The sequence below is a fragment of the Petromyzon marinus genome, chromosome 9 (assembly GCF_048934315.1).
Source record: "Petromyzon marinus isolate PM22_M1 ecotype Great Lakes invasive population chromosome 9, UKy_Petmar_22M1.pri1.0, whole genome shotgun sequence".
Classification (NCBI taxonomy): domain Eukaryota; kingdom Metazoa; phylum Chordata; class Hyperoartia; order Petromyzontiformes; family Petromyzontidae; genus Petromyzon; species Petromyzon marinus.
This window is the reverse complement of record NC_133675.1, coordinates 434895-506983: the sequence shown is the minus strand read 5'-3', so window position 1 is coordinate 506983 and position 72089 is coordinate 434895. Positions and strand designations below refer to the sequence as shown.

Genomic DNA, 72089 nt, shown 5'->3' with positions numbered 1-72089 from the left:
TTACGGCGTCGGGATTGTTATGTTAAGGAGCCAGTTAATGATTAATTTGGCTAGGTGGGGGGTCTCGGGCTCCGTTAAGATCCAGTGGATTGCCGGGTTTATGATTTTTTGACACTTGTTGGTTGCCGTTGCGTAGTCGCGATTGTTTTGGGTATACAGTATGGAGCTTCGCTTGTGAGTGTTGTCAACGTGTGACTGTGGAAAACTCTGTTCATCATTGTTAATGTATAGCTGTGCTGTGATTGTTAACAGTTTATAGACTAAATTTTGATTTAAAGCTTTCGTGACTGCAGTAATTCATATTCTTAGTTTTTTCGGTAAAGTCACGTTGAAGAGAAACAACAAAATAACAAAATATATATATAAAACAATAAAAAATTCTCACGACGTTTCGACCATAACTCAAACGGTCATCATCAGGTGTGTCGGTTTGCATAAATTTATTTTTAAAACGGCACATTTATTTATTTAAAAAAAAAGTTGGCGTCACGCGCAGCGATTGGCAGTTTGCCCAGGACTAGTCCATCTATTTTTTTGAAAAGAGGAGGGGGGAGACGACATTTTTTATAATGTATGCTGTCTGAAAGCCACTGTAAGCGTGAACAATCAATCAAGAACTGAAATGATTTATCAAATCTTTCCAATGATTGCTGATTGTCAGTTTTGATGTAGTTTCCTTATTCACCAAGGTTCCTGTAACTGACACCATTGCAATCATTGAAGACTTGGTTCATCAAGGACTAAACACTGACGTACCCCCCCTGGTGAGACACTGTTTAACCAATACATACTTCACTTGGAATGGAACTTTCTACAAACAAACTGAGGGCACCCCAATGGGCTCCCCCCTTTCTCCAGTTATAGCTAACATTTTAATCGAGAAATTTGAGACTGACGCCATCCAGACTGCCACTCTGCGCCCAACCTTATGGAAGAGGTACGTTGATGACACTTTTGTCATCTGGCCACATGGCCGGCCTGCTCTAGACCAATTCTTCGACCACATCAATTCCATACACCCAGCCATCAGATTTACCATGGAAGTCGAAATAGATGGCAAGATATCTTTTTTGGATGTCCTAATTAAAAAGAGACCTGATGGTTCAATGAGCCACTCTGTCTACAGGAAAGCTACCCATACGGATGCTTATCTGAAACCGGATTCCCACCACCATCCATCACAGAAGAATTCTCTCATCAAGACTCTGTATCATAGAGCCCAATGCATATCCGACCAGGAACACATAAGCAGTGAACTCAAGCACGTACACCAAGCTCTTAGGGCTAATGGTTACTCTGACTATACAATCCGCAAAGCTATCACTCAAACCATGAAGAAGAACCCTCTTGAGGAACCTTTCAAAACCATCACTTTACCCTACATTGCTGGGATCACAAAAAAGATCTCCAAAATCTTGAATAAACACAAGATCCAGGTCCGTTTCAACACATTACATAAAATCCGTGATCTGGTTCCGTCTGTAAAAGATGTGATTCCGGACATACAATACCCTGGTGTCTACAAACTAAGTTGCCTCTGTGGTAGTAGTTACATTGGAGAAACCAAACGCCATGTCTCGGACCGCATTCGTGAACATAAAGCAGACCTTAAACACGGTAGGACCAACACCTCGGCCGTAGCAGATCATTGTTCTAATTCAGTAGGCTCACATGCCATTGACTTTTCCAAGACGGAGGTTCTTTGTAAGCCATCTGGCTTCCATGAGAGATTCGTTCATGAGGCTATCCACATATACAAGCACAGAGACAATTTCAACCGAGAAGATGGATTCTATCTTAGCAATCATTGGAAAGATTTGATAAATCATTTCAGTTCTTGATTGATTGTTCACGCTTACAGTGGCTTTCAGACAGCATACATTATAAAAAATGTCGTCTCCCCCCTCCTCTTTTCAAAAAAATAGATGGACTAGTCCTGGGCAAACTGCCAATCGCTGCGCGTGACGCCAACGTTTTTTTTAAATAAATAAATGTGCCGTTTTAAAAATAAATTTATGCAAACCGACACACCTGATGATGACCGTTTGAGTTATGGTCGAAACGTCGTGAGAATTTTTTATTGCTTTATATATATTTTGTTGTTTCTCTTCAACGTGACTTTACCGAAAAAACTAAGAATATAGTTTATAGACTGTATGAAGCATTGCTCGAGATGGTTAGCTGTATGCAGACTGCATAGACTGCATATACTGTATTACCCCATTCGGCGATTATTAGGCATTTTGTGTATTAAAAAAAAATTTGCTCCTCAAATTGGAATGCCTGAGTCCCATGGTAAATGTTGAGGGGGGTTTTGAAATGCAAGGTTCAAATTGTACGTGTTTGTGAGGGTGTGAGATTGCGATTGTGCGGGGGATGATTGCCTTGGTTTGTGGCTCTGCCGTCATTGGTATGGAGCATTTAAATTGAGATGGTGACATGCTGCCGGTGGTTGGAATTGTTGTGCTGGCTGTCAAATTTCTTGGGGCGCAGATCCTGACCAGGAGGGTCCAGGGGGTGTTGCGTGCCTAACATGTCAGTTGTGGTCCCGTCATGCTACGGCTGACGGCTTGACCTGGCGGCCCGGAGGTTGAGACCCTCCGTGGTGCATCTGGAGCTGGAGGCTCGCCCTTCCAGCCTGGAGATCGAGACACTCCGAGGCGCGTTGCAACAGAGGGCTGGTGATTCGTGGTGTTCGGGCGTTGTTGTCCAGTTGCGTTGAGACTGTATCCCTCCGTTGTTAGGGTGCATGTCGTGCAGTAAGTGAGCGCTAGACGATTCTTCCATCTTCGCTCTATCACAATCTGGTGGATGGAACGGGGGCTGGGGGTCGGGGAACCCTGCCACCCGTGTTGTGTGGGTGAAGGTGAACGTACAGTTGTACCCCGGAGATCAAACTTGATTCGTTCCAACACCGATTTGTTCCAACACCAATTAGTTCGGGTTCTGGTGCATTCCATCTCCGAGGTTCTACTGTATTTGGGTTCATCGCGGCGTTGGTTGTGTATCCGAGGCGTCTGAATTTGTGTTATTTTGTTCTTCTCCTCTCTCGCGCCGGCCGGAATCCCCTCATCTCAACTACACAGGGGGCCGGGTGTCTGTTGTGTCCGCTGAGCCGGGCCGCACGAGTTGTGATGGCGCGAGCGATGCCGTGCCTTTGTGTGCGCCTGCAGAAGCCCCGCCAGTAATTCCACCAGCGGCGCCTCACCTGGCGGATTGGCCGGCAGACTGGACACCTGCAAGCACACCGCCGATTCTGACGCCGACGCAGCACGGAAGAGCCGGCCAGCGTCACGCACATGCTCGCGGGGCAAGCGGATACGGTGATGGACAGTGGGGCCGTTTCTTCATCCCCTGCCTTCGTCGGACACGTTCCGGTGTCCCCTGTGGGGAGTTGTCTTCCCATTCGGGTTGCCGGGCTCTGCTCTCGTAATGGTTGCAGCCGGGTCGGCTGATTTTTTTCACGGGGCGGGGGGGTGATGTAGAGTAGGAGTTAGTGACGTCATGTCACGCTCGCCCTCTGGTACGATGATGTCACGGATGGTGACGTCATGCACAGGGTGCGGGACGGTGACATCATGTCCCCCTGGGGGATTTAAGCTGGAACCCGTCACGGGTTCAGGGTCGTCTGGAAAGTCCGGGAACGTGTACTGCACAGTCGGGACCTGGGGTAGGGGGAAATTGGCACCAGGCTAGGGTAGCCGTGGGTGTGCTAGGGACCTAACCAGGACCCTTCCCCTGGGAGAGTGATGGGACCCCGGGATAGGGGGAAATTGGCACCAGGCTAGGGTAGCCGCGGGTGTGCTAGGGACCTCCCCAGTACCTTTCCCCTGGGGTGTGGAGTGTCGGAGAGGTCTTTAATAAAACAACTGGCGTAAGCCCTTAATAAAACTGGCGTGAGCCCCTACACGAAGATCTGCCTCGGAGTCATCATTTACGCCTCAACACTAGTACCCGGCAGGTATGATGGAAACAACCACAACCAGTTAAAGCTTTATCTGGTTAATAGGATTCTTCCAATGATTGCTCAATTTGTATCCATCTTCTCGGTTCAAGTTATGTCTATGTTTATTTATCTGGATGGCTTCATGAACAAACCTCTGATGGTTGCCAGAAGGTTTGCAGATCACCTTAGTCTCGGAAAAAACAATATCATGTGAGCCCGTAGCATTATAAAAATGGTCAGCCACGGCAGAGGTATTGGTTCTGCCGTGTTTCAGATCTGCCTTGTGTTCGCAAACATGGTCCGAGACATGTCGTTTCATTTCCCCAATGTATCTGCTACCGCAGGTACAACTCAGTTTGTAGACTCCAGGATATTGCATGTCAGGGATTACCTCCTTCACATATGGGATTAGATCACGGATTTTGTATACTGTATTGAATCGGACATGGATCTTGTGTTTGTATCAGATTTTAGAAATATTTTTGGTAACACCTGTTATGTATGGTAAAGTGATGGTTTTGATTGGCTTCTAACGGGATTGATTCTCTATGATTGGAGAAACAGCTTTGCGAATAATGCCTGGTGTACGTGTTCCAGTTCAATGGCTAGGTGGTGTTGGTCGGAAATGCAGTGGACCCTATGGTGTAGTGTTTTGATGAGGGAATTTTTCTGTGCCGAGTGGTGGTGTGAAACAGGTTTCAGATAGGAATGTGTGGGTGGCTTTCCTGTGGACAGAGTGTCCCAACGAGCCATCAGGTCTCTTCTCAAACAAAACATCCAGGAATGGTAGCTTACCATCCTTCTCCACTTCCATGGTGAATTTTTTGTCCATGAAAACATTCGCTATCACTGGTGTTGAGGGGGAACCCATGGGGGTACCTTCATTTTGTTTGTAGAAAGTACCATTCCAGGTGAAGAAAGTGTTGGTAAGGCAGTGTCTAACCACAGTTGGTACATCAGGATTCAGTCCATCTTGGACCAAGTTTTCAATTAATGCTCAAGTGTCAGGTACAAGAGCCTTGGTGAACAGATTACATCAAAGCTTATTCTTAGCTCTTTCGGTAAAGTCACGTTGAAGGAAAACAATAAATAATGAAAAATATATAAAAAATATATAAAATAAAAAAAATTCTCACGATGTTTCGACCATAACACAAACGGTCATCATCAGGTGTTATGGTCGAAACTTCGTGATAATTTTTATTGTTTTATATATATTTTATTATTGTATTGTTTCCCTTCAATGTGACTTTACCGAAAGAGCTAAGAATATGAATTACTGCAGTCACGAAAGCTTTAAATAAAAAAAATACATCAAAGCTGACAAGCAAATCATCTGGAAATAGTTAAATGCCCTTGATTAGAGAAACCAAGTGAGCTGAGTTACGTACTGCTGAGGTAATCTTGCCCGTGAATGGAAGCAAGGTCTCGGACAAGTAGGTGAGTTGATAGTGGAAACGATGGGCCGAAGTAGAGTACCTTCTTTATGGACTTTTGGAAGACCATAGAATCTGGGTGGTCTAGTAGGAGAACGTTTTAGGGAGAGCCGCTTGAATGGTTAGATTACATAAGTCGAATTGGTAATTATGTTGGTTTTGTAGCCAGGTGGATGATAGGGTCTTTGTTGTTTTTGGTGTAACTGCCATCATTATGAAGGTCCTGGATTTTCTTCTTGTACGTGGTTTTATCCATGATGACAGTAGCATTGCACTAGTCGGCTGCGAGGATGACTATGTCCTCTCTCTTTTTCAATTTGGCGAGTTCAGATCGCTCGTCTTTGCTGATGTTATTAATGGGGTTCTTAGCATTTTTAAGGATGGTGGCATTTCATATCTTACCATGTCTGTTGTGATGTGTCCCAAGCCTTTGAGGGCTACATCTACGTTGTTCAATTATATCATCCACTGGGATGTGTTTGGGGGTGAGAGCAAAATTCAGCCCTCGAGCTTGTACCGATTTTTTGGCTATCGGAGATTGTGCTGTTACTCTGACTGATAACAGTCTTGTTAACATCTAGCTTTTTAATGTGTGGATCTGGTTTATTTTTTGACAAGTTATTGAATATAGGAATAAGGTTAACCTTATATTTGGAAAACTGTTGCGGCAGAAGCAGTCATGTTATCTACAAGGTTCCAATCAGATGTGGACATTTTATCTGTCAATGTTAAGTGTGATTGTAAGAGACATTTGTCTAAATTATCAAGTTCAAGACTGAATAGTCGTATCCTCTCTGAGATTAGAGAAAGGCTAGCTCTGAATAAGATCCGGTTAAAGTTAGGAGAAGTAACAGAAGGAGATGTGGGTGTAAATGTGGTCGGTATTACCTTGTTGTCGTGGAATTTCTTCAGAAAGGTGAGAGACTCGATCATGTGAGCCTTCTTGTCTCACAGTCTGTTAAAGGCTCTAACAGACGTGTGGAAAACCTCTCCGTAGAGGTGGTTCAATCTTGATTTGAAGCTTTTATGACTGCAGGAATCCATACTCTTTGGTTTTTCGGTAAAGTCACGTAGGTAGAAATAAAATAAAATAAATCACGACGTTTCGATCGCAACAGAAGCAATCTTCATGAGGTGGAACAACCACATCAAGAAAAATGCTGAAATAGGCGAGAGAGCTGCCGTGGCAAGAGGTTATATAGGTAAGAAAGGGGGGAAGGGCAAGGGGAGAGAGAGAGGGGGGGGGGGGTGGAGCAGGGGAAGGGGGGCTGCATGAGCGCTAGGGGGAGAAGCAGTGAGGCTGGGGGGGAAGTAGGCGGGGCTAGAAGTGGGAAGCTGAGTGTGAGACACGTGGGGAAAGTAACTCAGAAAAATCTACTAGTACCCAGCAGGTTTGATGGAAACAACCACAACCAGTTAAGGCTTTAACTGGTTAATAACATCCTTCCAATGATTGCTAAATTTGTATACATCTTCTCGGTTGAAGTTATGTCTATGTTTATATATCTGGATGGCTTCATGAACAAACCTTTGATAGTAGCCAGAAGGTTTGCAGAGTACCTTGTTCTCAGAAAAAACAACATCATGAGAGCCCACAGCGTTATAACAATGGTCAGCCAAGGCAGAGGTATTGGTTTTGCCTTGTTTCAGATCTGCCTTGTGTTCACGAACACTGTCCGAGATATGTAGTTTCGTTTCCCCAATGTAACAGCCACCACAGGTCCAACTCAGTTTGTAGACTCCAGGATATTGCATGTCAGGAATGACCTCCTTCACATATGGGATTAGATCACGGATTTTTAGTACGGTTTTGAATCTGACCTGGATCTTGTGTTTGTTTAAGTTTTTAGAAATCTTTTTGGTAACTCTTGCGATGTATGGTAGAGTTGATGGTTTTAAATGGCTTCTCAAGGGATTGTTTCTCCATGGTTGGAGAAACAGCTTTGCGAATAATGCGGTCCGAGTACCCATTCATTTTGAGGGCCTGGTGTACGTGTTCCAGTTCACTGGCTAGTTGGTGTTGGTCAGAAATGCAGTGGGCCCTATGGTGTAGTGTTTTGATGAGGGAATTCTTCTGTGCTTGATGGTGGTGAGAATCAGGTTTCAGATAGGATTCTGTGTGGGTGGTGATGTTGATGGTGTTAATGGTGGTGTTGGTGGTCGAGTTGGTGGTGGTGTTAGTGGTGTTGATAGTGGTGTTGGTGGTGTTGATGTTGCTCGTCGAGCTGGTGGTGATGTTACTGGTGTTCGTGGTGGTGTTGGTGTTGATGGTGATGTTGTTGGCGGTGGTGTTGGTGGTGGCGTTGTTGGTGGTGGCGTTGTTGGTGCTGGTGTTGCTGGTGGTAGTGATGTTGGTGGTAGTGTTGGTAGCGGTGGTGTTGTGGGTGGTGTTATTGGTGGTGTTGGTGGTGGTTCCTACGATCCATCCTGGGTTTAACCTAGCTGGATTGTGTGAGGAGGTCACAGATCCTTGAAAGATCTGGACACATTTCCACCAGTAAGCTCCTCCGGCAGGCAAGGCTGTGTTGGCTGGGTCTTGTAGCCCGCATACCCAAGCAGTTTTTTTTTGGGCCGCATAAAGAGGGCTAAACGGGTATGACATGGGCTGTAGAGTAGATGGACTCATGAAGTACGGGAGGTTGTGGAGCTGAGTGGACTTGCAGAAGACTGGTACCAGCGGTGTAAATATCGGTATCTGTAGAGGAAGCTCGTGAAGGATGCTACTGGGCAGTTGGAGGCAGTCGCCCTCCAACAAAAACTGAGGGCAGAGGAGCGACATTCACAATGAGTGGAGCACCGGGTGGATAAAATTCAGCAAGTAGGCACCGTTAGGAGTGCAGCTGGTGTATCTACCAGTCATCTCAGTTGGCCAACCTTTGAAACCCTGGGTCTGTCCTGTGATGTCTTGTTAGCGAGCCTTCGACACTTCACGTGGTCACAAAGTGCACCTGGCCTAGCACAGGCGCCGTGGTAACATCCCCGCTAATTAGTGGCGAATGTCGGTTGTTGTTTTTTTGTTTAGTGTTTTGGGTAAGTGGTGATGATGTGAGTCTGTGTTGATGATGTAGGTTCATGGTGTGAATGTGAATCCGCGTTGTGACTTGACTCGTGTTGAGACGCGGTGCTGTCACGCCCCCTCGACTCTGTGTGATCCTCGCCTTCATCTCCTGCTCCGCATGCAGAGACGCTTGAAGTTCTGTGCAACCTGCTCTGCAAGTTGCCACAATGGAGGTACGTGTGGCTCCTCCACTCGTGTGGTGAATTATGGATGGACGTGTGCTCTCCACTTTCCGTTTACCTACCTGTCATCTATCCATATACCTGAGTGTGCATTTGCTTGCCCGCCAGAGTGTGTGTGCATCTATCAGAGCATCTCCCCGAGATCCTGTCTGTGTACCTGCCTGTCTACACGTGAATGTTCTACAGTACTTTTATTTATCCACCACTGAATGAGGGCCTCCATCCCTGAGACCCTGCTACCCCGCACAATCCTGTGATGTAATAATCCACCAAGCACTGATTTCGTCGCTCCATTTTTCTGGCAGCTGTCCTCTCAGGCGTGTTCCGATACTTGGCTGCATCTCCGTTATTGTTCTTAACCATTGGCCATCGTTGTTCCTCCTGGCCGTGGCACGTCCTGGCCCAGCCCCACTCCTCTTAACAGTTTGAAGGATCCAATAACCTGCGTGTGTCCTCTAAATCCACATGTGTCTCATTGTAAATCCAAGTGTGACATCTGATATTGGCCAAATATCCCAACGCTGAGAACTGACGAAATCTCGGAAGAACCATCCTGGAAGTCGAGCCCAGGATCTCAGAGATCCTGGCTCAGTGCCAGCCTCCTGCACTTTCCCCAACATATTGCTAAAGCCTATGTGGTGGACCTTTGTCTTTGTGTGTGTGTAGATTAGCCGAGCTGGAGAGGCGAGGAGAAAGGGTGAATCTTACACCACGTGCAGTGTGCTGTCCTCAGAGGGCACCGCCTCCATCTGCATCAAATTGCAGCAAGGTAAGAACAGTCATGTGGGATATCACAGAGGGCCATGGTGAATGGTGGAACATCACGATGGCCATGTTACATGGGGAAGTCACAGTGGCCAAGTTGCATGGGGGACTTAATGTTAACCATGTTGCATGAGGGACTGTATCATGGTGGCCATGTTGTATGGGGATCATTATCTGTGCTCTTGCCTTAGGACATCACGCTTTCAGATGCACTTCCGATATTAGGATTATTGTCCTTTCCCCACATATCCATTTAGCACAATTGGCTATGTACGGTGCAAAAGAAGTTCAACATATATACAGACATAACTGGTATTGGCCAAAACATCCCAATCCTGAAATATTTTGCCTACAAATTGCTTCAATTTTGGATCAAACAGCTGTTATTCTCATGTCTGCACAAATCCTGGCTCTCTTTGGCCCTCACTTAACCAACTGTGAGAAGCGGGAACTTGCAGCCATGCAGCAAGTGTGGTACTTTGCACTCTACTACAAATCCGAGGGTGTCAACAATGATAGATATGACGACTACGGACAAAATTCCACTCTGGTGAAGCTTGCCACAAAACACCGGCTGTGGGCGTGGTCACAGGGCCCATCGGTAGCAGGGCTTGTGGCCTCTTATTATTGCACCTGAAGTACCAACCAGGGCTATCACACACGCACACACCAACGCACTTCAGAATCCCCTGCAATACTGCACATGACGTGCTGAAAACGATTGGAGGTCAAGGCCAGGTGATCCAGTGCCTTTATCACAAAAGGAACACCCTTTGAGGCCGACGTTTGTGTTAAGTCCGTTTCCACGGGCGGCCGTGCAATGCAGTGGTGACACTCATGCCTCGCAGCGAGGAGGGGGGCCTGGGTTCGACTCGTGATTCAGGTGCCGTCTTGTATGGAGTTTGCATGTTCTACCTCTGTTCTGCATCAGTTCCTTCTGTGTTTTCATACTTTTTCCTCCCTAAAGCTTAAAATACACAAAGACAGTGTAAACTGGTATTGGGGCAAAACATCCCATTGCTGAAAGATTACCTGCACATTATGGTAGTTCCTCATTTAATGCTATAGATACATTACTGAAAAGTTCCGCGTTCAACAAAAAAGTATTGAGCGAAAATAATTTCCTCATAAATAATATAATAATAATGTTTGGCGAGATACAATGTACACATACAATTTAAGATGGCGAGACCAATAACTGAGGGTATGCCGTCACGTTACTTTATCATTGCGAGTAATGTATCATTGTAGCTCAAGAAAGTAGTTCGTTGTCGGCTCCTCAAAAATCGCGTTATAACGGGCAGGTTCCGCGCTTTAACAGCCGTGTTCCACATTATAACAAGTGCGTTTCGTTTTAAAACGAGAAGCGTTCTGTGTTGCAATGGGCGCGTTCGTGTTATTGCGGGCACATTCCGCGTTGTGCGAAAAGTGTGTCCTAATGGAAGAGCCATGTTAAAGCGAAAACAAATGTTAACATGTGATTGCATTTAGATTTCTCAAATGACCAATCCGATTTGAATATCTTCAAATCCTATTGGGCGCCCTACGTCGGCTCCTGCTTCTTCTGTGGTAGCTCCTCACCAATGAGAGTGAAGTGTACTACTGGAACTCACGGTGCTATTAGACCTGGTGAAATGATATTTAATTATTTCATTATGAACATGATTTATCTCTGGATATTCCTGAAACATGTGTAGGCTCCTCACTTTTTGCGATTTCCTTTGTGCAGCTCCAAGCAGGAAACATTCCCAAGATGGAGCTGCAGATAGCTCTGGAACTTCAGGGTGAGGGCAGTGATGAAGATTTCAACATCATAAAAGTCCTGAACAGATTTTATTTCAGAGAACACCGCTGTATCGTTCTGAAGCTGAAGTATGTACTGTGTGCTGCTGCCGCCGCCCCCCCCCACCCGCCTATAACGTGGTTAACTAACTTAACAAACTTTCATAATATTTTTAAAGTGACCTGGCCACAAATTAAAGCTTAACAAAGTAGCATGTTGATTTTAAATGTGGAGGGGAAAACCAGTGGACCCACAGAAAAATCCAAGTGACCACGGAGAGAACATGCCACTCGCACCAGCATTTCGGCGAGCGGCCCGATGGTGACGGCCGACACCAGCATAGCGGCTATGGGTGTGAAGCGAGGGCGATTCGGCTTGGGTCCCAGGAACGGGATCCGCTCCCCGCTGCCCTCCACGATGGCGCATCGCTGGCGGGGCTGCAGGTTGAGCCCCAGCTTTTCCAGGAGGTCCGTACCTGCAATATACTCGTGGCATAACACACTCGAGACGTAGAATTCCTGGGTGCACACCTGGTGTCCGAGATGGACCTCGAGGGAGATCCTTCCCAGCAACCCCATCCCGGCTCCGCTCGCTGTGTGCAGCGTGCGATCCGGGGCCTGCAGGCGGCTCACGTCAACCCCGAGCACGCTGCAGTGTGCGGCGCTCACGAGTGAGGCTATGGCTCCCGTGTCCAGTAGGATTCGGGTGCGCTGCCCGTTCACCTGTCTTTCCACCAGCGATGTGGCCCCCGTGATTCCTGCCACCAGCTCCCGTAGCCAGTCGCCCGTCCTCACCGCATCCTTGGGTGTTGGGGTCGGAATCTGCGTGGGGGTCACTCGCTCACCATTAATATTATCGTCGTTTTGTTTCGGGACCTCATTGATTGCACCCCTAGGTGGTCCACTCTCTAGGGGGCGTTGGCGTTTAACCCTGGCGCGTTTCTAGCGCGGGCGATCTGAGGACAGTCTCTCACTAGATGTCCCCGGTGGTCGCACAGGTAACATGCCCGGGGGGCGGTTCCGTAGGAGGTCCCCTGTCCACCCCCTCTCCCCCTTCCCGTACGTAGCTGCCCAAGGTCGGCTGCTAACTGGGTCACCCGTCCGGCCAGTCCCCCCACTGTGGGGCATAGCTCACCCATTTCGGATTGAATGGTCTTTACATTTTTGTTTGCTTTGTCCCGTATATCTTTTATACCCGTCTGTATCCCCACTACCCAGCCCGGGGTTGTCTCGCGGGGCCCCGTAGACTCTCTTGCTCGACCCTTTATCGTGCGGGTGAGTCCCTCTTCCTCCTCCTCTTCCTCATCCTCTTGGCCCAGGCTCGCGATGGCTCGCTCTCGTCCCGGGCCCCGGAGCTGCGCGCGTTGGCTGGAAAGTCTTTCACACTTACGCGCGCGCTCAACAAGGGCGTTAAAGGAAAGGCGGGTGCAGCTTAGATCGGGGTGCCACCATGAGGTACGAGTCAAGTATCGTAGGATTTTCTCGGAGGCGAGGTCCTCAACTGCCTCCGCCGTGTACCCTGGGCGTGCAAGCTGCGTTAGCGTACGCACGTCCTCGACATAGTCACACAAATACTCGTTGGGTTGGCGGCGGCGTGCCTCTAAGGCGATCTTTGCCTCCTCCTCATTACTCACGCCGAACCCAAGTCAAGTTGGCGCATTAGCTCTGCTAGCTGGGTTTGTGTGCTCGCGGGTAGGGCTTTTATGAAGTCAGCCGCCCGTCCATCTAAGTGTATGGTTAGTTGCTCTAACGCCTGTGCGTCTATCCACCCATTATTTTTTTTAGCCCCTTAAACGTTGTGGGCAAATACCTTCCATGACGGGGTCCCCTGGCCGGTAAATATATTCCTTATTTTTACGTGGGGTCACTGTGACACCGAAGCGCAGGGCCCCCCAAAGCATGGGGCCCGGTGTAGTCGCCCCCATACACCGTACCTGGGGAACGACTCTGCTCCTGTATGTGTGTTTAGTATCGATTTCTTTTTATTACTACGACTACGCTTATTTAGCCAGCACGAGCCTCACTCAGTCTCAAGACTCTTTTTCAGAGGGTCCTGCCAAGTTGTTTGCAGTACAGAACAAATTTACTGCTACTGCTGCTGTGTGATCCGAATTGAGTGATTTGAAGATTAAATTTCCAACACTGGCGGGCATGTCCATCCAACACTTGTTGCACAGCGTGTGTGTGAGGCTTCCATTGCCAAACCCAAAGGAATGGAAGTGAAATTTTAATGTGCAATTTTATTGATGGACTTTGTGTTGTCTTGGTGTGGTCTGGGGCAGTTTTTTATTCAGTTTTTTTTTTGCCTTGCCCAAGCTTGCTTTGAGTATTGAAAAACTGACAGGATTTGATTTATACAATTTGTATTTATATGCTTTATTTTTTTGTGTGACTTCCTTACACTTTGCACTCCTTTTGGTTTTGTTTTGTTGTTGTAATCTGCTCAACACCCACTCACCAATCACTCTCACGCCTGCCTACCCACCCACTGACTCTCCCACCCACCCACCCACCACTCACTCTCACACGCATATACCCACTCTCACACACACCACTCACACCGACCCACCCACCATTCACTCTCACGCCCACCCACCACTCTCACGAATCACTCACGCACACCCGCCCACTCACTCACTCACACCCACTCACCACTAATTCACGACTCTCATGCCACCCACTAACCCTCACACTCACCCACACCCACCCACCACTCACTCTAACACTCTCCCACCCACCCACTCACTCTCACGCCCACCCACCACTCACTCTCACAACCCACCCACCACTCACTCTCACACCCACCCACTCTCACGCCCGCCTACTCGCTCACCACTCACTCACCACTCACACCCAGCCACCAAACACTCACCACTCACTCTCACACCCAGCCACCAAACACTCATTCTCACACCCACCCACTCTCACGCCCGCTCACCCACCCGCCACTCATCCTCACACACACTCAACACTCATTCTCACACCCACCCGGTGTTTGCGGTCGCGTGCGTATTTACCGAGCGCGTTTTACGCAGGGGGTTTACGTGGCGGCGATCGCATTAAGGGTTCGGCGTGGTGCGTAATTCTGGCGTGTGTGCAAGTAAGGCTGCGCTGCGCACTAACTCATTACCTGCGCCAGCGCTCGCGCAGCAGCCGCGCTATTTTTAGCGCGTGCACGTGGTGGGCAGCAGGTCCGGTTGTGCGCGCGCCCGCAGCCCCCGCAGCGTGAGTGGTGGTTTACGTGGGGGGTGGGAGGCAGAATAACGTGAGGCGGTGGAGAGCCAGCAACGAGCCATGTCCCACAGAGAGGATGCTGGTGCGGGGAGGCCGATGACTCGATCGGCGGCAGCCCGGCATGAAGGAGAGGAGGTCCAAAGGGGAGAGGAGGAGGGGGGCATCAGCCCTCACACACCATCTAGCCATTTCTAGCGTATATACGGTGCTCAGCCGCCATCTTGTGTGGGGAAGGCGCCCAACCACCAGGCGGCCACCCACCATTATTTCACGTGGAAGGCGTACAACCGCCATCTTACGTAGGAAAGGCGCACAAACGCCCTCTTAGGTAAGGAAGACGGCAAACCGCCATTGTGCGTGGGGAAGGTGCCCAACCGCCATTTACGTTGGGAAGATGGCCAACCGCCATCTTAGGTAGGGCTTTTCCCCAACCACCATCTTCTGTGGGGAAGCCGCACAACCGCCATTTTACGTGGGGAAGGCGCCCAACCGCCATTATGCCCACCCTAGCTGGGCATTATGAACCCACCCTTCCTGACCATTATAACCCACCTTACCTGGCCATTATAACCCCACTCTACCTGGCTATTATGAACCCACCCTGGCTGGGCATTATGACCCCACCCTACCTGGCCATTATAACCCCACCCTTCCTGATCATTAAAACCCACCTTACCTGGCCATTATAACCCCACCCTACCTGGACATTATGAACCCAGACCCCCACACGGCACTGACGATCGAAGGCACCAAACCTCACGAAAAAAATCGTCTGCAACGTTTTTCACATACTGGTGACTTCATATATAATTATAACAATCATATTTACAATAATATACAAAACTACACACGTACAATGCTATTTTAACACACACCACGTGTTAGGGTTGTAGCCTGAGATAAGGGGGGCCCTGGGTAAGCTACTGGTGAGTGTGTGGTGGGGTGAGCGTGTGGTGAGTGCAGTGAGTGGCTGTGTCCAGTCCATGTCTGGCGGCCGCTCTTCAGTCGTCTTCCACAACTGGTCTCCACGATAGTGAGTGTGGTGAGTGGGTGTGTGTGTGTGGGGTGAGTGAGTGTGGGTGGCTGGGTGTGTGTGGGGTGACTGTGTGTGGGTGGGTTGGTGGTGCGGTGCTGCTGCTCGTGGTGGTGGTGGTTGGCACCGACTCCACCACCACCCCCCCGCTACTCTGCCGTGGGCTGCCCACCACACAGCAGCAGGCGGCGGAAGATCGAGGAGAGTGCCCTGCCCATATGGGCCAGACCCCTTTGCTTCTTTTTCTTCTTCTTCTCCTGCTGCTGTTGCACCTCCTCCTCCTCTTCCATCTGCTCATCCTCTTCTGTCTTCTCATCCACTTCCATCTGCTCCTCCTCTTCTGTCTTCTCCTCCACTTCCATCTTCTCCTCTTCCTCTGTCTCATCCTCCTCCTCCGTCTGATCCTCGTTCTCCTCCTCCACCTCCTCTGTCTCATCCTCATCCAGCGATGATGACAAGGATGATGATGGGGGCTTTTTCTCCGACTCAGCTCTGTGGAGAGAGAGGCAGCAGCACCACAGCAGCGCATCATCATAATCATCGTCATGCTGGTACTACAGCCAGAGGTCGCGATTGGTCTCCACGGCCAGAAGTGGACCTGGCCAGAAGTGGACCTGGCCATCACAAATGAAAGCAGCTCAACCAAGTGGCTGATGTCATCATCATCATCGTCATATGGGGATTCATAGCGGCAGCCCAAATACTAAATTCATATAGATGCATCGAGACCCATACTCATAGAGACCCATACAGACTCACAACGACCCATACTCAGAGACCCTGCACTGAGCATACAGAGGGAGTCTCACCGTAGATCCGCAGCTCCAAAGGCCTCGCTGGTGATGGTGGTGGCCTCGATGGTGGTGGGGGTGGCCTCGCTGGTGGTGGGGGTGGCCTCGCTGGTGGCGGTTGTGGCCTCGCTGGTGGCGGTTGTGGCCTCGCTGGTGATGGAGGTGGCCTCGCTGGTGATGGGGGTGGCCTCGCTGGTGGTGGGGGTGGCCTCGACGGTGGTGGGGGTGGCCTCGACGGTGGTGGGGGTGGCCTCGACGGTGGTGGGGGTGGCCTCGACGGTGGTGGGGGTGGCCTCGACGGTGGTGGGGGTGGCCTCGATGGTGGTGGGGGTGGCCTCGATGGTGATGGGGGTGGCCTCGATGGTGGTGGGGGTGGCCTCGATGGTGGTGGGGGTGGCCTCGATGGTGGTGGGGGTGGCCTCGATGGTGGTGGGGGTGGCCTCGATGGTGGTGGGGGTGGCCTCGATGGTGGTGGGGGTGGCCTCGATGGTGGTGGGGGTGGCCTCGATGGTGGTGGGGGTGGCCTCGATGGTGGTGGGGGTGGCCTCGATGGTGGTGGGGGTGACCTCGATGGTGGTGGGGGTGGCCTCGATGGTGGTGGGGGTGGCCTCGATGGTGGTGGGGGTGGCCTCGATGGTGGTGGTGGCCTCGATGGTGGTGGTGGCGGCCTCGATGGTGGTGGTGGCGGCCTCGATGGTGGTGGGGGTGGCCTCGATGGTGGTGGGGGTGGCCTCGATGGTGGTGGGGGTGGCCTCCATGGTGGTGGGGGTGGCCTTCATGGTGGTGGGGGTGGCCTCCATGGTGGTGGAGGTGGCCTCGATGGTGGTGGCCTCGATGGTGGTGGGGGTGGCCTCCATGGTGGTGGGGGTGGCCTCCATGGTGGTGGGGGTGGCCTCCATGGTGGTTGGGGTGGCCTCCATGGTGGTGGGGGTGGCCTCCATGGTGGTTGGGGTGGCCTCAATGGTGGTTGGGGTGGCCTCAATGGTGGTGGGGGTGGCCTCCATGGTGGTGGGGGTGGCCTCCATGGTGGTTGGGGTGGCCTCCATGGTGGTGGGGGTGGCCTCCATGGTGGTGGGGGTGGCCTCCATGGTAGTGGGGGTGGCCTCAATGGTAGTGGGGGTGGCCTCAATGGTGGTGGGGGTGGCCTCCATGGTGGTTGGGGTGGCCTCCATGGTGGTGGGGGTGGCCTCCATGGTGGTGGGGGTGGCCTCCATGGTAGTGGGGGTGGCCTCCATGGTAGTGGGGGTGGCCTCAATGGTAGTGGGGGTGGCCTCCATGGTGGTTGGGGTGGCCTCCATGGTGGTTGGGGTGGCCTCGATGGTGGTGGGAGTGGCCTCGATGGTGGTGGGGGTGGACTCGATGGTGGTGGGGGTGGCCTCGATGGTGGTGGGGGTGGCCTCGATGGTGGTGGTCTCGTTCTGGAGCCAGCCGTGACTCAGCGCCTGCTCCGGTGTCATGCGGAGTTCTGGATCCCACCTGGGGGGGCGGGGGGGATGGAGACAGGGGAGGTGAGGATTTGACGTTCCCATCTGTACGTGTGTGTGTACGTGTGTGTGTGTAATGGACAGCGGTGGTGTTATGAACCCGGCAGAAACCCGAGTTAGATTCCTGCACACGGCCAACACCAGTGACAGCAATTATATTATCTGAACTGGTCCTAGGCCTCCCCTAGGTCGACTCAGCCTCAAATGAGTACCTAGTGTAAACATCGCCACTGGGGAGACAAAGGTGGCCGGACGTGGTGGTGCTAGCCACCCACCTCCTCTGTGTGTGCCACAGTGCCGGAGGCCTTCATAGGCGGTGCTGCTACTCGCTACTACTAACAGCACTTGCCCCTACAGTCGGCTTGAGGCTACACGGGCGGTATGTGTCTGTGTTCTTACTGCAGGCAGCTGCTAATGAAGGCCACAAGCTGAGCTCCACATCTCCGCAGCACCAAATGCAGGGGGACACTTGCCGGGAGTCGTTTCCTGGCCGGGCAGTGAGGCTGTCCGGCCTCGTCTGTAGGACAGAGACAGAGAGAGATATACATACACACAGAGAGGGAGATAGAGACAGAGAGATACACAGAGAGACAAAGAAAGAGGAAGAGAGACAGAGAGAGAGACACATACACAGATAGAGACAGAGAGATGGAAAGAGAGACACAGAGAGAGGCATGCACAGTGTCACCAACCACCCACCCACCTACCCACCCACTCACCACCACACCGCTACCCCTACAACACTACCACCTCACCACCACCTCACCACCACACCACCTCCACTACCACCTCTACGCCACCACCAAAGCACGACCACCACCTCACCACCACACCACCACCACCTGACCACACCACCACTACCACCATACCACCACACCGCTACCCCTAGAACACCACCACACCACTACCATCGCCACCACCAACGCCTCACCACCACTACCTCACCACTACCACACCACAACCACACCACCACCTCACCACCACACCACCACCACCTCACCACCACACCGCTACCCCTACAACACCACCTCACCACCACCACCACACCACCACTATCCATTGCCATACCACCACCTCACCAACACCACCACACCACCTCCACTACCCCATCTACACCACCATACCACCACCACCTCACCACCACCACCACCACCACACCATCACCACCTCACCACCACACCGCTAGCCCTATACCACCACCACATGACCACTACTTCACCACCATTATTGCCACCTCTACACCACCACACCACCACTACCACCATACCACCACACTGCCACCACCACACCACCACTATCGCCACCACTAACACCTCACCACCACTACACCTCACCACCACCACACCACCACCTCACCACTATCCACTGCCACACAACCACCACACCACCACCTCACCACCACCTCACCACCACACCACCTCCACTACCACCTCTACACCACCACCACCACCTCACCACCACCACCTCACCACCTCACCACCACCACCACATCATCACCACCTCACCACCACACCGCTAGCGTTACACCACCACCACCTCACCACCACCACCTCACCACTACCTCACCAGCACTTCACCACCACCACACCACCATCACACCACCCTTCAACTCACCAAAGTATGCCGCTCTTTTGCGAGCTTTCTCCACCATTTCTTTTGGAGGCATGCCCAGGATCTGCGCAACCATTTCAAGACAGACACACAGAGGGACACACGCATGTTACACGAATGTTACACGCGTGTTACACACGGGGACCCATACAGAGACCCATAGAGATCCAGAGACTTATATAAAACCATAGGGACTCACAGAGACCCATATGGATCCACAGAGACCCATAGAGAGACCCATACGGACCGACAGAGACCCATACATAGACCCATAGAGGTCCAGAGACTCATATAAAACCATTGAGACTCAGAGGCCCACACTAAAACTGAATATTTCACCAGGGAAGGCCCCACTGAGCTACGTGGCTGTTTTTCATTGGCTGTACGACGAAAGACCTGAACGTGACATTATCGTCGTTGCTCAGCGCATCTAGCATCATGGGTGAGTAGGTGGGTGGGGGGAGGGTGAGTGGGTGGGTTAGTGGATAGGTAGGTGGGTGGGTGAGTGGGTAGGTAGGTGAGTGGGTGAATGGGTGGGTAGGTTGGTGGGTAAGTGGGTGGGTGAGTGGGTGAATGGGTGAGTGGATGGGTGAGTGGGTGAGTGGATGGGTGGATAGGTCGGTGGGTGTGTAGGTGGGTGGGTTACTGGGTGGGTAGATGGGTGAGTCAGTGAGTAGGTGGGTGGGTGAGGGGGTAGGTGGGTGGGTGAGGGGGTGGGCGAGTGGGTGGGTAGGTGGATGAGTGAGTGGGTGGGTAGGTGGGTAGGTGGGTGAGTGGGTGGTTACGTGGGTGTGTAGGTAGGTGGGTGGCTGGGTAAGTAGGTGGGTGAGTGGGCAGGTAAGTAGGTAGATGGGTGGGTGGGTAAATGTGTAGGTGAGTGAGAGGATGCGTAGGTAGGTGGGTGGGTAGGTGAGTGGGTGGGTGGTTGGGTGGCTGGTTGGGTGACTGGCTGACAGGGTTGGGTGACTGAGTGACTGGCTGGGTGACTGGCTGGCTGTGGGCCAGGTTGTTGCTCGAGGCCCCCCAGGGAGGCTCCCCAGTCACCTCGATGCAGCATGCCAGGTGGTCGTCGCGGCTGAACGAGAGGAAGAGTTCCCTGTCGGTGGCCAGCTTGGCGACGGTGCAGCCCAGCGACCATGTGTCCACAGCGCAGGTCGCCGGGTAGCCGAGAAGCACCTCGGGGGCCACGTAGGCGAGGGTTCCTCCCACGTGCGAGGCTGTGCAGACGACAACAGCAGCGATGATGATGAAGATTGTAGACTAGGTACGTGTGTGTAGGTGGGTGGGTGGGTTGGGTGGCTGGGTTGGGTGGCTGGGTTGGGTGGCTGGGTTTGGTGGCTGGGGCGGTGGCTGGGTGGGTGGGGGGTGGATGGTTGGGCGGGTGAGTGGGTAGATGGCTGGCTGGGTGGATGGGTGAGTGGGTGGATGGCTGGGTGGGTGGATGGATAGATGGATGGGTGAGTGGGTGGGCAGGTGGGTGAGTGGGTGGGTGGGTGGATTCATGGGTGGGTGACTGGATGGGCAGGTCAGTGGGTGAGTGGGTAGGTGGCTGGATGGGTCGGTGGCTGGATGGGTCGGTGGGTGGGTGGGTGCATAGATGGATGGGTGGGTGGGTCAGTGGCTGGGCGGGTGGGTGGATGGCTGGGTGGGTGAGTGGGTGGGTGAGTGGGTGGGTGAGTGGGTGGGTGAGTGGGTGGATATCCGGCTGGGTGGGTGGATGGGTGGGTGGGTGGCTTGATGGCTGGGTGGGTAAATGGCTGGGTGGGTGGGTATATAGATGGATGGGTGGTTGAGTGGGTGTATGGGTGGATGGGTGTATGGGTGGATGGGTGTGTGGGTGGGTCGCTGGATGGGGGGGGACGGTGGGTGGGTGGGTGGATGGGTGGGTGGATGGGCGGGTGGGTGAGTGGGTGGGTGGGTAATTGGGTGGATGGCTGGCTGGCTGGCTGGGTGAGAGGGTGGGTGGGTGAGTGGGTGGATGGCTGGCTGGCTGGATGGGTGAGTAGGTCGCTGGATGGCTGAGTGGGTGGGTGGATGGCCGGGTGGGTGGTTGGGTGAGTGGGTGGCTAGATGGCTGGGTGGAGGGGTGGATGGGTGGGTAGATGGATGGCTGGGTGGGTGGGTGGATGGCTGGGTGGGTGGATGTATGGATAGATGGATGGGTGGGTGGGTGAGTGGGTGGGTGGGTGGGTGAGTGGGTGGGTGGGTGAGTGGGCGGGTGGGTGAGTGGGTGGGTGGGTGAGTGGGTGGCTGGGTAGCTGAATCAGTGGGTGGGTGGGTGAGTGGGTGGATGGCTCTCTGGGTGGGTGCGTGGATCGCTCGGTGAGTGGGCAGGTGAGTTGGTGGCTGGATGGCTGGGTGGGTGGGTGTCTGGATGACTGGGTGGGTGGATGGGTGGGTGAATGGCTGTGTGGGTGGGTGCATGGATGGATAGATGGATGGATAGATGGATGGGTGGGTGGGTGGGAGAGTGGGTGGGTGGGTGGGTGGATGGGTCGGTGGGTTGATGGGTTGATGGGTTGATGGGTTGATGGGTTGATGGGTGGATGGGTGGATGGGTGAATGGATGTGTGGGTGGGTGGGTGAGCGGGTGGGTGGGTGGGTGAGTGGGTGGGTGGATGGGCTAGTGGGTGGGTGGATGGGTGGTGGGTGAGTGGGTGGCTGGATGGCTGGGTGGGTAGATGGATGGGTGGATGGCTGGGTGGGTGGGTAGGTGCATGGATGGATATATGGATGGGTGGGTGAGTGGGTGGGTGGATGGGTCAGTGGCTGGGTGGATGAATGGGTAGGTGGGTGGATGGGTGGGTGGATGGGTGGGTGGATGGATGGGTGGGTGGGTGGATGGGTCAGTGGGTGGGTGGATGGGTGGGTGGATTGATGGGGGGGTCGGTGGGTGGCTTGATGGGTGGGGGAATGGATGGGTTGATGGCGAATGGATGTGTAGGTCGGTGGATGGGTGGGTAGATGGGTGTGTGGGGGTGTCAGTGGGTGGATAGGTGGGTGTGTGTGGGTGTCTCCACTCACTTTTGCCATCCACAAAGAAGCTTGAGGCGAAGTTCCTGACCCTGACGATGCCATCCGCGATGTTCGCCAACAGAACGTTGCTCTGGACGGGGAGTGAGCCGCAGGGAGGGAATTCACACCCAGCATGGTCAAGGCGGTGAGCGTCGTTTACGACCGAGCGTCTGTGCAGGGGGACTGCCTCCGCTCACAGACGTTCAACTTACGAAGTTTCAGAGATATGTGCAAAAAAACCAGTGACATCTACATCTGCAGAACGTGAAGAACCTGTGGCATCTACATCAACAGAACATGAACAACCTGTGGCACCTACAGAACGGGAAGAACCAGTGGGATCTACAGAGCATGAAGAACCAGTGACATCTTCATCTACATAACGTGACGGAACAGTGGCATCTATATTTACAGAACGTGAGGAACCAGTGGCATCTACATCTACAGAACGTGAAGAACCAGTGGTATCTACATCTGCAGAACGTGAAGAGCCAGTGGCATCTACATCTGCAGAACGTGAAGAACCAGTGGCATCTACATCCGCAGAACATGAGGAACTATTTGCATCTACATCTACATCTGCAGAACATGAAGAACGAGTGGCATCTACATCTGCAGAACGTGAAGAACGAGTGACATCTGCATCTGCAGAACGTAAAAACCAGTGGCATCTACATCTACAGGACGTGAAATACCAGTGCCATCTACATCTACAGGACGTTAAGACATAGTGGCATCTACATTTGCAGAACGTGAAGAACCAGTGGTATCTACATCTGCAGAACATGAAGAACACCAGTGACATCTACATCTGCAGAACATGAATAATCAGTGGCATCTACATCTGCAGAGCGAGCACCAGCGCCCCAGCGTGTACAACAACCGCCATTCGCCACTAAGTGGCGGTGACGTCACCACGACGCTTGTGCCAGGCCATGTGCACCTTGAGGCTACGTGAAGTGTCGAACGCCCGCTGGCAGGAGGTCACGGGGCAGACCCAAGTGCCACGGGTCGACTGACTCAGATGACTGGCTGATGCACCACCTGTGCCCCTTACTGTGCCAACCTTCTGTGCTTTAGCCACCCGGTGCTCAGCTCGTTGTTGTGAGCGTCGCCCCTCCATCCTCCGTTGTTGTTGGAGGGCAACTGCCTCCAACTGCCCAGCAGCGTCCTTCACGAGCCTCCTCCACAGAGGCCGATCTTGACACCACTGGTACCAGTCATCGGCAAGTCCACTTAGCTCCACGTCCTTCTGTGCCACATCACTCCATCTCTTCTCTAGCCCGTGCCGTGCCCATTTAGCTCCCTCGATCCGGCCGAACAAAAGCTGTTTCGGCATGCGGTGGCTGGGCATGCAGGCTACATGACCCAGCCAACGCAGCCTTGCCTGCCGGAGGAGCTCACCGATGGAACCGTGCCCAGATCTTTCAAAGATTTGTGAGCTCCTCACACAATCCAGCAGGTTAAACCCAGGATGGATCGTAGGCAGGCTAGCCTATATGTTTCTAACCCGCAAAGATGTTCCATTAGGGGGGTCCACGTTTCGCAAGCATAGAGAAGGGAGGGAATAACCGTGGCCGAGAAGACCTGAAGCTTAGTGCGGAGCGACAGACCAGGTAGCTTCCACACAGCGTTACGCAACCGATGAAAAGATATTGCCACTCGACTGATTCGGAGTGAGACCTCTGCTGTTAAACTGGAGCCGGTCATAAGCACACTGCCCAGGTATGGGAAACTCTCCACTCTCTCCACAACTGCCCAATCACCGATTGAGAGTTGTGGGGGTGGAGTGTCCAATGGTACAAAATACCCAGGCAGGTGCTTAGTTTTGGTGGGGCTGATGGTAAGGCCCCATCTCTTAGTGGCACGCTCCAGTCTCAGCAGCAGCGTCTCCAACTCCTCCTCTGAATGAGCAGCTAATACCAAATCATCGGCATACATAATGTGGTTGAGCAATAGGGAGCCATCCCTTGACCGCACCCGGGCATCGATCAGCCCCTCATTATATCTGTACCAAATGGAGATTCCCCCGGTACAGCTATTGAAGGCTTAACGAACTACGTAGTCAAAATTGATGTTAAATAATGTGGGAGCCAGAGGACATCCCTGTCGCACCCCAAGGTGTACAGGTAATGGCTCTGACGCCCGGCCACGTAGTTTTACCCGGGCCGGCTCACCATCATGAAGGTCCTTAATGATCGTGAGCAGAGGGTCAGGGACTCCAAAAGCACGAAGAACAAGGTCAATAAAGCAGAGATGTAGGTCTTGTTGGAATTCCCTACACCTCTGCTGTAGCAGACGGACAGAAAATATGGCATCTGTGCAGGACCGCCCTTTCCTGAAACCACATTGGGGCTCCGCAAGCCTCTCCTCAGCGTGCCTGGCAAGGCGATGTTGAATAATCCTTGCCAGGACCTTTCCCGGCACACTGAGGAGTGAGATGCTCCTGTAGTTGTTACAGTTTTTGCGGTCCCTCTTCTGCCAATCCTGCAGAACCCATCCAGTGGTCCAGACTGTTGTTATGATGTCATATAGGGCAGTCTGTGCACAAACGCCACCCTCCCTCAGCATTTCGCTTGGGAGATCATCTCTACCCGGTGCCTTTCCTGGTCTCAGACTCAGGATCACCTTCAGTACTTCCTCAACAGATGGCACCTCAGCCAGCCACTCACAGGGGGTGACTTCTTCCAATATTTGAGGCACTACAGCCTCAGCAGGATCATTCCCACTTCGTGCCACGATGTTTTCCTGGCTGATGGATTTCCCCTCCCCCAGGACCTCACAGAAATGCTCAGCAAATCTGCAAACCTGTTCCTGGGGGTCAGAGATTGGATCACCGTTTTTTCCCCTAATGATGGTAATAGGTGTGGCGCTGCAGGTTACTTTTTTGATGGAGTTAAATAGAGATTTGTGATCGCGGGCCACTGAGGCAGACTCCATCTCCTCAGCAACCTGCGACCACCACCCATCATTGCAGCGCCTCACGGCTCTCCGAACCTCCGAGCGAAGGCTGTGGTAAGCCTCCTCATTCTCTGACATGGGATTCTGTATCCGATGACAGTGGGCCTGTCGCTTTTTCTCAACCAACCTCAACACCTCCTCTGTCAGCCAGGGTCTCTGGGGAGGTCTGGACCACGTACCCAAAGCAGCCATTGCAGCTGCATGAGTCACAGTCCTAAACCTCGCCCATTTACCCTCGACATCAGGAGGAGTGGGGGACAATGCCAACCCCAGCCGCAAGCAATGATGAAATTCTCACTTGCAACTTTCATCAGATAACTGAGACCAGGCCACTTTAGGTTGGAATGGGGTCCTGGGTGTACACCCACCACCGGAGTGGAAGAATGGCAGGTGCATCTCACAGATGACTAGTCGATGGTCAGAGGGCAGATCAGCTCCACGGTAGGTCCTGGTGTCAAGGACATGGGCTCGCATCCGCTGGTCCGTCACTATGTAGTCCAGCAGATGTTCTTGCTTGGACCCGGCATGCATCCATGATGTTGTGTGGATGCGCCGATGCCGGAACAGCGTGTTTGTAATTACAAGCCCATGGGCTGCACAAAAATCTAGCAGCCTCCTACCGTTGTTATTGAGCTGATCTGGCCCATGCCCTCCAATCACTCCAGACCAGGTGCCAGCATCATGACCAACTCGGGTATTGAAGTCACCCAACAAGATGACTCTATCCTGAGGGGCCACTTTAGCCAGCACCTGTGGCACGAGGTCATAGAAGGCATCTGACTCATCGGCTTTGCTGCATCCCTCCACGGATGTTCGTCTTCGGAGGGGGCATAAATAACCACGAACACCACTCCTCTCCTCCGGTTGATGGGAAGGCGAGCCCAAAGTAGCCTGGGGCTTACAGCTTCCCACACCTCACCGCCACGCTCCCACGCCCCCTTCATTCTTTTGTTCAAAAGAAGAGCCACATCCTGTTGTTTGGCAGTCTGTTGCCCCGAGTAGAGGACTGTCCACCCCTCATGGTGGCAGGAGCCAGAACCGGTCCACCGGACCTCCTGAATGCCACAGAGATCCAGGCGGTACCGGTCCAGCTCCCGACAGAGGAGTGGCAGCCTCTCCTCCGCAGTGAGCGTTCGAACATTCCACGTGGCCACACGAAGTGGCTTTTCGTTGTTTCTGGAGGAGCCCCGAGTGTAGAGATTCAATCTCCTGGCTCCGCCAATTGGAGTTTGGCCAGGAGACGTCATAAATGCCTGTCCCCCCGGGGCCTCCGGCACAAGCTTATTAGTTACATATTTCAGTCGTGGTTTAGTGGTAAAATTTTGAAGGTGGAGGGGTTACCAGCCCCTCGCACCCATCCAGAGCCCCCCGTTTAGCCACTGTGGTGGTCACAGACGCCATGAGGGGAGTAGCCAATCGGAATTGGCCCTCCCCCCACAGCACTGTCCACGACAGAGTTGCCCATCCGGCACTGCGAGGAGTTAGCGGGTTGTTTTGCCGTGTACTCACCCACACACACAGACACACCCACACACAGACACCCACACACTCACACACAGACACCCACACACATATACACCCACACACACAGACACCCACACACACAGACACCATTACACAGCATGCACTCCACTCACGGGCTTGATGTCACCGTGTACGATGCCCCGGGACTTGGTGTGGGCCAGGAAGTGGAGGATGGCCCTAGTGTACGACTTCACCGCATCCTCGTGACTTTGCCACAGCGTCATCTGTCTGAGCACGCAATGGAGTTTCGCCCTGCCACGCGGAGAGACAGCGACCATGTCAGTCACGTCAGCGACGACGTCAGCGACGACGTCAGTGACATCAGCGGTTAGCGTGCTGCGCTGCGAACCTGGCGAACTGGGCTCGGTTCCCGCTCATGGCCAACACCCAGTGACGATTATCTGAACCGGTCCTGGGTCTACCCTAGGTCGACTCAGCCTCAAATGAGTACCTGGTGCGATGTGTAAACATCGCCACTGGGGAGACAAAGGCGGCCGCGCGTGGTGTTGGCCACCCACCCCCTCGTGTGCCGTGCCGGCCTTTAAAGGTGCTCGCTAACAGCACTTGCCACTACAGTCTGTTAAGGCTATATGGGGGATCTTTGATCTTTGTGTGCGTATGTTGAAATTCATTCACACCGTACGTAGCCAAGCATGCTAATGTGTGGGTCTCTATGGGTGTCTGTGTGGGTGTCTCTGTGGGTCTCTATGGGTCTCTGTGGGTCTGGGGGTCTGTGGGTCTCTGTGTGTGAATGTATGCAGAACTTCTTTTGCACCATACATAGCCAACCGTACTAATGTATGGGTATGGGTGTCTCTATGGGTCTGTATGGGTGGTGGTGTTGTGGTGGTGGTGTTTGGTGGTGGTGGTGTTTGGTGGTGGTGTTTGGTGGTGGTGGGTGCTGGTGGGTGATGGTGGATGGGTGGTGGGTGGGTGGTTATGGTGGGTGGTTGGGTGAGGGGTTGTGCTGGTGATGGTGGGTGGTTGAGTGGGTGGTGTGGTGGTGATGGTGGGTGGGTGGTGGAGGGTGAGTGGGTGAGTGGTGTGGTGGTGAGTGAGTGAGTGGGTAAGTGGTGGTGGTGAGTGAGTGAGTGGGTGAGTGGTGGTGGGTGAGTGGTGGTGGTGGTGGTGATGGTGAGTTAGTCGGTGGTGGTGGTGAGTGAGTGGGTGGTGGGTGAGTGAGTGAACGAGTGAGTGGGTGAGTGAATGTTGGTGGTGAGTTAATGAGTGAGTGAGTGGTGGTAGTGGTGCTGGTGGTGTGCGTACTTCAACAGCTCCATGACAAGGCATTTGTGGCCTCGAAAGTAGAAAGTCTCCAGGACCCTGACTACGTTGTAGTCCATGTTGCTACGGTCGCTCTGGAGCTCCATGGACATTAGCAGCTCCGTTCTCTGGTGCTTTTCTTCCCTGGAGCTGCGAGCGAGTGAGCAAGTTCACAGAACGAGAGAGAGAAAGAAAGAGAGACAGATAGAGAGAAAGAGACATAAAGAAACAGAGATCAAGACAGAGACAGACAGAGAGAGACAGACAGAGACAGAGAGTTTAGACTTTAATATACAGTGGGTCTGTGTGTGGAACACTGAGTAGTAGTAGTGGGTCTGTGTGTGGAACACTGAGTAGTAATAGTGGGTCTGTGTGTGGAACACTGAGTAGTAGTAGTGGGTCTGTGTGTGTAACACAGAGTAGTAGTAGTGGGTCTGTGTGTGTAACACTGAGTAGAAGTCGTATTGGATCTGTGTGTGTAACACTGTGTAGTAGTAGTGGGTCTGTGTGTGTAACACTGAATAGTAGTAGTGGGTCTGTGTGTGTAACACTGAGTAGAAGTCGTATTGGATCTGTGTGTGTAACACTGTGTAGTAGTAGTGGGTCTATGTGTGTAACACTGAGTAGTAGTAGTGGCTCTGTGTGTGTAACACTGAGTAGTAGTGGGTCTGTGTGTGTAACACTGAGTAGTAGTAATGGGTCTGTGTGTAACACTGAGTAGTAGTAGTGGGTCTGTGTGTGTAACACTGAGTAGTAGTAGTGGGTCTGTGTGTGTAACAGTGAGTAGTAGTAATGTGTCTGTGTGTGTAACACTGAGTAGTAGTAGTGGGTCTATGTGTGTAACACTGATTAGTAGTAGTGGGTCTGTGTGTGTAACACTGAGTAGTAGTAATGGGTAATGCATAGTTGGTCTGTCGCTATCAATATTATCCACAATAGAGGTGAGTTTGGGTTATATGACGTAAATATAAATGTTGTGTCATTAAATCCGCCACACTGACACACGCCCAATTGGTTGACGTGGTTTGTCACCTAAACACAAAACGCTTGGCCAGCTCGTTACTTGCTCAGCACTTAACCGGTTGTTGTGTTGGAAAGTGTCAAAGTCAATTGACAGTGTTGTGGTGGGGTTCGTCTCCAACACACAACCAGTGGTGGCGGTGGTGGTGAGGGTGGTGGGGAGGTGGTGGTGGGGTGGGAGTGTCGCTGTGGAGGTGGTGGTGAGGAGGTGGTGGTTGAGCGATGGAGATTCAAGTAAAGGATGTTCAGTCATTGTTTGTTGTTGTGGTTCACAGCCAGCAGCAGTCCCATAGTGTGTGTTTGTTTATTGTTCTTGTTATTGGTGGTGTTATTGTTGTTGTTGACTGCACTGCTGCGCCAGGGCCCACTCACGTGGAGGGCGAGGCGAGGATCTTGAGAGCCACCATCGTCCGAGTCTTGTGGTCCAGACACCTCACCACCACGCTCTGCCCACCCTGCCCAATCTTCCTGTCCAGCTGGAAGCGGTAGTAGAAGTGCTCGTTCTGGACCTGCAGGGGTCACGGGAGGTCAGGGTGGGGGTCACGAGGAGGTCACATGTAGCCAACAGTGCTAATCTGTGGGTCACTGTGGGTGTCTGTGGGTGTCTCTGTGCGTCTCTATGTGTCTGGGTGCCTCTGTATGTGTGTATGTTGAACTTCTTTCGCACTGTACGTAGCCAACCGTGCTAATCTGTGGTACTTTATGGGTATCAGTGTCTCTGTGTGGGCCTTCATGATAGTGAACAGGCCCGGGTAAAACTACGTGGCCGGGAGTCAGAGCCATTCCCTGTACACCTTGGGGTGTGACAGGGATGTCCTCTGGCTCCCACATTATTTAACATCTATTTTGACCACATAGTTCGTGAAGCCTTCAATAGCTGTACCGGGGGAATCTCCATTTGGTACAGATATAATGGGAGGCTGATCGATGCCCGGGTGCGGTCAACGGATGGCTCCCTATTGCTCAACCACGTTATGTATGCCGATGATTTGGTAATAGCTGCTCATTCAGAGGAGGAGTTGGAGACGCTGCTGCTGAGACTGGAGTGTGCCACTAAGAGATGGGGCCTTACCATCAGCCCCACCAAAACTAAGCACCTGCCTGGGTATTTTGTACCATCGGATACTCCACCCCCACAACTCCCAATCGGTGATGGGGCAATTGTGGAGAGAGTGGAGAGTTTCCCATACCTGGGCAGTGTGCTTATGACCGGCTACAGTTTAACAGCAGAGGTCTCACTCAGAATCAGTCGGGCGGCAATATATTTTCATCGGTTGTGTAACGCTGTGTGGAAGCTACCTGGTCTGTCGCTCCGCACTAAGCTTCAGGTCTTCTCGGCCACGGTCATTCCCTCCCTTCTCTACACTTGCGAAACGTGGACCCCCCAAATGGAACATCTTCGCCGGTTAGAAACATTTAGGCTAGCCTGCCTACGATCCATCATGGGTTTAACCAGGCTGGATTGTGTGAGGAGCTCACAAATCATTGAAAGATCTGGGCAAGGTCCCATCGGTGAGCTCCTCCGGCAGGCAAGGCTGCGTTGGATGGGTCATGTAGCCCGCATGCCCAGCCAACGCATGCCGAAACAGATTTTATTCGGCCGGATCAAGGGGGCTAAACGGGCGCAGCACGGGCTAGAGAAGAGATGGAGTGATGTGGTACAGGAGGATGCGGTGTCAAGATCAGCCTCTGTGGAGGAGGCTCGTGAAGGACGCTACTGGGAAGTTGGAGGCAGCCGCCCTCCAACAACAACGGAGGGCGGAGGAGCGACGGTCACAACAATGAGCGGAGCGCCGGGTGGCTAAAGCACAGCAGGATGGCACAGTAGGGGGCACAGGTGGTGCATCAGCCAGTCATCTCAGACAGTCGTCCCGTGGAACCTGGGTCTACCCCGTGACCTCCTGGCAGCGGGCGTTCAACACTTCACGTGGCCTCAAGGTGCACCTGGCCTGGCACAAGCGTTGTGGTGACGTCACCGCCACTTAGTGGCGAATGGCGGTTGTTGTTGTTGTGTCTGTGTCTTTGTGTGTGTCTGTGAGTCTCACAAGGATGTAGTTGTTGTCGTCGTCGTCAAATTCTCCGTTCTTCACTCCCCCTCGTGAGCTTCCTTCCCCGTCCAGAGTGAAGAACCAAACTTCCTGCATGGTGGCCAGCTCCAGCTTCTGGCGCTCAGTCAAGTGAGGCTTGAAGAGACTCAGGATCGCTGCACACGTGACAACAATAACAACTTAAACTATAAACTAATTTTATTTACGCACACACCGGGTTAAGCCCCCCACCGAAGTGACTGGTATCATCATCCTAATCGTCGTCATCATCGTCATCATCATTATCATCATTGTCATCATCGTCGTCGTCATCATTATCATTGTCATCATCGTCGTCATCATCGTCATCATCATCGTCGTCATCTTCATTATCATCATCGTCATCATCATCGTTGTCATCGTCGTCATCATCGTCATCATCATCGTCGTCATCGTCGTCATCATCATCATCGTCAACATCGTCATCAACGTCATCGTCGTCGTCATCATCACCATCATCATCATCGTCACCATCGTCGTCATCACCATGTGGGAGCAATTTGCTCTAAGTGCACGTTGATACAGACTTATAGAGACTCCTAGAGAACCACAGAGATCCTCAGAGACCCACAAAGAACCATACTCATATAGAACCATAGAGACCCAAGGAGACCCATAGAGCCCCACAGAGATGCACAGAGACCCTCATAGACCCATACTCATATAGAACCAGAGACCCACAGAGACCCATATTCATATAGAACCATGGAGACCCACAGAGACCCACACAGAACCATACTCATATAGAACCATAGAGACCCAAGGATACCCATAGAGCTCCACAGAGACGCAGAGACCCTCAGAGACCCACTGAGACCCATATTCATATAGAACCAGAGACCCACAGAGATCCATACTTATATAGAACCATAGAGCCCCACAGAGACGCACAGAGACACTCATAGACCCACAGAGACCCATACTCATATAGAACCATAGAGACCCACAGAGACTGCCACTCATATAGAACCAGAGACCCACAAAGACCTATACTCATATAGAACCATATAGACCCACAGAGACCGATACTCAGAGACCCACGGAGCGGTACAGGGTGCGTGTACGGATGATGAACTTCGTTCGCACTGCACGTAGCTAACCGTGCTAAGGTATGGGTCTCTGTGGGTGTCTATGGGTGTCTCTGTGGATCTATGGTTCTTTGTGGGGTGTATCTGTGTGTTTATGGGTCTCTATGGGTGTCTCTATGTGTCTTTGGAGTCTCTTTGGGTATCTCTGTGTGTCTATGGGTCTCTATGGGTGTCTCTATGTGTCTATGGGTATATCTGTGAGTCTCTATGTGTCTATAGGTGTCTCTGTGGGTCTAAGGGTCTCTATGGGTGTCTCTGTGGGTGGCTGGGTGTCTGTGGGTCTCTATGTGTGTCTCTGTGGGTCTCCGTGGTGGTCACTGCGTGGATTTGTTCCCCTTCACATTTTGAGGAATCACCATCGTCACGCTTTTATCAAAGTGTTTTTTCGCTGCTGCTGTGCATTTCCAGGCGATGACAATGATGATGATTTGATGATATCAGGCCACTTGGTTGAGCTGCTGCTATTTGAGCTGCTATCATTCTTAGACTTTGATGATTTTCCTGCTCATCTCTCTCTCTCTCTAACCTTTGGGTGATTTGCTGCGGATTAATCCGGTGCCGGAGGTGAACGCGCTCCACGTGGTGATAGACGGAGGCTGCCTCCCACTCGGTCCAGCTCGACTTGTCTACACACACACATAAACACACACACACGTACAAAGACAAAGATCCCCCGTATAGCTTGTAACAGACTGTTGGGGAAAGTGCTTATAGCGAGCCCCTATGAAGCCCAGCATGGCACACGAGGGGGTAGGTGGGCAGCACCATGCCCGGCCGCCTTTGTCTCCACAGTGGCGATGTCTACACACCACACCAGGTACTCATTTGAGGCTGAGTCGACCTACGGGAGGCCCAGGACCGGTTCAAATAATCGTCAGTGGTGTTGGCCATAAGCGGGAATCGAACCCGGGTTGCCAGGTTCGTGGCAGTGCGCAAACTGCTACACTACCGCTCCCCACATACACATAAATAAAAAATAAAGATCCCCCATATAGCCTTAACAGACTGTAGGGGGCAAGTGCTGTTAGCGAGCACCTATGAAGGCCGGAACGGTACACGAGGGGGTGGGTGGCCAGCACCACGCCCGACCGCCTTTTTCTCCCTAGTGGCGATGTTTACACACCGCACCAGGTACTCATTTGAGGCTGAGTCGACCTAGGGGAGGCCCGGGACCGGTTCAGATAATCGTCACTGGTGTTGGCCGTGAGCGGGAATCGAACCCGGGTCGCCAGGTTCATAGCGCAGCGCGCTAACCGCTACACTATCGCTACACACATACACACACACATAGACAAAGGTGCAGTAGACTCGTCAACACACACACACAAAGACAACGGTCCCCTTGAGGCTGTAACAAAACTGTGTTCAAAGGTGTGGGTGTTTGTAAGTGTGGGTGTTCATAAGTGTGGGTGGTGTTCGTAATTGTGGGTGTTGGTAGGTGGGTAGTGTTCGTAAGTGTGGATCTTTGTAAGTGTGGGTGGTGTTCGTAAGTGTGGGTGTTCGTAGGTGGGTAGTGTTCGCAAGTGTGGATCTTTGTAAGTGTGGGTGGTGTTCGTAAGTGTGGGTGTTCATAGGTGTGGGTGGTGTTCGTAAGTGAGGATGTTCGTCAGTGAGGGTGTTCGTCGGTGTGGTGTTCGTCAGTGAGGGTGTTGGTGTGGTGTTTGTAAGTGAGGGTGTTCATCAGTGTGGGTGGTGTTTTGTAAGTCCTGGTGTGGTTCATATGTCGAGCAAAAGGGGTCACGCATACCATGGCGCTAATTCTGAGAGTAGCGTTGTTGTACTCCGTAAATATCTCGGTGTCTCTGCGTGGAGAGTGGAGGGGGGGGACGGAGGAGAGAGTCAGTGGAGGGCGAGGTCACCGCGATCACAAGTGGACTCACATCGTCAACACGGACTCACACATTCATCACAAACTCACATCCTCACCACGAACCCGCATCCTCACTAAGGACTCACACCCTCACCAATAACCCACAATACAAACCCCATTCACCAAGAACCCACAACACGGACCCACACACTCACCACGAACCCACAACACGGACCCACACACTCACCACGAACCCACAACACGGACCCACACACTCACCCCGAACCCACAACATGGACTCACACACTCACCACGAACCCACAACACGGACCCACACACTCACCACGAACCCACAACACGGACCCACACACTCACCACGAACCCACAACACGGACCCACACACTCACCACGAACCCACAACACGGACCCACACACTCACCACGAACCCACAACACGGACCCACACACTCACCACGAACCCACAACATGGACCCACACACTCACCACGAACCCAGAACACGGACCCACACACTCACCACGAACCCACAACACGGACCCACACACTCACCACGAACCCACAACACGGACCCACATACTCACCACGAACCCACAACACGGACCCACACTCTCACCACGAACCCACAACACGGACCCACACGCTCACCACGAACCCACAACACGGACCCACACACTTACCACGAACCCACAACACGGACCCACACACTCACCACGAACCCCCAACACGGACCCACACACTCTTACCACAACACGGACCCACACACTCACCACGAACCCACAACATGGACCCACACACTCACCACGAACCCACAACACGGACCCACACACTCACCACGAACCCACAACACGGACCCACACACTAGACCACGAACCCACAACACGGACCCACACACTCTTAGCACGAACCCACAACACGGACCCACACACTCACCACGAACCCACAACACGGACCCACACACTCACCCCGAACCCACAACATGGACTCACACACTCACCACGAACCCACAACACGGACCCACACACTCACCACGAACCCACAACACGGACCCACACACTCACCACGAACCCACAACACGGACCCACACACTCACCACGAACCCACAACACGGACCCACACACTCACCACGAACCCACAACATGGACCCACACACTCACCACGAACCCCCAACACGGACCCACACACTCAACACGAACCCACAACACGGACCCACACACTCACCACGAACCCACAACACGGACCCACATACTCACCACGAACCCACAACACGGACCCACACTCTCACCACGAACCCACAACATGGACCCACACGCTCACCACGAACCCACAACACGGACCCACACGCTCACCACGAACCCACAACACGGACCCACACACTTACCACGAACCCACAACACGGACCCACACACTCACCACGAACCCCCAACACGGACCCACACACTCAACACGAACCCACAACACGGACCCACACACTCACCACGAACCCACAACACAGACCAACACACTCACCACGAACCCACAACACGGACCCACACACTCAACACGAACCCACAACACGGACCCACACTCTTCCCACGAACCCACAACACGGACCCACACACCACGAACCCACAACACGGACCAACATACTCACCACGAACCTGCAACATGGGCCCACACACTCACCACGAACCCACAACACGGACTCATACACTCACCACGAACCCACAACATGGACCCACACACTCACCACGAACCCACAATACAAACCCACACTCACCAGAACCCACAACACGGATCCACCCACTCATCAAGAACCCACAACACAGACCAATACATTCACCACGAACCCACAACACGGACCCACACACTCACCACGAACCCACAACACGGACCCACACACTCACCACGGACCCACACACTCACCACGAACCCACAACATGGATCCACACACTCACCACGAACCCACAACACGGACCCACACACTCTTACCACAACACGGACGCACACACTCACCACGAACCCACAACACGGACCCACACACTCACCACGAACCCACAACACGGACCCACCCACTCACCACGAACCCACAACACGGACCCATACACTCACCACGAACCCACAACACGGATCCACACACTCACCACGAACCCACAACACGGACCCACACACTCTTACCACAACACGGACCCACACACTCACCACGAACCCACAACACGGACCTACACACTCACCACGAACCCACAACACGGACCCACACACTCACCACGAACCCACAACACGGACCCACACACTAGACCACGAACCCACAACACGGACCCACACACTCTTACCACGAACCCACAACACGGACCCACACACTCACCACGAACCCACAACACGGACCCACACACTCACCACGAACCCACAACACGGACCCACACACTCACCCCGAACCCACAACATGGACTCACACACTCACCACGAACCCACAACACGGACCCACACACTCACCACGAACCAACAACACGGACCCACACACTCACCACGAACCCACAACACGGACCCACTCACCACGAACCCACAACACGGACCCACACTCTCACCACGAACCCACAACACGGACCCACACGCTCACCACGAACCCACAACACGGACCCACACACTTACCACGAACCCACAACACGGACCCACACACTCACCACGAACCCACAACACGGACCCACACACTCAACACGAACCCACAACACGGACCCACACACTCACCACGAACCCACAACACAGACCAACACACTCACCACGAACCCACAACACGGACCCACACACTCAACACGAACCCACAACACGGACCCACACTCTTCCCACGAACCCACAACACGGACCCACACACTCACCACGAACCCACAACACGGACCCACACACTCACCACGAACCCACAACACGGACCCACACACTCACCCCGAACCCACAACATGGACTCACACACTCACCACGAACCCACAACACGGACCCACACACTCACCACGAACCCACAACACGGACCCACACACTCACCACGAACCCACAACACGGACCCACACACTCACCACGAACCCACAACACGGACCCACACACTCACCACGAACCCACAACATGGACCCACACACTCACCACGAACCCCCAACACGGACCCACACACTCAACACGAACCCACAACACGGACCCACACACCACGAACCCACAACACGGACCCACATACTCACCACGAACCCACAACACGGACCCACACTCTCACCACGAACCCACAACATGGACCCACACGCTCACCACGAACCCACAACACGGACCCACACACTTACCACGAACCCACAACACGGACCCACACACTCACCACGAACCCCCAACACGGACCCACACACTCAACACGAACCCACAACACGGACCCACACACTCACCACGAACCCACAACACAGACCAACACACTCACCACGAACCCACAACACGGACCCACACACTCAACACGAACCCACAACACGGACCCACACTCTTCCCACGAACCCACAACACGGACCCACACACCACGAACCCACAACACGGACCAACATACTCACCACGAACCTGCAACATGGGCCCACACACTCACCACGAACCCACAACACGGACTCATACACTCACCACGAACCCACAACATGGACCCACACACCACGAACCCACAATACAAACCCACACTCACCAGAACCCACAACACGGATCCACCCACTCATCAAGAACCCACAACACAGACCAATACATTCACCACGAACCCACAACACGGACCCACACACTCACCACGAACCCACAACACGGACCCACACACTCACCACGGACCCACACACTCACCACGAACCCACAACATGGATCCACACACTCACCACGAACCCACAACACGGACCCACACACTCTTACCACAACACGGACGCACACACTCACCACGAACCCACAACACGGACCCACACACTCACCACGAACCCACAACACGGACCCACCCACTCACCACGAACCCACAACACGGACCCATACACTCACCACGAACCCACAACACGGATCCACACACTCACCACGAACCCACAACACGGACCCACACACTCTTACCACAACACGGACCCACACACTCACCACGAACCCACAACACGGACCTACACACTCACCACGAACCCACAACACGGACCCACACACTCACCACGAACCCACAACACGGACCCACACACTAGACCACGAACCCACAACACGGACCCACACACTCTTACCACGAACCCACAACACGGACCCACACACTCACCACGAACCCACAACACGGACCCACACACTCACCACGAACCCACAACACGGACCCACACACTCACCCCGAACCCACAACATGGACTCACACACTCACCACGAACCCACAACACGGACCCACACACTCACCACGAACCAACAACACGGACCCACACACTCACCACGAACCCACAACACGGACCCACACACTCACCACGAACCCACAACACTGACCCACACTCTCACCACGAACCCACAACACGGACCAACACGCTCACCACGAACCCACAACACGGACCCACACACTTACCACGAACCCACAACACGGACCCACACACTCACCACGAACCCACAACACGGACCCACACACTCAACACGAACCCACAACACGGACCCACACACTCACCACGAACCCACAACACAGACCAACACACTCACCACGAACCCACAACACGGACCCACACACTCAACACGAACCCACAACACGGACCCACACTCTTCCCACGAACCCACAACACGGACCCACACACTCACCACGAACCCACAACACGGACCCACACACTCACCACGAACCTGCAACATGGGCCCACACACTCACCACGAACCCACAACACGGACTCATACACTCACCACGAACCCACAACATGGACCCACACACTCACCACGAACCCACAATACAAACCCACACTCACCAGAACCCACAACACGGATCCACCCACTCATCAAGAACCCACAACACAGACCAATACATTCACCACGAACCCACAACACGGACCCACACACTCACCACGAACCCACAACACGGACCCACACACTCAACACGAACCCACAACACGGACCCACACTCTTCCCACGAACCCACAACACGGACCCACACACCACGAACCCACAACACGGACCAACATACTCACCACGAACCTGCAACATGGGCCCACACACTCACCACGAACCCACAACACGGACTCATACACTCACCACGAACCCACAACATGGACCCACACACTCACCACGAACCCACAATACAAACCCACACTCACCAGAACCCACAACACGGATCCACCCACTCATCAAGAACCCACAACACAGACCAATACATTCACCACGAACCCACAACACGGACCCACACACTCACCACGAACCCACAACACGGACCCACACACTCACCACGGACCCACACACTCACCACGAACCCACAACATGGATCCACACACTCACCACGAACCCACAACACGGACCCACACACTCTTACCACAACACGGACGCACACACTCACCACGAACCCACAACACGGACCCACACACTCACCACGAACCCACAACACGGACCCACCCACTCACCACGAACCCACAACACGGACCCATACACTCACCACGAACCCACAACACGGATCCACACACTTACCACGAACCCACAACACGGACCCACACACTCTTACCACAACACGGACCCACACACTCACCACGAACCCACAACACGGACCCACACACTCACCACGAACCCACAACACGGACCCACACACTCACCACGAACCCACAACACGGACCCACACACTAGACCACGAACCCACAACACGGACCCACACACTCTTACCACGAACCCACAACACGGACCCACACACTCACCACGAACCCACAACACGGACCCACACACTCACCACGAACCCACAACACGGACCCACACACTCACCCCGAACCCACAACATGGACTCACACACTCACCACGAACCCACAACACGGACCCACACACTCACCACGAACCAACAACACGGACCCACACACTCACCACGAACCCACAACACGGACCCACACACTCACCACGAACCCACAACACGGACCCACTCACTCACCACGAACCCACAACACGGACCCACACACTCACCACGAACCCACAACACGGACCCACACTCTCACCACGAACCCACAACACGGACCCACACGCTCACCACGAACCCACAACTCGGACCCACACACTTACCACGAACCCACAACACGGACCCACACACTCACCACGAACCCACAACACGGACCCACACACTCAACACGAACCCACAACACGGACCCACACACTCACCACGAACCCACAACACAGACCAACACACTCACCACGAACCCACAACACGGACCCACACACTCAACACGAACCCACAACACGGACCCACACTCTTCCCACGAACCCACAACACGAACCCACAACACGGACCCACACACTCACCACGAACCCACAACACGGACCCACACACTCAACACGAACCTGCAACATGGGCCCACACACTCACCACGAACCCACAACACGGACTCATACACTCACCACGAACCCACAACATGGACCCACACACTCACCACGAACCCACAATACAAACCCACACTCACCAGAACCCACAACACGGATCCACCCACTCATCAAGAACCCACAACACAGACCAATACATTCACCACGAACCCACAACACGGACCCACACACTCACCACGAACCCACAACACGGACCCACACACTCACCACGGACCCACACACTCACCACGAACCCACAACATGGATCCACACACTCACCACGAACCCACAACACGGACCCACACACTCTTACCACAACACGGACCCACACACTCACCACGAACCCACAACACGGACCCACACACTCACCACGAACCCACAACACGGACCCACACACTCACCACGAACCCACAACACGGACCCATACACTCACCACGAACCCACAACACGGACCCACACACTCACCACGAATCCACAACACGGACACACACAGCTCACCTCGTAAAGATTTTCGAGTGGATGGCTTCGACAGAACCTGCTCGAAAGTCGATGATGAAAATGAAGCAGCCGTAGATCCAGCAGCAGCCGCCTCCTTCACATCCGTCTAAAATTCTGAAGAGACGTTATAGCAGCCACGCCCCGTCGAGTGACGTCTTACAACGCGACCACGCCCACCGACAGCTCCTCCCCTGGGCAACACCAACCACCCCCGCGTCTACTTCCGGGTTATGGAGATTGGAGGCGGCGGCGGGAAAATCTGAACCCTATCTGGGCCTCCTCTAGGTCGACGCAGCCTGAAGGTGCCTACACGGGACTCAGTGTGATGAGTCTGTGGGTCTCTGTGTGGTGAGTTTATGGGTCTCTGTGGTGAGTTTGTGGGTCTCAGTGTGGTGAGTCTCTGTGTGGCGAGTCTGTGGGTTTCTGTGTGGTTTGTGGATCTGTGTGGTGAGTGTAGGTTTTTGTGTGTGGTGAGTCTGTGGAACTTTGTGTGGTGAGTCTCTGTGTGGTGAGGCTGTGGGTCTCTGTGTGGTGAGTTTGTGGGTCTCTGTGGTGAGTTTGTGGGTCTCTGTGTGGTGAGTCTCTGTGTGGTGAGTCTGTGTGGTGAGTCTGTGTGTCTCTGTGGTGAGTCTGTGGGTCTCTGTGTGGTGGTGCAGTGGTTAGTGTGCTGTGTGTGTGGGAGAGGTGGTGCAGTGGTTAGTGCGCTGTGTGTGTGGGGAGCGGTAGTGCAGTGGTTATCGCACTGTGTGTGGGGAGCGGTGGTGCAGTGGTTAGCGTGCTGTGTGTGTGTGGGGAGCAGTAGTGGAGTGGTTAGTGCGCTGTGTGTTGGGAGTGGTGGTGCAGTGGTTAGCGTGCTGTGTGTGTGGGGAACGGTGGTGTAGTGGTTAGCGCACTGTGTGTGTGGGGAGCGGTGGTGCAGTGGTTTGCGCACTGTGTGTGTGGGGAGCGGTAGTGCAGTGGTTAGCGCACTGTGTGTGTGGGGAGCGGTGATGCAGTGGTTAGCGCACTGTGTGTGTGGGGAGCGGTAGTGCAGTGGTTAGCGCACTGTGTGTGTGGGGAGCGGTGGTGTAGTGGTTTGCGCACTGTGTGTGTGGGGAGCGGTGATGCAGTGGTTAGCGCACTGTGTGTGTGGGGAGCGGTAGTGGAGTGGTTAGTGCGCTGTGTGTGTGCGGAGCGGTGGTGCAGTGGTTAGCGTGCTGTGTGTGGGGAACGGTGGTGCAGTGGTTAGCGCACTGTTTGTGGGGAGCGGTAGAGTCGCGTCGATAGAAAAATAATAATAAAGGTAAGGTTAAATCTTCATTTGAAGCTTTCGTGACTGCAGGAATCCATACTCTTTGGTTAGCGCACTGTGTGTGTGTCTGTTGGGGGAGCGGTGGTGCAGTGGTTAGCGCCGATGCAGCTCCCTATCGATGTGCCTGTTACAGAGACAGATTGCCGGAGCCTGCCACTTGCAGAACTGAATTGTGTGTGTTGTGTCTCTGCTTATATCTGAAATTCCCTCCCCTCGGCTCGCCTTCTCAGAAAGGACCGGAATTCCTTTGATTTCGCTCTCAGCTTGTGGGGGCAGTTGTTTGTCCGGTGTACGTGTGTGTGTCTGTTTTAATTTATTGAAGTAACTGTTAAGTCTCATCAAGGCCTGGTTCCCGTCCCCCTCCGCAAGCCACCCCGCGATCAATGGAAACAGATGCTCCAAATTGCCCCTAAGTGTGTTTTTCTAGTTTTTCAACTTTCTGCAATAATTAATCTGGAAGGAGGAGGGGTTCCTTTTGTCAGGCTGCGTTCTACCTCCTCCTCTTCCCTCCCGGTTGGAGGTGTTACATTTTCTTGTCTCTCACGAAGAGGGGCGCCGTCTCTTGAAGTTTGACCTCCCGTTACCATGTTTTCCGTTCACTCTGATGGGTTGTGAGTTGCGAGAACAATAAACATGATTTTCCACCCCTTATCTTAGAATGTGTCCCTTTTTGCGGTGTTGACTCTTTAAGTGACTCAAGGTATGTTTTGAGCAGTGTTTACAGTGCGTCCGTCGTGGTTTGGAAGACAAAGGCGGTTGGGAGACTGATTCTATGGAATACATATTATCTTGGTTGTGTGTGATTGACCTGTTTTGCATTGTATTTCTTCTAGATGGCCCTCGGTCTAATGCTTACTAAGTATTATTTGGTCTATGTTTAACCAAGGTTTTGTGATGACATAGTTGTTACCACATGTATTCCTAGGGTTTTATTAATCTTTGTTCCCCGTCTGTATCCAGTGATCCGTGCTTTTTATTCACGAGTTGTATTTTGATATCTTGAGGTTTGAAGATCTGGCTAAGTTTTGACTTAGACTTTCGTGACTGCCGGAAATAATTATTTGGTTATTTTGGTAGAGTCGCGTCGATAGAAAAATAATAAAGGTAAGGTTAAATCTTCATTTAAAGCTTTCGTGACTGCAGGAATCCATACTCTTTGGTTCTTTCAGTAAAGTCACGTAGTTAGAAATAAAATCAAATAAAACAAATCGCGACGTTTCGATTGCAACACAAGCAATCATCATCAGGTGGGAAAAACCACAGCAAGAATTTTTTTTGCTGAAGTGGGAGAGAGATGCCGTGGTAAGAGGTTATATAGGTAAGAGACTGGGGAGGGGCAAGGGGAGAGAGAGGGGGGGGTAGGGGGGGGCGTTGCGTGGACGCTCGGAGAGGGACGTGAAGCTGGACAGGGAGGAAATAGGTGGGGCTGGCAGTGGGAGGCCGAGAGAGCTGGGGATGCGGGGGGGAAGTTAACTGGGACACACGAGCGGTGCAGTGCAGCAACAATGCCAATGCAGCAGCAACGCCAATGCAGCAACAACGCCAATGCAGCAACAATGCCAATGCAGCAACAACGCCAATGCAGCAACAATGCCAATGCAGCAACAACGCCAATGCAGCAACAATGCCAATGCAGCAACAACGCCAATGCAGCAACAACGCCAATGCAGCAACAATGCCAATGCAGCAACAACGCCAATGCAGCAACAACGCCAATGCAGCAACAACGGCAATGCAGCAACAATGCCAATGCAGCAACAACGCCAATGCAGCAACAATGCCAATGCAGCAACAATGCCAATGCAGCAACAACGCCAATGCAGCAACAACGCCAATGCAGCAACAATGCCAATGCAGCAACAATGCCAATGCAGCAACAACGCCAATGCAGCAACAACGCCAATGCAGCAACAATTCCAATGCAGCAGCAATGCCAATGCAGCAACACTGCCAATGCAGCAACAATGCCAATGCAGCAACAATGCCAAACGCTGGGGATCCGGGGGGAAATGAACTCGGAAAAATAGACTAGTACCCGGCAGATATGATGGAATAACCATTAAACAGTTAAGTTTTTACCTGGTTGTTTAATCTTTGGCGTTAAAGGATTGGTATTTCAGGGTTGGCGTTCAAGGGATGCTATTTAAAGGTTCGCGTTTCAGGGTTGGTGTTTAATGGTTGGCGTTTACGGGTTGATGTTTATCGGATGGTGTTTAAGGGTTGGGCTTTAAGGGTTGGCGTTTTAGAGTTTGCGTTTAAGGGTTGGTGTTTTTTGGGTTGACCGTTTAAGCTTCGGCGTTTAAGTGTTGGTGTTTAAGGGTTGGTGTTTATTGGTTGGTGTTTATGGGATGATGTTTAAGTGTTGGGGTTTAAGGGTTGGCGTTTAAGGGTTGGCGTTTAAGGGTTGGCGTTTAAGGGTTGGTGTTTAAGGGTTGATGTTTAGGGGTTGGGGTTTAAGGGTTGGCTTTTTAGAGTTGGCGTTTAATAAGGGTTGGCGTTTATGGGTTGGTGTGTAAGGGTTGGCGTTTAATGAAGGTTGACGTTTAAGGGTTGGCTTTTAACGGTTAGTGTTTAAGGTTGGCGTTCATGGGTTGGTGTGTAAGGGTTGGCGTTTAATGAAGGTTGACGTTTAAGGGTTGGCTTTTAACGGTTAGTGTTTAAGGTTGGCGTTTATGGGTTGGTGTTTAAGGTTGGCGTTTATGGGTTGGTGTTTAAGGTTGGCGTTTAAGGGTTGGTGTTTAAGGGTTGGCGTTTATGGGTTGGGGGGGGGGACGAGGTACGTTGATGGGTTAGGAGGGAGACGAGGTGAGGTGATGGGTGATGTGGGAGAAGAAATAATGGGTGAGGAGAGACTAGGTAAGGTGATGGGTGAGGAGGGAGACGAGGTGAGGTGGTGGCTGTGGAGAGACGAGGTGAGGTGATGGGTGAGAAGGCAGATGAGCTGAGGTGATGGGTGAGGAAGGGGACGAGGTGAGGTGATGAGTTGATAGGCGAGGAGATACAAGGTGAGTTGATGGGAGGGAGACGAGGTGAAGTGAGGGGTGAGGAGGCAGATGAGGTGAGTTGGTGGGTGAAGAAGGGGACGAGGTGAGGTGATGAGTGAGGTAGAGGAGGTGAGGTGATGGGTGAGGAGAGTCGAGGAGTGGCGATGGGTGATTAGGAGGCAGAAGAGGTGAGTTCATAGGTGAGGAGAGACGAGGTGAGGTGATGGGTGAGGAGAGACAAGGTGAGTTGATGGGAGGGAGAAGAGGTGAAGTGAGGGGTGAGGAGGCATACGAGGTGAGTTGATGGGTGAGGAGAGACGAGGTGAGGTTATGGGTGATTAGGAGGCAGAAGAGGTGAGGTGATAGGTGAGGAGAGACGAGGTCAGGTGATGGGTGAGAAGGCAGACGAGGTGAGGTGATGGTTGAGGAGAGACGAGATGAGCTGATGGGTGAGGAGAGACGAAGTGAGGTGATGGGTGAGAAGGCAGACGAGGTGAGGTGATGGGTGAGGAGGCAGGTGAGGTGATGGGTGGGGAGAGACAAGGTGACGTAATGAGTAAGCAGAAACGAGGTGAGGTGATGGGTGAGAAGGCAGATGAGAAGAAGTGATGGGTGAGGAAGGGGACGAGGAGAGGTACACGAGATGAGGTGATGGGTGAGGAGTGTCGAGGTGAGGAGATGGAAGGGAAACGAGGTGAAGTGAGGGGTGAGGAGGCAGTCTAGGTGAGTCGATGGTTGAGAAACGGGACGAGGGGAGGTGATGGGTGAGGTAAACGAGGTGAGGTGATTGGTGAGGATTTCGACGTGAGGAGATGGGTGATTATGAGGCAGACGAGGTGAGTTGATAGGTGAGGAGAGATGAGGTGAGGTGATGGGTGAGGAGAGACAAGGTGAGGTGAAGGGTGAGGAGGGAGAAGATGTGAGGTGAATGGGTGAGGCCGACGAGGTGAGGTGATGGGTGAGGAGAGACAAGGTGAGGTGAAGGGTGAGGAGGCAGACGAGGTGAGGTGATGGGTGAGGAAGGGGACGAGGTGAGTTGAGGAGTTGATAGGTGAGGAGATACAAGGTGAGTTGATGGGAGGGAGACGAGGTGAAGTGAGGGGTGAGGAGGCAGACGAGGTTAGTTGGTGGGTGAGGAAGGGGACGAGTTGAGGTGATGGGTGAGGTAGACGAGGTGAGGTGATGGGTGAGGAGAGTCGAGGAGAGGCGATGGGTGATTAGGAGGCAGAAGAGGTGAGTTGATAGGTGAGGAGAAAGGAGGTGAGGTGATGGGAGGGAGACGTGGTGAAGTGAGGGGTGAGGAGGTCGACGAGATGAGGTGATGGGTGAAGAGAGACATGGTGAGGTGATGGGGGGGGAGACGTGATGAGGTGATGGGTGAGGAGAGACAAGGTTAGGTGATGTGCAAGCAGAGACGAGGTGAGGTGATGGGTGAGGAACGGGACGAGGTGAGGTGATGAGATGATAGGTGAGGAGAGACAAGGTGAGTTGATGGGAGGGAGACGAGGTGAGGTGATGGGAGGGAAACGAGGTGAAGTGAGGGGTGAGGAGGCAGACGAGGTGAGTTGATGGGGGAGGAAGGGGACGAGGTGAAGTGAGGGGTGAGGAGGCATATGACGTGAGTTGATGGGTGAGGAGAGACGAGGTGAGGTTATAAGTGATTAGGAGGCAGAAGAGGTGTTAAGTGTGGATCGACAAGCTGACGTGATGGGTGAGGAGAGACAAGGTGAGGTGATGCGTGAGGAGAGACGAGTTGAGGGAATGGGTGATGAAGGGGACGAGTTGAGGGGATGGGTGAGGAGATACGAGGTGAGGTAACGTTTGAGAAGGGAGATGAGGTGATGGGTGAGGTAGACGAGATGAGTTGATCGGTGAGGATTAGACGAGGTGAGGTTTTGGGTGATTACGAGGCAGAAGATGTGAGGAGATAGGTGAGGAGTGACGAGGTGAGGTGATGGGTGAGGAGAAACAAGGTGAGGTGATGGGTGAGGGCTACGAGGTGAATGATGGGTGAGGAGAGACAAAGTGAGGTGATGGGTTTGGAGGGAGACGAGGTGAGGTGATGAGTAAGCAGTAAAGAGGTGAGGTGATGGGTGAGGAAGGGGACGAGGTGAAGTAGAAGAGATGTGGTGATGGGTGAGGAGAGACGAGGTGAGATGATGGGTGAGGAGAGACAAGGTGTGGTGATGGGAGGTAGACGAGGTGAAGTGATGGGTGAGGAGGCAGACGAGGGGAGTTGATGGGTGAGGAAGGAGACGATTTGAGGTGATAGGTGAGAAAAGACGAGGTGATGTGATGGGTGAGTAGGAGGCAGACGAGGTGAGATGATAGGTGAGGAGAGATGAGGTTAGGTCATGGGTGAGGAGGGAGGCGAGGTGAGGAGATGAGTGATTAGGAGTTAGAAGAGTTGAGGTGACAGTTGCCGAAAGATGTGGCGAGGTGATGGGTGAGGAGAGACGAGGTGAGGTGATGGCAGGGAGACAAGTTGAGGTGATGAGCAAGCAGAGAGGAGGTGACGTGATGGGTGAGAACCCAGACGAGGTGAGTTGATGGGCGAGGAAGGCGACGAGGCGAGGTGATGAGTTGATAGGTGAGGAGAGACAAGGTGAGTTGATGGGAGGGAGACGAGACGAGGTGAGGTGATGGGAGGGAAACAAAGTGAAGTGAGGGGTGAGGAGGCAGACGAGGTGAGTCGATGGGTGAGGAAGGGGACGAGGTGAGGTGATGGGTGAGGTAGACGAGGTGAGGTGATGGGTGAGGAGAGTCGAGGTGAGTAGATAGGTGATTAAGAGGCAGAAGAGCTGAGTCAATAGGTGAGGAGAAACGAGGTGAGGTGATGTGTGAGTCAAGACGTTCACCTCCCACTAACCCTCCCACTCACCCTCCCACTCTCTCGTTCACCCTCCCACACACTCGTTCAGCCAAACGCTCACCCTCCCACTCACTCGTTCACCCTCCCACTCACGCTCCCACTCACCCTTCCACCCATTCGTTCCCCAACCCACTCACTAGTTCACCTTACCACTCACCCTCCGACTCAGTCGTTCACACTCCCACACCGTCCCACTCACTCGTTCACCCACCCTCTTATTCTCCCACTTACACGTTCACCTCCCACTCACGCTCCCACTCACTCGTTCACCCTCACACTAACCCTCCCACTCACCCTCCCACTCATTAACCTACCCACCCACTCATCCTGCCACCCAATCACCCTCCCACTCACTCGTTCACCCAGCCACTCACCCTCCCACTCACCCTTCCATCCATTCGTTCCCCAATCCACTCACACGTTCACCCTCCCACTCACCCTCCTACTCACTCGTCCACTCAGCCTCATACTCACTCGTCCACCCACCCACTCACTCGTTCACCAACCCATTCACCATCCCACTCAATTGTTCACCCACCCACTCACCTTCCCATTCACCCTTCCATCCATTCGTTCTCCAACCCACTCACACGTTCACCCTCCCACTCACTCTCCCACTCACCCTCCCACTCACTCGTTCACCCTCCCACTCACGCTCCCACTCACCATTCCATCCATTCGTTCCCAACCCCCTCACTCGTTCACCCTCCCACTCACCCTCCTACTCATTCGTCCACCCACCCACTCACTCGTTCACCCTCCCACTCACCCTCCCAATCACTTGTTCACCCTCCCATTCACTCCTCCACCCAACGACTTACTCGTTCACCCTCCCACTCACCCTCCCACTCACCCTTCCATCCATTCATTCCCCAACCCACTCACTCGTTCACCCTCCCACTCACCCTCCTACTCACTCGTCCACCCCTCCACCCACCCACTCGCTCGTTCACGAATCCACTCACTCACCCTCCCACTCACTCATTCACCCTTCCACACACTCGTTCACCCTCCCACACCGTCCCACTCACTCGTTCACCCACCCACTTACTAGTTCACCCACCCACTCAACCTCCCACTCACTCGTTTATCCTCCCACACACTCGTTCAGCCAAACACGCACCCTCCCACTCACACGTTCACCCTTACACTCACTCGTTCACCCTCCCACTCACGCTCCCACTCACTCGTCCACTCACCCTCCTACTAACTCCATCCACCCTCCCACTCACTTGTTCACCCTCGCACACACTCGTTCACCCTCCCATTTACTCACTCCTACACCATCCAACTCAATCATTCACGAATCCACTCATTCACCCTCCCACTCACTCGTTCACCATCCCACACACTCGTTCAGCCAAACGCTCACCATCCAAATCACTCGTTCACACTTCCACACCGTCCCACTCAGTCGTTCACTCTCCCAGTCACGCTCCCACTCACCGTCTTACTCAGTCGTTCACCCACCCATTCATCATCCCACTCACTCGTTCGCCCTTCCACTCACCCTTCCATCCATTCGTTCCTCCACCCACTTACTCGTCCACCCACCCACCCACTCACTCGTTCACCCTCCCACTCACCCTCCCACTCACCCTCCCACTCACACGTTCACCCACCCACTCACCCTCCCCTTCACTCTTTCACCCTCGCACACACTCGTTCCCCCAAACACTCACCCTTCAAATATCTCGTTCTCCATCCCACTCACCCTTGCACTCATTCGTTCACCCTCCCACTCACCCTCCTACTCACTCGTCCACCCACCCACTCACTCGTTCACCCTCCCAATCAAACTCCCACTCACAGGTTCACCCTCCCACTCACCCTCCCACTCACTCGTTCACCCTCCCATTCACGCTCCCACTCACCCTTCCATCCATTCGTTCCCCAACCCACTCACTCGTTCACCCTCCCACTCACCCTCTTACTCACTCGTCCACTCAGCCTCCAACGCACTCGTCCACCCACCCACTCGCTCACCCTCGCTCTCCCTCGTTCACCCACCCATTCACCCTCACACTCACTCGTTCACCATCCGACTCGCGCTCCCACTCACCCTTCCATCCATTCGTTCCTCCACCCACTCACTCGTTCACCTACCCACTCACCCTCCTACTCACTCGTACACCCTCGCACACACTCGTTCACCCTCGCACACACTCGTTCACCCTCGCACACACTCGTTCACCAATACACTCACCCTTCAAATAACTCGTTCACCATCCCACTCACCCTCCCACTCACTCGTTCACCCTCCCACTCGCCCTCCTACTCACTCGTCCACCCACCCACTCACTCGTTCACCCTCCCACTCACTCGTTCACCCAAACACTCACCATTCAAATAACTCGTTCACCCACCCACTCACCCTCCCACACACTCGTTCACCCTCCCAATCCCACCTACTCACTCGTACACCATCAAACTCACTCGTTCAAGAATCCACTCCCTCACCCACCCACTCATTCGTTCACTCTCCCAATCACCCTTACATCCATTAGTTCCCCAACCCACTCACTCGTTCACCCATCCACTCACCCTCCTACTCACTTGTACACCATCCAACTCACTCGTTCACGAATCCACTCACTCTTCCTCCCACTAACTCGTTCACCCTCCCACACACTCGTTCATCCAAACACTCACCCTCCTCTCACACGTTCACCTCCCACTCACCCTCCCACTCACCTTCCCACTCACTCGTTCACCCACCCACTCACTCGTTCACCCTCCCACCCACCCTTCCACTCACCTTCCCACTCACTCGTTCACTCACCCACTCACCCTCCCAATCACTTGTTCACCCTCCCATTCACTCCTCCACCCAACGACTTACTCGTTCACCCTTCCACTCACCCTCCCACTCACCATTCCATCTATTCATTCCCGAACCCACTCACTCGTTCACCCTCCCACTCACCCTCCTACTCACTCGTCCACCCCTCCACCCACCCACTCGCTCGTTCACGAATCCACTCACTCACCCTCCCACTCACTCATTCACCCTTCCACACACTCGTTCACCCTCCCACACTGTCCCACTCACTCGTTCACCCACCCACTTACTAGTTCACCCACCCACTCACCCTCCCACTCACTCGTTTACCCTCCCACACACTCGTTCAGCCAAACACGAACCCTCCCACTCACACGTTCACCCACACACTCACTCGTTCACCCTCCCACTCACGCTCCCACTCACTCGTCCACTCACCCTCCTACTAACTCTTCCATCCACCCTCCCACTCACTCATTCACCCTCGCACACACTCGTTCACCCTCCCATTTACTCACTCCTACACCATCCAACTCACTCATTCACGAATCCACTCACTCACCCTCCCACTCACTCGTTCACCATCCCACACACTCGTTCAGCCAAACGCTCACCATCCAAATCACTCGTTCACCCTTCCACACCGTCCCACTCAGTCGTTCACCTCCCACTCACCCTCCCACTCACCCTCCCACTCACTCGTTCACCCTCCCACTCACCCTTCCACTCACTCGTTCACCCACCCACTCACTCGTTCACCCTCCCACTCACCCTTCCACTCACCTTCCCACTCACTCGTTCACCCACCCACTCACCCTCCCAATCACTTGTTCACCCTCCCATTCACTCCTCCACCCAAACGACTTACTCGTTCACCCTCCCACTCACCCTCCCACTCACCCTTCCATCCATTCGTTCCTCCACCCACTCACTCGTTCACCTACCCACTCACCCTCCTACTCACTCGTTCACCCTCCCACACACTCGTTCACCCTCCCATTTACTCACTCGTACACCATCCAACTCACTCGTTCACGAATCCACTCACTCACCCTCCCACTCTCGTTCACCCCCGCACATACTCGTTCACCCTCGCACACACTCGTTCACCCTCGCACACACTCGTTCACCAATACACTCATCCTTCAAATAACTCGTTCACCATCCCACTCACCCTCCCACTCACTCGTTCACCCTCCCACTCGCCCTCCTACTCACTCGTCCACCCACCCACTCACTCGTTCACCCTCCCACTCACTCGTTCACCCTAGCATACACTCGTTCACCCAAACACTCACCATTCAAATAACTCGTTCACCCACCCACTCACCCTCCCACACACTCGTTCACCCTCCCAATCCCACCTACTCACTCGTACACCATCTAACTCACTCGTTCAAGAATCCACTCCCTCACCCACCCACTCACTCGTTCACACTCCCACTCACCCTTCCATCCATTAGTTCCCCAACCCACTCACTCGTTCACCCATCCACTCACCTTCCTACTCACTTGTACACCATGCAACTCACTTGTTCACGAATCCACTCAGTCTTCCTCCCACTAACTCGTTCACCCTCCCACACACTCGTTCACCCAAACACTCACCCTCCTCTCACACGTTCACCTCCCACTCACCCTCCCACTCACCCTCCCACTCACTCGTTCACCCACTCACTCGTTCACCCTAACACTCACCCTTCCACTCACCTTCCCACTCACTCGTTCACCCACCCACTCACCCTCCCAATCAATTGTTCACCCTCCCATTCACTCCTCCACCCAACGACTTACTCGTTCACCCTCCCACTCACCCTCCCACTCACCCTTCCATCCATTCGTTCCTCCACCCACTCACTCGTTCACCTACCCACTCACCCTCCTACTCACTCGTTCACCCTCCCACACACTCGTTCACCCTCCCATTTACTCACTCGTACACCATCCAACTCACTCGTTCACGAATCCACTCACTCACCCTCGCACTCTCGTTCACCCTCGCACACACTCGTTCACCCTCGCACACACTCGTTCACCAATACACTCACCCTTCAAATAACTCGGTCACCATCCAACTCACCCTCCCACTCACTCGTTCACCCTCCCACTCGCCCTCCTACTCACTCGTCCACCCACCCACTCACTCGTTCACCCTCGCATACACTCGTTCACCCAAACACTCACCATTCAAATAACTCGTTCACCCACCCACTCACCCTCCCACACACTCGTTCACCCTCCCAATCCCACCTACTCACTCGTACACCATCTAACTCACTCGTTCAAGAATCCACTCCCTCACCCACCCACTCACTCGTTCACTCTCCCACTCACCCTTCCATCCATTAGTTCCCCAACCCACTCACTCGTTCACCCTCCCACACACTCGTTCACCCTCCCATTTACTCACTCGTACACCATCCAACTCACTCGTTCACGAATCCACTCACTCACCCTCCCACTCTCGTTCACCCTCGCACACACTCGTTCACCCTCGCACACACTCGTTCACCAATACACTCACCCTTCAAATAACTCGTTCACCATCCCACTCACCCTCCCACTCACTTGTTCACCCTCCCACTCGCCCTCCTACTCACTCGTCCACCCACCCACTCACTCGTTCACCCTCCCACTCACTCGTTCACCCTAGCATACACTCGTTCACCCAAACACTCACCATTCAAATAACTCGTTCACCCACCCACTTACCCTCCCACACACTCGTTCACCCTCCCAATCCCACCTACTCACTCGTACACCATCTAACTCACTCGTTCAAGAATCCACTCCCTCACCCACCCACTCACTCGTTCACCATCCCACTCACCCTCCCACTCACTCGTTCACCCTCCCATTCACGCTCGTACTCACCCTTCCATCCATTCGTTCCCCAACCCACTCACTCGTTCACCCTCCCACTCACCCTCTTACTCACTCGTCCACTCAGCCTCCAACGCACTCGTCCACCCACCCACTCACCCTCCCTCTCCCTCGTTCACCCACCCATTCACCCTCCCACTCACTCGTTCACCATCCGACTCGCGCTCCCACTCACCCTTCCATCCATTCGTTCCTCAACCCACTCACTCGTTCACCTACCCACTCACCCTCCTACTCACTCGTTTACCCTCAAACACACACTCGTTCACCCTCCCATTTACTCACTCGTACACCATCCAACTCACTCGTTCACGAATCCACTCACTCACCCTCCCACTCTCGTTCACCCTCGCACACACTCGTTCACCCTCGCACACACTCGTTCACCAATACACTCACCCTTCAAATAACTCGTTCACCCTCCCACTCGCCCTCCTACTCACTCGTCCACCCACCCACTCACTCGTTCACCCTCCCAGTCACTCGTTCACCCTAGCATACACTCGTTCACCCAAACACTCACCATTCAAATAACTCGTTCACCCACCCACTCACCGTCCCACACACTCGTTCACCCTCCCAATCCCACCTACTCACTCGTACACCATCTAACTCACTCGTTCAAGAATCCACTCCCTCACCCACCCACTCACTCGTTCACTCTCTCACTCACCCTTCAATCCATTAGTTCCCCAACCCACTCACTCGTTCACCCATCCACTCACCCTCCTACTCACTTGTACACCATCCAACTCACTCGTTCACGAATCCACTCACTCTTCCTTCCACTAACTCGTTCACCCTCCCACACACTCGTTCACCCAAACACTCACCCTCCTCTCACACGTTCACCTCCCACTCACCCTCCCACTCACCCTCCCACTCACTCGTTCACCCTCCCACTCACCCTTCCACTCACCTTCCCACTCACTCGTTCACCCACTCACTCGTTCACCCTCCCACTCACCCTTCCACTCACCTTCCCACTCACTCGTTCACCCACCCACTCACTCGTTCACCCTCCCACTCACCCTTCCACTCACCTTCCCACTCACTCGTTCACCCACCCACTCACCCTCCCAATCACTTGTTCACCCTCCCATTCACTCCTCCACCCAACGACTCACTCGTTCACCCTCCCACTCACCCTCCCACTCACCCTCCCACTCACTCGTTCACCCTCCCACTCACCCTTCCACTCACCTTCCCACTCACTCGTTCACCCACCCACTCACTCGTTCACCCTCCCACTCACCCTTCCACTCACCTTGCCACTCACTCGTTCACCCACCCACTCACCCTCCCAATCACTTGTTCACCCTCCCATTCACTCCTCCACCCAAACGACTTACTCGTTCACCCTCCCACTCACCCTCCCACTCACCCTTCCATCCATTCGTTCCTCCACCCACTCACTCGTTCACCTACCCACTCACCCTCCTACTCACTCGTTCACCCTCCCACACACTCGTTCACCCTCCCATTTACTCACTCGTACACCATCCAACTCACTCGTTCACGAATCCACTCACTCACCCTCCCACTCTCGTTCACCCCCGCACATACTCGTTCACCCTCGCACACACTCGTTCACCCTCGCACACACTCGTTCACCAATACACTCATCCTTCAAATAACTCGTTCACCATCCCACTCACCCTCCCACTCACTCGTTCACCCTCCCACTCGCCCTCCTACTCACTCGTCCACCCACCCACTCACTCGTTCACCCTCCCACTCACTCGTTCACCCTAGCATACACTCGTTCACCCAAACACTCACCATTCAAATAACTCGTTCACCCACCCACTCACCCTCCCACACACTCGTTCACCCTCCCAATCCCACCTACTCACTCGTACACCATCTAACTCACTCGTTCAAGAATCCACTCCCTCACCCACCCACTCACTCGTTCACACTCCCACTCACCCTTCCATCCATTAGTTCCCCAACCCACTCACTCGTTCACCCATCCACTCACCTTCCTACTCACTTGTACACCATGCAACTCACTTGTTCACGAATCCACTCAGTCTTCCTCCCACTAACTCGTTCACCCTCCCACACACTCGTTCACCCAAACACTCACCCTCCTCTCACACGTTCACCTCCCACTCACCCTCCCACTCACCCTCCCACTCACTCGTTCACCCACTCACTCGTTCACCCTAACACTCACCCTTCCACTCACCTTCCCACTCACTCGTTCACCCACCCACTCACCCTCCCAATCAATTGTTCACCCTCCCATTCACTCCTCCACCCAACGACTTACTCGTTCACCCTCCCACTCACCCTCCCACTCACCCTTCCATCCATTCGTTCCTCCACCCACTCACTCGTTCACCTACCCACTCACCCTCCTACTCACTCGTTCACCCTCCCACACACTCGTTCACCCTCCCATTTACTCACTCGTACACCATCCAACTCACTCGTTCACGAATCCACTCACTCACCCTCGCACTCTCGTTCACCCTCGCACACACTCGTTCACCCTCGCACACACTCGTTCACCCTCGCACACACTCGTTCACCAATACACTCACCCTTCAAATAACTCGGTCACCATCCAACTCACCCTCCCACTCACTCGTTCACCCTCCCACTCGCCCTCCTACTCACTCGTCCACCCACCCACTCACTCGTTCACCCTCGCATACACTCGTTCACCCAAACACTCACCATTCAAATAACTCGTTCACCCGCCCACTCACCCTCCCACACACTCGTTCACCCTCCCAATCCCACCTACTCACTCGTACACCATCTAACTCACTCGTTCAAGAATCCACTCCCTCACCCACCCACTCACTCGTTCACTCTCCCACTCACCCTTCCATCCATTAGTTCCCCAACCCACTCACTCGTTCACCCTCCCACACACTCGTTCACCCTCCCATTTACTCACTCGTACACCATCCAACTCACTCGTTCACGAATCCACTCACTCACCCTCCCACTCTCGTTCACCCTCGCACACACTCGTTCACCCTCGCACACACTCGTTCACCAATACACTCACCCTTCAAATAACTCGTTCACCATCCCACTCACCCTCCCACTCACTTGTTCACCCTCCCACTCGCCCTCCTACTCACTCGTCCACCCACCCACTCACTCGTTCACCCTCCCACTCACTCGTTCACCCTAGCATACACTCGTTCACCCAAACACTCACCATTCAAATAACTCGTTCACCCACCCACTTACCCTCCCACACACTCGTTCACCCTCCCAATCCCACCTACTCATTCGTACACCATCTAACTCACTCGTTCAAGAATCCACTCCCTCACCCACCCACTCACTCGTTCACCATCCCACTCACCCTCCCACTCACTCGTTCACCCTCCCATTCACGCTCGTACTCACCCTTCCATCCATTCGTTCCCCAACCCACTCACTCGTTCACCCTCCCAATCACCCTCTTACTCACTCGTCCACTCAGCCTCCAACGCACTCGTCCACCCACCCACTCACCCTCCCTCTCCCTCGTTCACCCACCCATTCACCCTCCCACTCACTCGTTCACCATCCGACTCGCGCTCCCACTCACCCTTCCATCCATTCGTTCCTCAACCCACTCACTCGTTCACCTACCCACTCACCCTCCTACTCACTCGTTTACCCTCAAACACACACTCGTTCACCCTCCCATTTACTCACTCGTACACCATCCAACTCACTCGTTCACGAATCCACTCACTCACCCTCCCACTCTCGTTCACCCTCGCACACACTCGTTCACCCTCGCACACACTCGTTCACCAATACACTCACCCTTCAAATAACTCGTTCACCCTCCCACTCGCCCTCCTACTCACTCGTCCACCCACCCACTCACTCGTTCACCCTCCCAGTCACTCGTTCACCCTAGCATACACTCGTTCACCCAAACACTCACCATTCAAATAACTCGTTCACCCACCCACTCACCCTCCCACACACTCGTTCACCCTCCCAATCCCACCTACTCACTCGTACACCATCTAACTCACTCGTTCAAGAATCCACTCCCTCACCCACCCACTCACTCGTTCACTCTCTCACTCACCCTTCAATCCATTAGTTCCCCAACCCACTCACTCGTTCACCCATCCACTCACCCTCCTACTCACTTGTACACCATCCAACTCACTCGTTCACGAATCCACTCACTCTTCCTTCCACTAACTCGTTCACCCTCCCACACACTCGTTCACCCAAACACTCACCCTCCTCTCACACGTTCACCTCCCACTCACCCTCCCACTCACCCTCCCACTCACTCGTTCACCCTCCCACTCACCCTTCCACTCACCTTCCCACTCACTCGTTCACCCACCCACTCACTCGTTCACCCTCCCACTCACCCTTCCACTCACCTTCCCACTCACTCGTTCACCCACCCACTCACCCTCCCAATCACTTGTTCACCCTCCCATTCACTCCTCCACCCAAACGACTTACTCGTTCACCCTCCCACTCACCCTCCCACTCACCCTTCCATCCATTCGTTCCTCCACCCACTCACTCGTTCACCTACCCACTCACCCTCCTACTCACTCGTTCACCCTCCAACACACTCGTTCACCCTCCCATTTACTCACTCGTACACCATCCAACTCACTCGTTCACGAATCCACTCACTCACCCTCCCACTCTCGTTCACCCTCGCACACACTCGTTCACCCTCGCACACACTCGTTCACCAATACACTCACCCTTCAAATAACTCGTTCACCATCCCACTCACCCTCCCACTCACTTGTTCACCCTCCCACTCGCCCTCCTACTCACTCGTCCACCCACCCTCTCACTCGTTCACCCTCCCACTCACTCGTTCACCCTAGCATACACTCGTTCACCCAAACACTCACCATTCAAATAACTCGTTCACCCACCCACTTACCCTCCCACACACTCGTTCACCCTCCCAATCCCACCTACTCACTCGTACACCATCTAACTCACTCGTTCAAGAATCCACTCCCTCACCCACCCACTCACTCGTTCACCATCCCACTCACCCTCCCACTCACCCTCCCACTCACTCGTTCACCCACTCACTCGTTCACCCTAACACTCACCCTTCCACTCACCTTCCCACTCACTCGTTCACCCACCCACTCACCCTCCCAATCAATTGTTCACCCTCCCATTCACTCCTCCACCCAACGACTTACTCGTTCACCCTCCCACTCACCCTCCCACTCACCCTTCCATCCATTCGTTCCTCCACCCACTCACTCGTTCACCTACCCACTCACCCTCCTACTCACTCGTTCACCCTCCCACACACTCGTTCACCCTCCCATTTACTCACTCGTACACCATCCAACTCACTCGTTCACGAATCCACTCACTCACCCTCGCACTCTCGTTCACCCTCGCACACACTCGTTCACCCTCGCACACACTCGTTCACCAATACACTCACCCTTCAAATAACTCGGTCACCATCCAACTCACCCTCCCACTCACTCGTTCACCCTCCCACTCGCCCTCCTACTCACTCGTCCACCCACCCACTCACTCGTTCACCCTCGCATACACTCGTTCACCAATACACTCACCCTTCAAATAACTCGTTCACCATCCCACTCACCCTCCCACTCACTTGTTCACCCTCCCACTCGCCCTCCTACTCACTCGTCCACCCACCCACTCACTCGTTCACCCTCCCACTCACTCGTTCACCCTAGCATACACTCGTTCACCCAAACACTCACCATTCAAATAACTCGTTCACCCACCCACTTACCCTCCCACACACTCGTTCACCCTCCCAATCCCACCTACTCACTCGTACACCATCTAACTCACTCGTTCAAGAATCCACTCCCTCACCCACCCACTCACTCGTTCACCATCCCACTCACCCTCCCACTCACTCGTTCACCCTCCCATTCACGCTCGTACTCACCCTTCCATCCATTCGTTCCCCAACCCACTCACTCGTTCACCCTCCCACTCACCCTCTTACTCACTCGTCCACTCAGCCTCCAACGCACTCGTCCACCCACCCACTCACCCTCCCTCTCCCTCGTTCACCCACCCATTCACCCTCCCACTCACTCGTTCACCATCCGACTCGCGCTCCCACTCACCCTTCCATCCATTCGTTCCTCAACCCACTCACTCGTTCACCTACCCACTCACCCTCCTACTCACTCGTTTACCCTCAAACACACACTCGTTCACCCTCCCATTTACTCACTCGTACACCATCCAACTCACTCGTTCACGAATCCACTCACTCACCCTCCCACTCTCGTTCACCCTCGCACACACTCGTTCACCCTCGCACACACTCGTTCACCAATACACTCACCCTTCAAATAACTCGTTCACCCTCCCACTCGCCCTCCTACTCACTCGTCCACCCACCCACTCACTCGTTCACCCTCCCAGTCACTCGTTCACCCTAGCATACACTCGTTCACCCAAACACTCACCATTCAAATAACTCGTTCACCCACCCACTCACCCTCCCACACACTCGTTCACCCTCCCAATCCCACCTACTCACTCGTACACCATCTAACTCACTCGTTCAAGAATCCACTCCCTCACCCACCCACTCACTCGTTCACTCTCTCACTCACCCTTCAATCCATTAGTTCCCCAACCCACTCACTCGTTCACCCATCCACTCACCCTCCTACTCACTTGTACACCATCCAACTCACTCGTTCACGAATCCACTCACTCTTCCTTCCACTAACTCGTTCACCCTCCCACACACTCGTTCACCCAAACACTCACCCTCCTCTCACACGTTCAACTCCCACTCACCCTCCCACTCACCCTCCCACTCACTCGTTCACCCTCCCACTCACCCTTCCACTCACCTTCCCACTCACTCGTTCACCCACCCACTCACTCGTTCACCCTCCCACTCACCCTTCCACTCACCTTCCCACTCACTCGTTCACCCACCCACTCACCCTCCCAATCACTTGTTCACCCTCCCATTCACTCCTCCACCCAAACGACTTACTCGTTCACCCTCCCACTCACCCTCCCACTCACCCTTCCATCCATTCGTTCCTCCACCCACTCACTCGTTCACCTACCCACTCACCCTCCTACTCACTCGTTCACCCTCCAACACACTCGTTCACCCTCCCATTTACTCACTCGTACACCATCCAACTCACTCGTTCACGAATCCACTCACTCACCCTCCCACTCTCGTTCACCCTCGCCCACACTCGTTCACCCTCGCACACACTCGTTCACCAATACACTCACCCTTCAAATAACTCGTTCACCATCCCACTCACCCTCCCACTCACTTGTTCACCCTCCCACTCGCCCTCCTACTCACTCGTCCACCCACCCTCTCACTCGTTCACCCTCCCACTCACTCGTTCACCCTAGCATACACTCGTTCACCCAAACACTCACCATTCAAATAACTCGTTCACCCACCCACTTACCCTCCCACACACTCGTTCACCCTCCCAATCCCACCTACTCACTCGTACACCATCTAACTCACTCGTTCAAGAATCCACTCCCTCACCCACCCACTCACTCGTTCACCATCCCACTCACCCTCCCACTCACTCGTTCACCCTCCCATTCACGCTCGTACTCACCCTTCCATCCATTCGTTCCCCAACCCACTCACTCGTTCACCCTCCCACTCACCCTCTTACTCACTCGTCCACTCAGCCTCCAACGCACTCGTCCACCCACCCACTCACCCTCCCTCTCCCTCGTTCACCCACCCATTCACCCTCCCACTCACTCGTTCACCATCCGACTCGCGCTCCCACTCACCCTTCCATCCATTCGTTCCTCAACCCACTCACTCGTTCACCTACCCACTCACCCTCCTACTCACTCGTTTACCCTCAAACACACACTCGTTCACCCTCCCATTTACTCACTCGTACACCATCCAACTCACTCGTTCACGAATCCACTCACTCACCCTCCCACTCTCGTTCACCCTCGCACACACTCGTTCACCCTCGCACACACTCGTTCACCAATACACTCACCCTTCAAATAACTCGTTCACCCTCCCACTCGCCCTCCTACTCACTCGTCCACCCACCCACTCACTCGTTCACCCTCCCAGTCACTCGTTCACCTTAGCATACACTCGTTCACCCAAACACTCACCATTCAAATAACTCGTTCACCCACCCACTCACCCTCCCACACACTCGTTCACCCTCCCAATCCCACCTACTCACTCGTACACCATCTAACTCACTCGTTCAAGAATCCACTCCCTCACCCACCCACTCACTCGTTCACCATCCCACTCACCCTCCCACTCACTCGTTCACCCTCCCATTCACGCTCGTACTCACCCTTCCATCCATTCGTTCCCCAACCCACTCACTCGTTCACCCTCCCACTCACCCTCTTACTCACTCGTCCACTCAGCCTCCAACGCACTCGTCCACCCACCCACTCACCCTCCCTCTCCCTCGTTCACCCACCCATTCACCCTCCCACTCACTCGTTCACCATCCGACTCGCGCTCCCACTCACCCTTCCATCCATTCGTTCCTCAACCCACTCACTCGTTCACCTACCCACTCACCCTCCTACTCACTCGTTTACCCTCAAACACACACTCGTTCACCCTCCCATTTACTCACTCGTACACCATCCAACTCACTCGTTCACGAATCCACTCACTCACCCTCCCACTCTCGTTCACCCTCGCACACACTCGTTCACCCTCGCACACACTCGTTCACCAATACACTCACCCTTCAAATAACTCGTTCACCCTCCCACTCGCCCTCCTACTCACTCGTCCACCCACCCACTCACTCGTTCACCCTCCCAGTCACTCGTTCACCCTAGCATACACTCGTTCACCCAAACACTCACCATTCAAATAACTCGTTCACCCACCCACTCACCCTCCCACACACTCGTTCACCCTCCCAATCCCACCTACTCACTCGTACACCATCTAACTCACTCGTTCAAGAATCCACTCCCTCACCCACCCACTCACTCGTTCACTCTCTCACTCACCCTTCAATCCATTAGTTCCCCAACCCACTCACTCGTTCACCCATCCACTCACCCTCCTACTCACTTGTACACCATCCAACTCACTCGTTCACGAATCCACTCACTCTTCCTTCCACTAACTCGTTCACCCTCCCACACACTCGTTCACCCAAACACTCACCCTCCTCTCACACGTTCAACTCCCACTCACCCTCCCACTCACCCTCCCACTCACTCGTTCACCCTCCCACTCACCCTTCCACTCACCTTCCCACTCACTCGTTCACCCACCCACTCACTCGTTCACCCTCCCACTCACCCTTCCACTCACCTTCCCACTCACTCGTTCACCCACCCACTCACCCTCCCAATCACTTGTTCACCCTCCCATTCACTCCTCCACCCAAACGACTTACTCGTTCACCCTCCCACTCACCCTCCCACTCACCCTTCCATCCATTCGTTCCTCCACCCACTCACTCGTTCACCTACCCACTCACCCTCCTACTCACTCGTTCACCCTCCAACACACTCGTTCACCCTCCCATTTACTCACTCGTACACCATCCAACTCACTCGTTCACGAATCCACTCACTCACCCTCCCACTCTCGTTCACCCTCGCCCACACTCGTTCACCCTCGCACACACTCGTTCACCAATACACTCACCCTTCAAATAACTCGTTCACCATCCCACTCACCCTCCCACTCACTTGTTCACCCTCCCACTCGCCCTCCTACTCACTCGTCCACCCACCCTCTCACTCGTTCACCCTCCCACTCACTCGTTCACCCTAGCATACACTCGTTCACCCAAACACTCACCATTCAAATAACTCGTTCACCCACCCACTTACCCTCCCACACACTCGTTCACCCTCCCAATCCCACCTACTCACTCGTACACCATCTAACTCACTCGTTCAAGAATCCACTCCCTCACCCACCCACTCACTCGTTCACCATCCCACTCACCCTCCCACTCACTCGTTCACCCTCCCATTCACGCTCGTACTCACCCTTCCATCCATTCGTTCCCCAACCCACTCACTCGTTCACCCTCCCACTCACCCTCTTACTCACTCGTCCACTCAGCCTCCAACGCACTCGTCCACCCACCCACTCACCCTCCCTCTCCCTCGTTCACCCACCCATTCACCCTCCCACTCACTCGTTCACCATCCGACTCGCGCTCCCACTCACCCTTCCATCCATTCGTTCCTCAACCCACTCACTCGTTCACCTACCCACTCACCCTCCTACTCACTCGTTTACCCTCAAACACACACTCGTTCACCCTCCCATTTACTCACTCGTACACCATCCAACTCACTCGTTCACGAATCCACTCACTCACCCTCCCACTCTCGTTCACCCTCGCACACACTCGTTCACCCTCGCACACACTCGTTCACCAATACACTCACCCTTCAAATAACTCGTTCACCCTCCCACTCGCCCTCCTACTCACTCGTCCACCCACCCACTCACTCGTTCACCCTCCCAGTCACTCGTTCACCTTAGCATACACTCGTTCACCCAAACACTCACCATTCAAATAACTCGTTCACCCACCCACTCACCCTCCCACACACTCGTTCACCCTCCCAATCCCACCTACTCACTCGTACACCATCTAACTCACTCGTTCAAGAATCCACTCCCTCACCCACCCACTCACTCGTTCACTCTCTCACTCACCCTTCAATCCATTAGTTCCCCAACCCACTCACTCGTTCACCCATCCACTCACCCTCCTACTCACTTGTACACCATCCAACTCACTCGTTCACGAATCCACTCACTCTTCCTTCCACTAACTCGTTCACCCTCCCACACACTCGTTCACCCAAACACTCACCCTCCTCTCACACGTTCACCTCCCACTCACCCTCCCACTCACCCTCCCACTCACTCGTTCACCCTCCCACTCACCCTTCCACTCACCTTCCCACTCACTCGTTCACCCACCCACTCACTCGTTCACCCTCCCACTCACCCTTCCACTCACCTTCCCACTCACTCGTTCACCCACCCACTCACCCTCCCAATCACTTGTTCACCCTCCCATTCACTCCTCCACCCAAACGACTTACTCGTTCACCCTCCCACTCACCCTCCCACTCACCCTTCCATCCATTCGTTCCTCCACCCACTCACTCGTTCACCTACCCACTCACCCTCCTACTCACTCGTTCACCCTCCAACACACTCGTTCACCCTCCCATTTACTCACTCGTACACCATCCAACTCACTCGTTCACGAATCCACTCACTCTTCCTTCGACTAACTCGTTCACCCTCCCACACACTCGTTCACCCAAACACTCACTCTCCTCTCACACGTTCCCCTCCCACTCACCCTCCAACTCACCCTCCCACTCACTCGTTCACCCTCCCACTCACCCTTCCACTCACCTTCCCACTCACTCGTTCACCCACCCACTCACCCTCCCAATCACCTGTTCACCCTCCCATTCACTCCTCCACCCAACGACTTACTCGTTCACCCTCCCACTCACCCTCCCACTCACCCTTCCATCCATTCGTTCCTCCATCCACTCACTCGTTCACCTACCCACTCACCCTCCTACTCACTCGTTCACCCTCCAACACACTCGTTCACCCTCCCATTTACTCACTCGTACACCATCCAACTCACTCGTTCACGAATCCACTCACTCACCCTCCCTCTGTCGTTCACCCTCGCACACACTCGTTCACCCTCGCACACACTCGTTCACCAATACACTCACCCTTCAAATAACCCGTTCACCATCCCACTCACCCTCCCACTCACTCGTTCACCCTCCCACTCGCCCTCCTACTCACTCGTCCACCCACCCACTCACTCGTTCACCCTCCCACTCACTCGTTCACCCTAGCATACACTCGTTCACCCAAACACTCACCATTCAAATAACTCGTTCACCCACCCACTCACCCTCCCACACACTCGTTCACCCTCCCAATCCCACCTACTCACTCGTACACCATCTAACTCACTCGTTCAAGAATCCACTCCCTCACCCACCCACACACTCGTTCACCCTCCCGCTCACCCTTCCACTCACCTTCCCACTCACTCGTTCACCCACCCACTCACCCTCCCAATCACTTGTTCACCCTCCCATTCACTCCTCCACCCAACGACTTACTCGTTCACCCTCCCACTTACCCTCCCACTCACCCTTCCATCCATTCATTCCCCAAACCACTCACTCGTTCACCCTCCCACTCACCCTCCTACTCACTCGTCCACCCCTCCACCCACCCACTCGCTCGTTCACGAATCCACTCACTCACCCTCCCACTCACTCATTCACCCTTCCACACACTCGTTCACCCTCCCACACCGTCCCACTCACTCGTTCACCCACCCACTTACTAGTTCACCCACCCACTCACCCTCCCTCTCACTCGTTTACCCTCCCACACACTCGTTCAGCCAAACACGCACCCTCCCACTCACACGTTCACCCACACACTCACTGGTTCACCCTCCCACTCACGCTCCCACTCACTCGTCCACTCACCCTCCTACTAACTCTTCCATCCACCCTCCCACTCACTCGTTTACCCTCGCACTCACCCTTCCACTCACCTTCCCATTCACACGTTCACCCACCCACTCACCCTCCCAATCACTTGTTCACCCTCCCATTCACTCACTCCTACACCATCCAACTCACTCATTTACGAATCCACTCACTCACCCTCCCACTCACTCGTTCACCATCCCACACACTCGTTCAGCCAAACGCTCACCATCAAAATCACTCGTTCACCCTTCCACACACTCGTTCACCCAAACACTCACCCTCCTCTCACACGTTCACCTCCCACTCACCCTCCCACTCACCCTCCCACTCACTCGTTCACCCTCCCACTCACCCTTCCACTCACTTTACCACTCACTCGTTCACCCACCCACTCACTCGTTCACCCTCCCACTCACCCTTCCACTCACCTTCCCACTCACTCGTTCAACCACCCACTCACCCTCCCAATCACTTGTTCACCCTCCCATTCACTCCTCCACCCAAACGACTTACTCGTTCACCCTCCCACTCACCCTCCCACTCACCCTTCCATCCATTCGTTCCTCCACCCACTCACTCGTTCACCTACCCACTCACCCTCCTACTCACTCGTTCACCCTCCCACACACTCGTTCACCCTCCCATTTACTCACTCGTACACCATCCAACTCACTCGTTCACGAATCCACTCACTCACCCTCCCACTCTCGTTCACCCTCTCACTCCATCACCCACCCACTCACCCTCCCACTCACTTGTTCACCCTCCCACTTACTCGTTCACACAACCACTCACCCTCGTATTTCACGCTTCCACCCACTCGATCACCCTCCCGCTCACTTGTTCACCCACCAACTCACCCTCCCACTCATACGTTCAACCACCCACTCACCCTCCCACTCACTCGTTCAACCACCCAGTCACTCTCACTCGTTCATCCTCCCGCTCACTCGTTCACCCACCCACTCACCCTCCCACTCATACGTTCAACCACCCACTCACCCTCCCACTCACTCGTTCACCCACCCACCCACTCACCCTCCTACTCACTCATTCACCCTCCCACTCACTCGTTCACCCACCCAATAACCCTTCCTCTCACTCGTTCATCCTCCCGCTCACTCGTTCACCCACCCACTCACCCTCCCACTCACACGATCACCCTCCCACTCAATCGTTCAACCACAAACTCACTCTGCTACTCAATTGCTCACCCACCGACTCAGCCTCCAACTCACTCACTCACTCAACCCTACTTACTTACTCTTTAATTAATTCGTTCCCCCACCTACTCACTCGTTCCCTCCCACTTACTCTCTCACGCAACACCCAACTCACTCGCTCACCCTCCCACTCCCTCCCACTCACCCTCCTACTCACTCTTTCACCCTGCCACCCACTTGTTTGCCCACCTACTCACCCTCCTACTCACCTTCCCACTCACTCGTTCACCGACCCACTAGCCCTCCCACTCACTCGTTAACCCACCCACTCACCCTCACATTCATCTTCTCATCCACTCACCCTCCCACTCACTCGTTCACCCACCCACTAACCCTCCCACTCACACGATCAACCCCCACTCACTCGTTCAACCACAAACTCACCCTGCTACTCAATTGTTCACCCACCCACTCAGCCTCCCACTCACTCACTCCCACTTACTTACTCTTTAAATAATCTGTTCCCCCACCTACTCACTCGTTCCCTTCCGCTTACTCTCTCACTCAACACCCCACTCACTCGCTCACCCTCCCACACCCTCCCACTCACCCTCCTTCTCACTCTTTCACCCTGCCACCCACTTGTTTGCCCACCTACTCACCCTCCTACTCACCTTCCCACTCACTCGTTCACCGACCCACTAAGCCTCCCACTCACTCGTTAACCCACCCACTCACCCTCACATTCATCTTCCCATCCACTCACCCTCCCGCTCACTCGTTCACACACCCACTCAGCATCCCACTCAATCGTTCACCCTCCCACTCACTTGTTCCCCCTCCCAAACCCTCCAAATCACACTCCTACTCACTCGTACGCCCTCCCACTCACCCTTCAACTCGCTTGTTCACCCTCCAACTCACCTGTTAACCCACCTACTTACCCTCCAACTCACAAGTTCACTTACCCTCCCACGCACTTGTTCACCCTCCCACTTACTCGTTCACCCTGCCACTCACACTCCTACTCGTTCACCCACCTAATCACTCTCCCACTTACTCGTTCACTCACTCTCCCACTCGGTGGTTCACGCTCCCACTCAACCTCCCACTGATCCTCCGACACATTCACCCTCTCACTCCATCACCCACCCACTCACCCTCCCACTCACTTGTTCACCCTCCCACTTACTCGTTCACACAACCACTCACCCTCGTATTTCACGCTTCCACCCACTCGATCACCCTCCCGCTCACTTGTTCACCCACCAACTCACCCTCCCACTCATACGTTCAACCACCCACTCACCCTCCCACTCACTCGTTCAACCACCCAGTCACTCTCACTCGTTCATCCTCCCGCTCACTCGTTCACCCACCCACTCACCCTCCCACTCATACGTTCAACCACCCACTCACCCTCCCACTCACTCGTTCACCCACCCACCCACTCACCCTCCTACTCACTCATTCACCCTCCCACTCACTCGTTCACCCACCCAATAACCCTTCCTCTCACTCGTTCATCCTCCCGCTCACTCGTTCACCCACCCACTCACCCTCCCACTCACACGATCACCCTCCCACTCAATCGTTCAACCACAAACTCACTCTGCTACTCAATTGCTCACCCACCGACTCAGCCTCCAACTCACTCACTCACTCAACCCTACTTACTTACTCTTTAATTAATTCGTTCCCCCACCTACTCACTCGTTCCCTCCCACTTACTCTCTCACGCAACACCCAACTCACTCGCTCACCCTCCCACTCCCTCCCACTCACCCTCCTACTCACTCTTTCACCCTGCCACCCACTTGTTTGCCCACCTACTCACCCTCCTACTCACCTTCCCACTCACTCGTTCACCGACCCACTAGCCCTCCCACTCACTCGTTAACCCACCCACTCACCCTCACATTCATCTTCTCATCCACTCACCCTCCCACTCACTCGTTCACCCACCCACTAACCCTCCCACTCACACGATCAACCCCCACTCACTCGTTCAACCACAAACTCACCCTGCTACTCAATTGTTCACCCACCCACTCAGCCTCCCACTCACTCACTCCCACTTACTTACTCTTTAAATAATCTGTTCCCCCACCTACTCACTCGTTCCCTTCCGCTTACTCTCTCACTCAACACCCCACTCACTCGCTCACCCTCCCACACCCTCCCACTCACCCTCCTTCTCACTCTTTCACCCTGCCACCCACTTGTTTGCCCACCTACTCACCCTCCTACTCACCTTCCCACTCACTCGTTCACCGACCCACTAAGCCTCCCACTCACTCGTTAACCCACCCACTCACCCTCACATTCATCTTCCCATCCACTCACCCTCCCGCTCACTCGTTCACACACCCACTCAGCATCCCACTCAATCGTTCACCCTCCCACTCACTTGTTCCCCCTCCCAAACCCTCCAAATCACACTCCTACTCACTCGTACGCCCTCCCACTCACCCTTCAACTCGCTTGTTCACCCTCCAACTCACCTGTTAACCCACCTACTTACCCTCCAACTCACAAGTTCACTTACCCTCCCACGCACTTGTTCACCCTCCCACTTACTCGTTCACCCTGCCACTCACACTCCTACTCGTTCACCCACCTAATCACTCTCCCACTTACTCGTTCACTCACTCTCCCACTCGGTGGTTCACGCTCCCACTCAACCTCCCACTGATCCTCCGACACATTCACCCTCTCACTCCATCACCCACCCACTCACCCTCCCACTCACTTGTTCACCCTCCCACTTACTCGTTCACACAACCACTCACCCTCGTATTTCACGCTTCCACCCACTCGATCACCCTCCCGCTCACTTGTTCACCCACCAACTCACCCTCCCACTCATACGTTCAACCACCCACTCACCCTCCCACTCACTCGTTCAACCACCCAGTCACTCTCACTCGTTCATCCTCCCGCTCACTCGTTCACCCACCCACTCACCCTCCCACTCATACGTTCAACCACCCACTCACCCTCCCACTCACTCGTTCACCCACCCACCCACTCACCCTCCTACTCACTCATTCACCCTCCCACTCACTCGTTCACCCACCCAATAACCCTTCCTCTCACTCGTTCATCCTCCCGCTCACTCGTTCACCCACCCACTCACCCTCCCACTCACACGATCACCCTCCCACTCAATCGTTCAACCACAAACTCACTCTGCTACTCAATTGCTCACCCACCGACTCAGCCTCCAACTCACTCACTCACTCAACCCTACTTACTTACTCTTTAATTAATTCGTTCCCCCACCTACTCACTCGTTCCCTCCCACTTTCTCACGCAACACCCAACTCACTCGCTCACCCTCCCACTCCCTCCCACTCACCCTCCTACTCACTCTTTCACCCTGCCACCCACTTGTTTGCCCACCTACTCACCCTCCTACTCACCTTCCCACTCACTCGTTCACCGACCCACTAGCCCTCCCACTCACTCGTTAACCCATCCACTCACCCTCCCGCTCACTCGTTCACAGACCCACTCACAATCGCACTCAATCGTTCACCCTCCCACTCACTTGTTCACCCTCCCAAACCCTCCATATCACCCTCCCACTCACTCGTTCACACACCCACTCACCATCCCACTCAATCGTTCACCCTTCCACTCGCTTGTTCACCCTCTCACTCCCCTGTTAAATCACATACTCACCCTCCTCCTCACTCCTTCACGCTTCCACTCACTCGCTCACCCAGCCACTCACCCGCCCACTCGTTCACACACCCAATCAATCTCCCACTTACTCGTTCACTCACTTTCCCACTCAGTGGTTCACGCTCCCACTTTTCCTCCCACTCATCCTCCGACACATTCACCCTCCCACTCACTCGATCACCCACCCACTCACCTTCCCACTCACTTGTTCACCCTCCTCCCTTACTCGTTCACCCAACCACTCACCCTCCCTCCCCCTTGTTCACCCACTCACTCACCCTCCCACTCACTCGTTCAATCTCCCACAATCTCCCACTCACTCGTTCACCTATCCACTAACCCACCCACTCACCATCCCACTCAATTCTTCACCCTCGCACTCACTTTTTCACCATCCCAAACCCTCCAAATCACACTCCTACTCACTCGTACGTCCTCCCACTCACCCTTCCACTCGCTTGTTCACCCTCCCACTCACCTGTTAACCCACCTACTTACCCTCCAACTCACAAGTTCACTTACCCTCCCACTCACTTGTTCACCCTCCCACTTACTCGTTCACCCAGCCACTGACGCTCCCACTCGTTCACCCACCTAATCACTCTCCCACTTACTCGTTCACTCACTCTCCCACTCGGTGGTTGACGCTCCCACTCACCCTCCCACTGATCCTCCAACACATTCACCGTACCATTCACTCCATCACCCACCCACTCACCCTCCCACTCACTTGTTCACCCTCCCACTTACTCGTTCACCTAACTACTCACCCTCCTATTTCACGCTTCCACCCACTCA

General features: G+C 53.9%; 1 protein-coding gene across 1 annotated transcript; it reads right to left on the bottom strand.

Moving 5' to 3' along the window:
* Window positions 1–15192: 15192 nt before the first annotated feature.
* LOC142924130 (uncharacterized) lies at window positions 15193–41607 on the bottom strand. Its single transcript, XM_076065775.1, has 13 exons — window positions 41105–41607; window positions 34028–34082; window positions 32807–32906; window positions 31151–31308; window positions 29478–29614; window positions 28089–28235; window positions 26936–27074; window positions 22347–22428; window positions 20367–20539; window positions 19326–19386; window positions 18111–18228; window positions 16246–17703; window positions 15193–15928 (listed from the first exon to the last, which is right to left on the bottom strand). Exons 2-13 carry the CDS (start codon window positions 34028–34030, stop codon window positions 15586–15588), a joined length of 2919 nt encoding a protein of 972 aa, XP_075921890.1. The 5' UTR covers window positions 34031–34082; window positions 41105–41607; the 3' UTR covers window positions 15193–15585.
* Between the last annotated feature and the right edge of the window lie 30482 nt (window positions 41608–72089).

Coding starts and splice junctions, on each gene's coding strand:
- LOC142924130 (XM_076065775.1), bottom strand. Junction 20,540..22,346: donor CTTCTTTGTGGATGGCAAAA/GTGAGTGGAGAC, acceptor TCGTCTGCACAG/CCTCGCACGTGGGAGGAACC. Junction 18,229..19,325: donor CAAAAGAGCGGCATACTTTG/GTGAGTTGAAGG, acceptor TCTGTCCTACAG/ACGAGGCCGGACAGCCTCAC.